Source organism: Nicotiana tabacum, chromosome 20, assembly GCF_000715075.1.
Source record: "Nicotiana tabacum cultivar K326 chromosome 20, ASM71507v2, whole genome shotgun sequence".
Classification (NCBI taxonomy): Eukaryota; Viridiplantae; Streptophyta; class Magnoliopsida; order Solanales; family Solanaceae; genus Nicotiana; species Nicotiana tabacum.
In genome coordinates, this window is record NC_134099.1 from 158395023 (window position 1) to 158466709 (window position 71687).

General features: G+C 36.4%; 5 protein-coding genes and 1 non-coding gene across 10 annotated transcripts; 1 reads left to right on the plus strand and 5 right to left on the minus strand.

Annotated features, from left to right (window-relative positions):
• Positions 1–3705: 3705 nt before the first annotated feature.
• On the minus strand, positions 3706–5161 carry LOC107811841 (AP2/ERF and B3 domain-containing transcription factor At1g51120-like). Its single transcript, XM_016636836.2, has 2 exons — positions 4735–5161; positions 3706–4218 (listed from the first exon to the last, which is right to left on the minus strand). The coding sequence occupies exons 1-2, from the start codon at positions 5128–5130 to the stop codon at positions 3706–3708; spliced, it is 909 nt and encodes a 302-aa protein (XP_016492322.2). The 5' UTR covers positions 5131–5161.
• Positions 5162–8962: 3801 nt separating this feature from the next.
• Positions 8963–16202, plus strand: LOC107811858 (putative magnesium transporter NIPA2). Of its 3 annotated transcripts, none has more exons than XM_075241435.1 (9): positions 8963–9087; positions 11353–11562; positions 12495–12581; positions 12796–12886; positions 12983–13143; positions 13583–13710; positions 13811–13948; positions 14631–14723; positions 15419–16202. In XM_075241435.1, the coding sequence occupies exons 2-9, from the start codon at positions 11436–11438 to the stop codon at positions 15617–15619; spliced, it is 1026 nt and encodes a 341-aa protein (XP_075097536.1). In that variant the 5' UTR covers positions 8963–9087; positions 11353–11435; the 3' UTR covers positions 15620–16202. The 3 variants fall into 3 exon arrangements, with proteins under 3 accessions (XP_075097536.1, XP_075097535.1, XP_016492341.1); XM_075241434.1 differs by lacking the exon at positions 8963–9087 and adding an exon at positions 11015–11243; XM_016636855.2 differs by lacking the exon at positions 8963–9087 and adding an exon at positions 11018–11243 and having other exon boundaries at positions 12495–12551.
• Positions 16203–19714: 3512 nt separating this feature from the next.
• LOC107811869 (RPM1-interacting protein 4) lies at positions 19715–24281 on the minus strand. 2 transcript variants are annotated; one of them, XM_016636862.2, is made up of 4 exons: positions 24057–24281; positions 21134–21841; positions 20369–20560; positions 19715–19996 (listed from the first exon to the last, which is right to left on the minus strand). In XM_016636862.2, exons 1-4 carry the CDS (start codon positions 24060–24062, stop codon positions 19964–19966), a joined length of 939 nt encoding a protein of 312 aa, XP_016492348.1. In that variant the 5' UTR covers positions 24063–24281; the 3' UTR covers positions 19715–19963. The 2 variants fall into 2 exon arrangements, with proteins under 2 accessions (XP_016492348.1, XP_075096981.1); XM_075240880.1 differs by lacking the exon at positions 24057–24281 and adding an exon at positions 22931–24052.
• Positions 24282–25426: 1145 nt separating this feature from the next.
• On the minus strand, positions 25427–30567 carry LOC107811878 (actin-related protein 2/3 complex subunit 4). Its single transcript, XM_075241189.1, has 8 exons — positions 30391–30567; positions 30050–30115; positions 29280–29332; positions 28874–28901; positions 27812–27886; positions 27168–27272; positions 26066–26155; positions 25427–25943 (listed from the first exon to the last, which is right to left on the minus strand). The coding sequence occupies exons 1-8, from the start codon at positions 30391–30393 to the stop codon at positions 25854–25856; spliced, it is 510 nt and encodes a 169-aa protein (XP_075097290.1). The 5' UTR covers positions 30394–30567; the 3' UTR covers positions 25427–25853.
• A 457-nt stretch (positions 30568–31024) lies between these two features.
• Positions 31025–31121, minus strand: TRNAY-GUA (transfer RNA tyrosine (anticodon GUA)). The gene is made up of 2 exons: positions 31085–31121; positions 31025–31060 (listed from the first exon to the last, which is right to left on the minus strand). It is a non-coding gene; the product is annotated as a tRNA-Tyr (tRNA).
• A 6018-nt stretch (positions 31122–37139) lies between these two features.
• LOC107767395 (uncharacterized) lies at positions 37140–47238 on the minus strand. Of its 2 annotated transcripts, XM_016586394.2 has the most exons (4): positions 46915–47238; positions 45746–46633; positions 38454–39480; positions 37140–38185 (listed from the first exon to the last, which is right to left on the minus strand). In XM_016586394.2, exons 2-4 carry the CDS (start codon positions 45821–45823, stop codon positions 37629–37631), a joined length of 1662 nt encoding a protein of 553 aa, XP_016441880.1. In that variant the 5' UTR covers positions 45824–46633; positions 46915–47238; the 3' UTR covers positions 37140–37628. The 2 variants fall into 2 exon arrangements, with proteins under 2 accessions (XP_016441880.1, XP_075096945.1); XM_075240844.1 differs by lacking the exons at positions 45746–46633; positions 46915–47238 and adding an exon at positions 39686–42395.
• Positions 47239–71687: the final 24449 nt, after the last annotated feature.

Here is a 71687-nt window from a genome sequence, read left to right on the forward strand (position 1 = left end):
AATAGATCAGAAAACTGTTTCCAGAATTAGAAAACTAAAGAAATCCAGAAAGAGTTCAATGAAACAGTCCCCTTCAACTGTTAGTATTTTTCTGTATATTTTTTTTATTCTCCCCTCCTGTTTCCTCTCTTTTCCCTTAAGGTCAGTATCTGTCTGTGTTCTCTCTATCCTCTCAGAATGTTCTCCTTTCAATCTCCTAAGCTCTCCAACTCTCTTCTCCCCCCTTCTGTCTAGCTTCTTCCCCCTTTATATATCAGTGAGTCTCCCCCTCTTAAGGTGTATTCAGTCCTTTCTTAATTCTGTTCCTCCCCCTTTTCCAGACTGTATACCCTTTTACACCTGTATCTTTTAGCCTTTTAATTATATCCCCTATTTTCTCTAATTTCCAGCTCCTAAAGGGCATTAAGCTAGCCATTACCAGTCCCTTTTTTATTTTTTAATCCATTCCACTACTTAGTACTTTTTCTTTTATTAGTTCAGTAATGCACCACTACCCTTTGTTAGCAGACCCCCTGGATTAAAAGCCCTACAGTTCTAATTCAATCAGTTTGAAATTCTGAACATTTACATACTCAAAAACGAAATCATTTGGGCAATCAGAATCAAATGGTAAATGCAAACATTATTAATTGAATACAGAAGATAATTAATAGACCTAAAATCAAAGCGCAGACACAAACAGAAACAACTAAATTGAAGCGGGGACTAAAATTAAGGGAACTACGAATAGACGAACATCACCTAAGTCAAAGAAATTGAATCTGAAGCTAATCGTAACTTCAATCAGAGAATGGACCAATCAAAATATGTAGAAGAAAAGAAGATGAGACAGAGGTAAAGCGAGTTTGAAGATGAGCAAAAATAGTAAAGAAAATTCACCGATTAGACTCTGAAAACATCGCTTGCCATCATGATTCATACGAAACTGATAATAATAGCTTGTTCTTGTAAAGAACAAGTGAGCAGTATCAGTTTTTGTGAGGAATCAGTCTTCGAATCATGGAACGCTAAGGGCCTGGACCAATATATATCGTTGGGTTCGCGAAAAAATCAAATTTTGAACCTCTAGGGCTCAATCTTAGATTCAATATTCGAGCAATTTTGGTAAAATTCGAAGGAAACCAGTCTAGGATTTGGAAAGAGGGGCTCGAGATGTTTCTATGGTGTAAAAATGGAAGGGATTGGACCACCGGAACCGCCGTGAGGCAATTTCCGGTGGGTGGAAGAGGGCGGCGTGCGGTGGTGCATGCTCTTGGTCTCTGAAGAGACGAGTGGGGGTGTTTGGTATATTAAAATGGGGAATTAACCGGGGCCGTAGGATTAGAGGGGATCGACGATCCAGATTGATCAAGGGAAAAAACGGGGTCGTTTGGTGGCTAAGTGGGTGGTCCGGGTATGAGAATGGGTCGGGTTGTGGGAAAGGTTCGGTACCGTTCGATCAGGCTGATTCAACGGCCAAGATTAAAGCATGTCCAAACGATGTCGTTTTGGTTGAGACTGGAGATGGACCGGGTTGGGGGAGACGGGTCTGGGCTGGTTTGGGGTGTATTTGATTTGGGCTTTGGTAGTTAAATTGAGTTTTACCCAATTTGATTTCCTTTTCTTTTATTAATTCTTTTTTCTTCCTAAATTGTCTTCAAAATTAAAACCAAAAATCCTAACTCAAATTATAAAACCAAAATTGACTTAAAATACTAATCCACTTTAAATAATATTTATCACAAGTAATTAAATACTAAAAATAAAATAATCACACAATTTGACATTAAACACTTTAAAAATGCAAAATACGTTATTTTTTGATTCTTTCATTTTTATAAAAATAAGTAATTTACTACTCAACTAAAAAGATTATAAAATTAAATCCTAAATGCAAATGCAATCTATTTTTTGTATTTTTTCATTTATTTAAACATACAAATATGCAAGAACTCATGCAAATAATGACAGAAAATACTATAAAAATTCACAAAATTGCAAACAACGGGAAAAAAATTATTTTATTTTGAATTTTTTGAGAGTAATTCTCATAGGGCAAAAATCATGTGCTCACAGATATTCATTAAATGCATAATTTTTCTTCTTCAACTTGATATATACACGCAATCCCATATCATTGTGCATCATCATTGGCGGTGAATCATCATCGCATTTATACTGAATTTCAAGCAAATTAATTGTGGTGTCAACCATCAATTATTTTGAAATTGTAGAAACAAAATCACTAAATTTAGTTTATGTGATAATCACCACGCCTTCAACTGAGTAATCCACAAATCGATTGTTGCTATCCCAGTGTCCTCCGTGCTGTATCAAAATCGAAAAAGTAGCCATTGAATATGTATTCTATATACAGAGATTGAAACCCTTCTTCAGCCAATTTCTTAGAACTTCAAAAAAAAAATTGTTGTCAAAGAAAGCACTAATTATTGCATCAGAATACAGAAATTTGATATTCAATTTCCGTGATGGCTGAAAAAACTTCGCACCCTTTTTGATTTTTGAAGGAAATATAGTTTCTGCATTTGGTTTTATTTTGGTCGACTGGGTAGTTATGCTTCTGAAGGGATACATCATGCAAGCGTGATTAGGGGGACAAAATCTTAAAATCTCCCCAATTTTGAGGGGTTATATAATCGTGTCTTTTCGGATTTGGCTATTTTACGCCAATTGTTTTGGGCTACTAGTGCCAACCTAAATTTATGGCCAATAAAATGCCAATTATAGTTACTCATTGTTATACGGTATCAATTCCTCTTATATTTTCTTATTAATTATGATGTGTTAGTGATGTCTGCGTATAATAGACCCTTGTGATTTGGCTCTTCTCCGGATCCCACGCATAGCATGAGCTTAGTGCATCACGCTGCCCTTTTAGTGATGCCAGACCAATTTGATCGTCGAACTAATAAGGGATCTTTACATGAATAGCTAGCCGGATTTATTGTTTATTTTTCTTAGCTAGTATACATAAATTATATATTGATTATGCAAATATTATACATGATTATATATGAATTATACATGAGAATTGTGGTGAGGCAAGCTGTATGTATGGGCAAGTTTATTGTTTCCCTCTTCTCATATTTTCCTTTTTAGAAACTTGTTTAAACTATTTTTTTCTTCTTATTATTTTGCTTAAAAAATATAAAATGACTTGTGGCTGTCTCATACATGTTCAATTTAATGTTGATGCCAATATATCTAACTAGAAGAATATTTTATTCTGGAAATTGGGAGTAAAACTAAACTCAAATGCTATTCTTCCTTGAATAGCTATTACCATTAGCAACAAGAAAGGGTCATAGCCTAATTTTGTATCAATATAACAAAAATATGGTAACACTGTCATTTAAGGCTGCTCGGTTTCTAGGAGACCATTCAAGCAAAAAATTAGAAGTTTTAACTAAAAGGGCAACCCGTCGCACGAAGCAATTTGCGTTCACTTATGACCAGTGAAAGGGTTGCACCCCGAGGGATGTAACTTAAGTAGCCTACCCTGACACAAGTATCAGTACCCACAGGTGACACGAAAACAACTTTACTATTGCTCCGAGGCTCCCCTTAAAAAAAACTTTAGAAGTCTCATGCACCCCCCAAAAAAACATTAAAGTACTTAATGCTAGTAGCAGAATTGCTAAAAAGGGTGTTTTTTTGTCTCTGTCCAGCCTTATTGCATTAGGACGACGATGATATGAGTTGAACTTAAATGAAGAAGTGACGATTCATATAGTCGTCGTCGTCGTTGTTAGTCGACCAGCCTATCTGCACCCCAAAAAGCCAAACTGGTTCCACAGCATGATCATCAGTTGATTGTGTCTTCATTCTTTCTTCAATTTCCACTTTTGGTTCTGGCAAAACCTCAACACCTTTTAACACATCTATCACAAAATCAGCAGAAATCTCTTTTGGTCCAGTCTTGTACTCACACAAGTTGAAAACAATTGTGTCATTTGCTCTTAAACCTTTATCTTTGACAAACCTATTCCAGCCTTTTGTGAAAACAAAGCTTTGGCTACTTTTCCAATAGCAATAACGAAACTTCCATTGTCTTCTTGAGGTATCATAAAACACCAACTCAACATCTGGAACTTCTTGGATTTGTGGGAAGTATTTTGATGCATATTTCTTTGGGATTACAAGCCTATTTAGCTTTCCCACATCACTTGGAGTCAGCTCCTTTTGGAAAAGCTGCTTGTATGAGAATCCCTCGTTCGCCTGTAAGCATTGGCAGAGTCAGGAATTTTAATAAGAAATTTTTTTAAAAAAAGAAGCTTGTAAGTGTATATATGCAAGAATGTTACACTTACAAGCTTCTTTTTTTTGTTAAGGGAATTTATCGGTTTATATATGCATTTAACTTATATACACTGACAGTATAATATTCTTTTATACTATCAGATTATGTTGTAGCAGGTGACGTGCCTTACAAATTTCACATTTCGTGGAACTATATTACACATGTTAATAGAAACGATATAACAATAATTATACAATAACAATTATGTCTCAACCTTCTTTTTTGTAATAAAGATACTTATATCTACAACTACTTTTCGTGGAAGGTTACTTATAGATTGCAGATTTCACCATTCGTGGAAGGTTACTTGTAAATATCTTTTATGTGACCTGATAGCGTAAAAAAATCTGTACACTAACAAAATATAAATTTGGAAAAAAGTTGTTTTACCCTACTTGCACACAGTATAATTTTCCGACGAACTCCTTCCTTACCTTTAGCTCCGCCACTGGCAAAGTATTGAAAGGGTGACATTCTTCATATTTTTCTTTCAAATACTCATCAAATTTTGTAGGATAAGAACCTTCTTTGATCATTCTAAGAATATCTTCAGTTGAAAACTGTCTCTGAAAATTTGGTTCTTGAACTGTAGAATTTGTCCAAGGCAAATTTCTATGTGAATCTTGACTACGAAGTCGAATAGCAGCACTGTCATAAGCCATAGCAGCTTCTGTTTCTGATTTGAATGTCCCAAGCCAAATTCTTTGTTGATTTGTATATATTTGAGCTCCCCAATGGCCATTGTGTTGCCCTACTACACCTTTAAATCTTGAACCAGAAATACAAGCTTTTCTTGTATATGCATTTCTTTTGTGTTTTTTGGACTGCATGTTATTTGTACTGCTTGAATCACAATCTCCAGTTAGGTATGTTGTGGTGCTTGACATCATAATGTTTGTTTCCTCTTCCATTGTGAATCCGGTGGGGACAGTAACGAAGTCAGGATTTTCACTAATAACAACAACAACAGCAATAATAATAAAATCTCACTGGGGAGAATAGTATGTATGCAGACCTTAACCATATCCCGATGGAGCAGAGAGGTGCTGATAGACTCTCAACTCAAGATCAGAATTTTTACTAAGAGGAGTCAAAATATAAAAAGGTAACTACACGAAAAAGTCGAGAATATTCAACGTATAGTATACATACATAATTTTTTTTTTAATCTAGCTACATTATATAATTTTCCCGCGGAGGGGTGTCAATTGACACATCGACGCCTCCATAGGCGTATCAGTATTTGAAGGTCGGGGATGCAGTTTTGGATTCAACCAAAATCTACTTTGTATATAGGGTGTCAACTACTGATATATCACTATTTTGTAAAGATATATACATGTATATATGAAATTTTTACTGAACTTTATGGATACCGATGACCTCTCACGGTATAGTATAGGTCCGCCTTTGGACACCCCTTGAGCAGAGTTAAAGTTAGGATTTAAAGTTTATGAGTTTTGTATTCGTCACCAAACACATATCTCGTCTTAGTTACTGATCATTAGTTTCAAAACACAAAGATGGTAAATTTAACTCTATTACACATGATTAAAATAATATAATAATGATTATACAACAACAATTATATCTCAATCTTCTTTTTTTGTAATAAAGATACATATATATTAATTCTAAACAGAGGTATTACAAGCATTAACAGTTCCGGGTAGGTATCAGCTATTCGATTAACTTCTTTATATATTTGGATTCAGATGCGGAGTCAGAATTTGAAGTTATATGCGTTTCAGGATTCTGAATTTTTAAATTATTGAGTTCTAAATCAATGATTTGTACTTATTCAATAAATTTTCTATAATAAATATTTGGACCAAAATTACTGAATTCGGTCAAACTTGTAACTTCTACTCCCCCCATCCTCATGTGAACCAGTGGTAAAATAATAATAATTTTTAATCTCAAATAAGTTAGGACGGTATTTTTAAATCAATTTGGACGTGCTTAACTCCACTACTCAATAATTTGTGTTGGACTACAAATCAAAGATTTTCTATAAATAAATAATTCTATGAAATCTTCGGATAAGCTACCTTAACTCAAGAGACTTCTATCAAACAAAGATATTCAACCTTAATATTCAATTCTTCAGCCAAAAAAAAAAAGATAGAAAAAAAAATCTTAATTCCCATTAGTTGATTCATAATGCAATTAAAACCAAAAACAAGAGGAAAAATTATATTAAAATATTATGTAAACTCGGATCGATTGAACAATTATGCCTCATCAATTTCAAACGATTGAGATTGATTCAACGAGTTTTTCAAATCAATTTGAACATGTTTAATTCCTCTACTCAATAATTTGTCTTTTACTACAAATTGAAAATTTTCTATAAGAGTCATGAAATCTTTGAATCTAAAAAAAAAATCCTAAACATTAATTCCAACTAGTTGATATACACATATACAATGTAATTAAAAGAAATACAAGAGGAAAATCAATAAAATTATTTATTATCTGTTAATAAAAAAACAAGCAAGAGCAAACATCTAGCTCCATTAAATACATGATCGGATATTAATTATCCCATTTAAATAACTCCCAACTACATTTTATAATTAATTACAGGAGAAAACTTAATCGATCTATTGTATTTTTCATGAATAAAACTTTTAATTATCCCCGGAAATAGCATGCACAAACCAAAACAATAACAACAACAACAACAACAACAATAACAACAAGTGACAGAGGCAGATCCATAATTTAAATTTTATGGATTCAATATTTAAGGTTTTTAATATTGAACTCATCATATTTTCAAAGTTATGAGTTCATATTCATTATTTCTTACTATTTTAATAAGCTTTTATGCATAAATTTATTCTCCCCTTAAAAGTTATGGATTCAATTGAACTCGTAAACATAATGCTACATACGCCACTGACAACAATAACAACAACAACAACAAAACGAAAAGAAAAGAATATATCATAGTAACATACACTAAAACAAAAGAAGTTCATCTGATCATCTAAGGTAAAGAACTAGATTTTTATTAAAGCATATTATAAAGATGTAACTAAAATATTTTTTTGAAAAAAAAAAATAGAAAAATCAATATGAAAATTTTCAGGAGGATGAAATACAAATAGGAACAAGATGAATACCTGGTCTCTCAAGTTGTTTGCAGCAGAGGCTACGTAATTTTTTTCAGCACCAGGCAATTATAGATGTAAAAGAACAATTTAAGTCTTTACATAATTGTACCATAGATTGTAGTTTAAGCAGATAATTTTGGGTAATTAATTGAAAAAATTAGTTCGTAATTGATTGAACTTCCATACTTGATTATGGTAAGTTGCCTTATTGATATTTGAAAAAAATTCAGTATCTTCTAAAACAGGAAACAAAATATTTTCCATACTAGAATAAGCCTCTCTCTCTCTCTCTCTCTCTCTCTCTCTCTCTCTCTCTCTCTCTCTCTCTCTCTCTATATATATATATATATATATATATATATATATATATATATATATATATATATATATATATATATATTAATTAAAGAAATATTGAATTGCAGAATATGAAAATGCCAATTACATGAAATATAAATTGAATCGAGAAAATTAGTCATTGAAAATATCTGACAAGTCAAGATTGATTAACTTTATAATCTCATTGGTTTTGGTTATTTAAACAAATTGTGATTTTGTAATACCGATAATAAATTAGATAATTGTTTAAGAACCAAATCAGATTGAAGCAATTTGTTTACTAGTTATACAAAAATGATACCTATCAAAATTAATTTTATTTTTTGGTTTCCTACCTAGTGACCAACACCCGCATGGGGTTCCAACTAAATTCGAACTTGTGCCAGAAAGTCTCTTACTGGGGATAAATCACTCCCTAACAAAAACGTTTTATACTAAGACTCGAATTCGAGACCTCTGGTTAAGAACGGAGGAGTACTTACGACTCCACCACAACTCTTGTTGGTATCAAAAAGTTTTTAATGTTCAGGGTGCTAAGTAATTTAGATTAACCATTTTCAAAGTATACACATATACATATACATATACATATACAAGATCTCTGTCGCAGTTTACGGGGTCCTGAGACCCCTCAAGTCAGAAACGGACTTTACTCAGAACGCACTCAAAGGGTAACGACTGTAAGTTCCCTAGTTTACCCCCCACCCCCCCCCCACCCCACCCCACCCCAAAAAAAGGCCAATACGGAAAAGGAAAAGGGGTTTGGGGTGGGGGGAGGGGGAAGCATGTTGTACTAGCAAAAAAGTTTTGTGGCGTCTGTTTTCATAAAGTTTTCTAAACACTTGTGGAGTAGTTTTTCCTGTTTTTTCTAAAAATTTAAAATAATTTCTGTAATTACATTTGGTTGAAAAATAGTTTTTGTAAATATCTATTCAATTTTCTTCTGCTTAACCAAGATTCGTATGTTGTCTTCTACATAACTTATTAATAACAATTTTTCTTTAATTGCTCTACCCAAAATTTATTATCATATTCATGCAATTCATGTGATTACCTTATAAACCAAGTAAATATACATCCTCCCTATCTTCACTGACCAGTATTACCAAAATAGCCACTTTTTTTTTCACACCTAACGGACTCAAATATTTTAAATAGTTTCCTCTCAGATTTGTTACACCCCAAAATCATCTAAAGAAGAGGAAAAGGGCAAAAATCTTTATTCTTTTTATTTCATTTACCACTCTTGCAACCTTAACCCACTCAAACCCTCAAAATATTTTTGTGTTTTTTAATCTCATTTTGGGCAGGCAAAATTAACCTAAGGTATGTCTTCTTCCTTTTGTAATTGTCCTTTTCATGTTTATTTGTTTTTCTTTCCAACAAACAAATTCTAATAGATCTAAAACTTAATCTTTTAAATGTTTATTGCTTTCACATGTTTTTTTTTTTTTGGAAAAATTTCCAGAGAAATTCGCAGCGACTATCCTTTCGAGTACCCTTCAGTGAGTACCAAAGAATAGCCGCTGCGGGTTTAGAGTCCAATTGTCATCATAAAAAGGAAAATTAGATTTTTTTTTATATGTCCAATGCAACTAATTATGAGCAAATTGACTGACTAGCACATGTGTTACTATCAAATATTTATTTCGATTGTGTTATGCCTTAAGATTTACCTTTTTTATATATCAGAATTTCCTTTTAAAGGAAATATCAAACTTCTTCTGTTTATTTGTGATGTACAAAGATGACGTGATTAGCGGAGTGCCTTCTTTTTTCCTATCACCTATACAATTTGTATTTTAACTTTTATTAGACCAATAATTTGCAAAACTAATTAATATGGCACCCCTCATTATCTTTCTTAATTTTGAAAAAAAAAAATCTTTCACGTCCTTTAATTTTATGGAAACTTACATTGAATTATCGAAAACAAAATTTTCAAGAATCAGATAAATATCAATATAGTGGTTTAATACTTCTCAGACATAATATTCTTACTATCAGTTAACAAATAAACTTTAAAATCATGTGAGAGAATTACTTTCATTTCCATTTATTTTTGCTAAATCAGATTTCTTCTGAACAATAGTTTAACACAAGTAGAGATCATTAAACTAAGCTGTCGTGTGAAATTTGCAACTATAAACAATGTGATGGAAAGGTTACAAGAAATATAGATAGTATATTGAGAAAAAAAAGGAGAGAAATATGCAACTTTTTGGAGGTAAAATTTATTAAACATGACTTGAGAAATAATAATAAGCAAAATATCTAAAGAAAATCATGTTGCATAACAAAAGAATTTGTCACTTTGCAAAAAAATACTGAATTTGTAAACTTGATCTAATCAGTATAATTTTAGACACATCATATGTACTACGGCAAAGTCAAATAAATTATAACACAAAAAAAAAAAAACGATATTGTAGTAAATGGTTAAAATCTATGTTATTGCAATGCTAACGGCTGAGTATTCAAAAGGGGTGATATAGAATATTTCATCCTTAATTAGAGTTCTTAGATTTGAGTCGTAAGATATGAAATCTTTAGCAAGGTACACTTTACCCTTTAGCAAATTTAATCAATGCGAATCTAAATTAGCTAGGCTAACAAACTTAGAAACCTGATGGTTAAACCGAAAAGTAAAGAATATTTTGAAGTGAAAAGGTGGCAAAAGGGTAGAAGAAAAGTTGAGGGACTAACGTCCAAACAAATAAAGCCAAATTTTAGTAGCTCAGCTGGTTGACTACCTGAACTTTTACCTTGTTGACGATTGTTCGAATCCCTACTTTATGGTCCCCTCCCTCATATCCTTTTTTCCTGCCCCTAAATGGCAGAACGCTGCACAAAGCATCTCGTATTCACGTACAGTCCAGGGAAGGGTTGCACCCCAAGGGGTGTAACGTAGACAGAACCCTAATGCAAGCATTAAAGGATGCTTCTACGGCTTGAACCTGTGACTTATATGTCACACAAAAACAACTTTATCATTGCTCCAAAACTCTCCTTTTTCCTTTTACCTATGTAATAAAAAAAGTTTTAATTAAAAAAAAAAGTGGTAAAAGGGTAGAAGAAAAGTTGGGGGACCAAAGTACAAACTAAAAAAGCCAATACAAGATTAACAACGTGGGATTCTGAAAACAAACCATAAAAAAGTGGCTTTACATTTGTGTGTACAAATTTATTTCTGAATCTCAAGTGTAACGTATTTCTCGTAGTATGACGTTTCTTCTATCTCAGAAGAGAGAGAAAAAGAAATACAGAAAGAAAGAAAAAAAAAAGTATATTCTGCCAGATAAAAATGAGAGACATAGAAGCTGGCTAAAGAAAAAGTTGAAATATATCGAAAATTTAAACAATATTTTGTAGTAACATAAACTTTTTTCATCGACCCTTTATCTTAAATTCATCTATATTGGGATAAAGGGCGATGTTTTATATCTTTAGCCACTTTATTACATGCAAAACAAACCCAAAAGGTTCGAGTTATATATTGTTTTCTGGAAAAATATTATATTTAATTGAATTTGTATATTGTGCATGTAATTTGTTGTGATAATGTGATTTTTTTTTCATTTTTGATTGCAGGGTTTTCATTAATGCAGATAGAAGTTGGTTTTTGAATTTCTGAAACTTAAATTGTTAATCCTCTCCATTTTTTTTTTATAAAAATGAGAGGAATATCTGATAATGTTCATGGAGTTATATTAGCTATATCATCAAGTATTTTTATTGGATCAAGTTTTATTATTAAGAAGAAAGGCCTTAAAAAGGCTAGTGCAACAGGAACAAGGGCAGGTACACTTTCTTGATCTCCTCATTTGCATAATTCTTTTTAAATCTTTTGCATTCCTTGTATGGTATTGTTGTTGGATATATAAATATTAACTTCATTTTGTCTTATATTGGTATCAAATTGGGTAGTTTTATGTATACCTATGGTTTAGACAATGTTGTACACCGGATTTTGTGCAAGCACTGTCGAGGTTATGTTGTTGTTATTAGTCGAGCGTCTATCATAAACAACTCCTCTACCTTACACAAAGTAGGAGTAAGGTCTGCGTACATCTTATCCTCCCCAAACCCCACATGTGAGATCATACTAGGTATGTTGTTGTTGTTGTTGTAGTAGTATTGTCGACCTATTATCACAACTCATCTTGTACATATGTTTTGGTTTGGGGCTATAGAGGTTCTAATGCTTTACTTCTAGTCCCAAGTTGACGCTTACTTTGCATTTATTTTTCAATCAGTGTCGGTCTATTATGCGTGTGTTTGTGTGCGTGAAATTTTTTGGCGAAACAGTGTCAGATGACACCCCTTATAGAAGGGTGTCTCCGCCACGACCTCCATTATGTTAAGGGGACATGTAATTTGTACTTGTAGGAATTGGTTTTCATAGGAAGCTTTTGAACGATGAAAATTACTATATGATTGTAATCTCCTACTAACAATAACAATAACGTTAGCAACAACAACAACAACAAACCCACAAGTGGGGTCTAAGGAGTGTGGTGTGTATGCGACCTTACCCTTACCTTGAGAAGGTAGAGATGCTGTAATCTCCTAATAAAATTTGGTGAATTAGGAAATTCAGCGTGATTGCTATTAATGGAGATTTTGCCCCTGCATTGAGTGTATGGTTCATAATGTTCTCTATTGTTTCTACTGAGGCTAGGATAGACTAGTTGTGTTATATTGATTTCTAAATATAGTTAACTTTTGAACAGGTTCAGGAGGCCACTCTTATCTGTTGGAACCAATGTGGTGGGCTGGGATGTTAACTAGTAAGAGACATAACTCAAACTTAATTAAATGTATGTTATTGTTATGCAGTTGTTTTCCCCTTAAGCAGAAGGGATCTTTATCGATATTGAACTGCATATGTTGGCATGGCGGGTGATACACACATGTTGGCGTGGTGGCACGCCAACGTGTACGGTTCAAATTCTGAAGTACATGCATAATCTTTGATATATATATGTAGTATTGGAAGTATTATCATAATCCTAAACTTGCATATGCTTGCAGTGATAATTGGAGAGGGAGCTAACTTTGCTGCTTATGCATATGCCCCGGCAATTCTTGTGACTCCTCTAGGGGCTTTAAGTATAATTGTGAGGTATGTAACCAATGTAGCATTCATTATTGCAGAAGAATTTTACTTGGAAAAAGCTCTTTTTAGTTTCAAAAACTCATGTATAACTTTCCTTTGCAGTGCAGTGTTAGCCCATTTTATTTTAAAGGAGAGATTGCACATATTTGGTATTGTTGGTTGTGTCCTCTGTTTGGTTGGCTCTGTTAGTATCGTCTTACATGCTCCACTCGAAAGGAAAATTGAATCTGTTATGGATGTTTGGTACCTAGCAACCGAGCCAGGTAATTTCTCAAATGCAATCTCCGCTACATTCTTTCATTTTCTTAACCTTGCATTTCGCCTGCTGAAAAATTTCCGGTCAAAGATTTATATGCTAGTGAACATCTAGTACTTTTCATGGTATTGGTCTGAAATGAGCTTAGATGGAGCGATAGGATTAGTGAGGATTCATATAGCCGATTCTAACTTTCTTGGTATAGTAGCACATTTGTTGTTGTTGCGGAGAAATAGGGAGGCAACTGTTGCCTTACAGGCATCGGCGTTTCTCTATATGGTGAAATCCTTATAGCTGAAACATTGGTCAAGTACTATGTATAACAATTCACTCTCTTTTTGACTGAAATAGTTTACAATAACAGCATAGCAACACTTGCTTTGTTTAGTTAATATCTACATGTGTTTATTTGTTTGAACTAACCAAAAGGTTTTTGAGAAGAACAGGATTCATTATATACACATGCGTAGTCGTGGTGCTGGTAATTGTCCTTATTTTCCGGTTTGTGCCTCGTTATGGGCAGAGGTATATGGTCATTTACATCGGAATCTGTTCTCTCACGGGGTCTCTCACGGTCAGTATGTTCTATTTTTACGCGTTTTCACCTGCAGCTCAAGGTTCCTTGTATACATTTCATATGCTTATCACTTGACTTTTCTCTTGTGGTTATTCAGGTTATGGGTGTGAAAGCAGTTGGAATCGCGCTTAAGCTTTCATTTGAAGGAAAGAATCAGTTCAAGTATTTCCAAACATGGTTATTTACTGTGTTTGTTACAATCTTTTGCCTTTTACAGCTGAACTATTTGAACAAGGTATTTGTTGGATTCCCTTTAAGTGCAAATTAGAACTGATTTGTTTCTTCAGCTCGCTTTGGTTTTCTTAATAACTTATTGTTGTTATTACTTGTTGTCGCTGCTTCTTTGCATTGTTTCTTTAGCCGAAGGTCTATTGAAAGCAACCTCTCTACCCTTCCAGGGTAGAGGTAAGGCTACATACATCTTACACTCCCAAGACCCTACTTGTGGGAATTCACTGGGTTTGTTGTTGTTGTTGTTGTTGTAAGGTAAAACCAAATTAATTTGTAATTTTGGATATATCTTTATCTTTCCCAGACCCACATCTATTTTACCAGGGTTTTTGGAAGAAAACAAAATTTTGATATTACTTTATAATTCAGGGATTTCCACTTAGATGATTGATTGGAACTAAAAATTGATAGGGAAAAGGAGTCACTAGTTTGTAGTTTCAAGTGTGTATTTTATGTTTTCATATATTATGCATGCATGTGACCGGGAGGTCACGAGTTCGAGCCTATGGAACAGCCTCTTGTAAAAATGCAGGGTAAGGCCGCGTACATTAAACCATTGCAGTTCGGCCCTTCCTCGAACCCCGCGCATAGAGGAAGCTTAGTGCACCGAGCTGCCCTTTTCTATCTTATGGCTACACCTGTTATCTTCATAATGTTAACTATGACTCTGCTACTGTGTTTTGTAGGCACTTGACACATTCAATACAGCAGTGGTTTCTCCTGTATATTATGTCATGTTTACGACACTAACCATTCTTGCCAGCATGATAATGTTTAAGGTAATTCAATATTCAGTTTTGTGATTCTCTTTCCAGCATTCTTTAGTTTTATCAACTTCCACTTCTTAAAGACAGCGTATTTTCTGCAAGGATTTAACTTATACACTCTGAGCGTGTAAAGAATTGTTATACTATCAGTATTTTAACCTGTTTTAAAATTGCCAGATCTTTAGATAGCTTGATATTGTAAGAGTTCTTTTACACCATTTACGTATAGAAGTTAAACTCTTTCCGTAATTTGGACGCCATCTCCTTCATTATAGTTGCAAAGATAATGAAATCGAGTAATTTTAAGGGCAGTAAATGATGTTTAGAAGAAAAAGAATTCTCTAATTGTGTATAATGGATATGTTTAGAAGATACACTTATGCAAAATAAGAAGTTTATTGTAATTTTTTTCCACTTGGTGGCCAAATTACCAGCCTATCAACTAGCCAAATTGTAAATATGTTCTGTTTTTTCTTGATTGTTTATTCATCTGAATGTTACAATAGTCAGGAGGTCACCGGTTCGAGCCGTGGAAACAGCCTCTTGCAGAAATGCAGAGTATAAAATTGCATATAATACACCCTTGTGGTTCGGCCCTTCCTTGGACCCCGCACATAGCAGGAGCTTAGGGCATCGGGCTGCCTTATTTTATTTTTTTTGTTACATCTAAAAAGGTTCAAACTTGACAATTGTTTTATGGGATGCAGGACTGGGATCATCAGAATGCAACACAGATAATAACAGAATTATGTGGCTTTGTAACTATCCTCTCTGGTACTTTTCTCCTTCACAAAACCAAAGACATGGGAAATAGTCCAACAACGAGCAATATTCTCCTTCCAAAAACAACCAAAGACACAGAAAGTAAGCCAACGGGCGAAACCCCGAAACTTATGGATGAGGTATGAAGCAATTTCACAAGGGCTGTGATCAGAGGCGGATGCAGGATTTAAACCACTGAATTCATTTTTTGCAATTATGGGTTCAAAACTTCGTATTTGTAGAAATTTTGGTGATACTACACATATATTATTTATGCCGTGTAAAACTATTGGGTTCAATTGAAACATTATGTCCGCCTCGGGTTGTGATCTCCTCTTGCATCATGGAAGATAGAAGCATTTCTTATTGGAGAAAACATTACTATGCAAACTTAGAATTCTGAGGATGAGAGGCATCTATTTGAAGCTGGCAAAGAGAGGCAATGCTTACTCATTTGTGTTATTTTGACTTCACTTATCATTCCAAGTTTGGATCACAATTGACATGCTTCTTTGAATGTACATTGATATTGTGAGAACAGAGTTGGATTTGAAACTTGCTGGTAACTATTTCATTGTGTATATAGTACCTGAGTACAATCTGTATACAGTTTTTATTGGTTAAATTGTCTAGGTAGTTGTTATTTTCTTTGATTTTTTATTTTTTTTTTGGTTTAAGCGCTTGGCACATATGGATTATAAACATAATGCACATTGTATTGTTAGAATATTGGCTATGAGTTCATTAGTTACTTGTGCATATGCCTCTACCTTTTGATTATATGTCTTAGGTTCGAGCCGAGAACAAAGAACTTCTATAAGAAGCACTTTACCTCTCCCTTGGAGTACCCGACACAAGTTCTAATTAGTCGGGCCAATAAGCCTAGAATACGGAATGGTTTTTTTTAAAAAAAAAACTTTTATGCAAATATAGTGTTTCTATCAGTTGACCCTATACAAAAATTAATGCAGCTCCATTTTAGTTGGAAAAAAAAAAGGGAAAAAAGAAAAAGAAAATCAACTCTCTTAGACAACAACAACAACCACCCAGTGTAATCCCACAAGTGGGGTCTGGGGGGGTAATATGTACGCAGACCTTACCTCTACCCCGAGGGGTAGAGAGGCTGTTTCCAGGAGACCCTCGGCTCAAAGAGGCAACAAGAGACACTATATTAGTACTATCAATAGACTCATAATAAAACAACATAAAATACCATAAAATCCATAACATAACATAAATACCATAAAAACAAAGTAACAGCAATATACGAGATATAGGAAATACGAGAATATGTAAGGTATTAATATACAGAAGATAAAGTCCATCATCAGTAGTTGATCAATAGCATCCTAAGACTAATTCCTAACCGGCTAGTCTCACTCTAGTGCGCTGTAAAAAAGACATCACAATTTCCCCTAACCTACAACCTTAATGCTCGATCTCCACAATTCCCTGTTTAGGGCCATGTCCTCAGTAACCCTAAGTCGCGCCATATCCAGCCTGATCACCTCTCCCCAATACTTCTTAGGTCTCCCTCTACCTCTCCTTGTACCCACCACCGCCAGTCGTTCACACCTTCTCACCGGTGCATCAGTGTTCCTCCTCTGAATGTGCCCGAACCATCTAAGTCTTGCTTCCCGCATCTTGTCCTCCATGGGGGCCACACCCACCTTCTCTCGAATATCTTCATTTCTAATCTTATCCTTCCTTGTATGCCCGCACATCCACCTCCACATCCTCATCTCTGCAACTTTCATCCTCTGGATGTGTGAGATCTTCACCGGCTAACACTCGGTCCCATACAACATAGCAGGCCTAACCACTGCCCTATAAAATTTACCTTTCAGTAACAGTGGCACTTTCTTGTCACACAGGACTCCCGTCGCTAACCTCCATTTCATCCACCCCACCCCTATACGGTGCATGACATCCTTGTCGATCTCCCCGGACCCCTGAATAAACGACCCCAGGTACTTGAAACTACCCCTCTTAGGGATGACTTGAGAATCAAGCCTCACTTCCACTCCCGCTTCCGTCGGCTCTGCCCCAAATTTGCACTCAAGGTATTCCGTCTTCGTCATGCTCAACCTGAAACCTTTGGACTCAAGGGTATGTCTCCAAACCTCTAACCTCTCGCTGACGCCGCGTCGTGTCTCGTCGATTAGGACTATGTCATCAGCAAATAGCATGCACCATGGCACCTCCCCTTGAATATGATGCGTTATAGCATCCATCACCAGGGCAAATAGGAAAGGGCTGAACGCAGACCCTTGGTGCAACCCCGTAATAACCGGAAAATAATCTGAATCGCCTTCTGCTGTCCTAACCCGAGTCTTAGCTCCATCATACATGTCCTTAATCGCCCTAATGTAGGCAACCGGGACCCCTTTAGCCTCTAAGCATCTCCATAAGACCTCCCTAGGAACCCTGTCGTACGCTTTCTCTAGATCGATAAACACCATGTGGAGATCCTTCTTCTTATCCCTGTATTGTTCCACCATCCTCCTAATAAGGTGGATAGCTTCTGTGGTAGATCGCCCCGGCATGAACCCGAACTGATTGTCTGAAATAGACACCGTCCTTCGCACTCTCATTTCTACCACTCTCTCCCAAACTTTCATGGTATGACTTAGTAATTTAATACCCCTATAGTTGTTACAGATCTGGATATCGCCTTTGTTCTTATACAACGGGACCATTGTACTCCACCTCCACTCTTCGGGCATCCTATTAGTCTTGGATATAACATTAAGCAACTTAGTAAGCCATTCCAAGCCTGCTCTACCCACACACCTCCAAAGCTCAACCGGAATTTCATCTGGTCCGGTAGCTCTGCCCCTTCTCATCTTACGCATTGCCTCCATGACCTCATCGACCTCAGTGTCCCGACAATCACTTAGTTCATGGGGGCTGTCGGCGTTCCTCAATTCACCTAGTACAATATCCTGATCCCCTTCCTCATTTAGAAGTTTATGAAAGTAGGTCTGTCATCTCCTCTTTATCTGGTCATCCCCCAACAAAACTTTGCCGTCCTCATCTTTTATGCACCTCACTTGGTCCAAATCCCGAGCCGTCCTCTCTCTCACCTTAGCGAGTCGGAGTAACTTCTTCTCCCCGCCTTTGTTCCCTAGTTCCTCATACAAACGAGCAAAAGCTGCCATCTTTGCCTCCGTCACTGCCATCTTTGCCTCCTTCCTAGCTACCTTATATCTCGCAATGTTCGCTCTCTTCTCCTCCTCTCCAGTGCTCCCCACTAACCGCAGGTAAGCCACCTTCTTCGCTTCCACTTTACCTTGTACAACTGCATTCCACCACCAGTCTCCTTTGTGGCCACCGGTGCGGCCTGAAGATACCCCTAACACCTCTCTCGCCGCCTTCCTTATATAGTCCGCCGTCGTCGACCACATAGTGTTTGCGTCCCCACTACTTCTCCAAGCTCCCATTGCCGACAACCTTCCTTCCAACTCCTGGGCTTTAACCTTAGTCAAGGCGCCCCACCTAATCCTCGGGCGGCCTCGTACTGACCTCTGTTTCCTTCTTATCATAATACTAACGTCCATCACCAAGAGCCTATGTTGCGTTGCAAGGGTCTCACCTGGGATAACTTTGCAATCCTCGCACAACCTTCTGAAAATCAACTCTCTTAGCCTGAATAAAAATAAAAGAGGTACAATAGCAATAAAAAATGCTTAATGGATACCTTTGCAAAGCATTGTGTAATTTACTCAATTAGATATTTAAATTTTTTACATGGTCATTAAGATGAAAATTACTAGGGTAGCAAACCAAGAAAACATTCTCATAACCACATTAATTAACCATGGTTGAGTCATAAATAGGAGGGAGAAATATACATTGATTAACCATGATTACGTGATAAAGTATATGTCGAAGATACAAGTAATATTATCCTTGTTTTGGTGTAAATACCGCGGTGCAGATAAATCTTTCCTGTAACAAATAAGGGCACAAGCCACAAGTTTGCAGATAGGGAGAGAGACAGAATTCAAATACCACACAATTCCATTTCTTGCATATATGCTTCTGACTCCAAGCAACAGTTGAGCAAAAGCTTGATTAACAAGATATTATGATAACAACAACAACAATAACAACATACTCAGTGTAATCCCACATAGTGAGGTCTGAGAGTAGTGTGTACGCAGACCTTACACCTACCTCGTGGAAATAAAGAGGTTGTTTCCAATAGACCCTCGGCTCGGTAAAAATAGTATGATAACTCTGCATATGAAAAGGAAGCCAGCAACTACTTGGATACCAGAAAAAGAAGAATGTTATCAGTCCATTTCAATTTCTCTTTGTTTGTTTTTTCTTTCCCTTCGTCGTTTTCTAAATAAAAAGAGTTCTCATCCAAAGCACACAATGAACAACATATATACCAGACCTAAACCTATACATAACCAAAGTTTTATGTTTTAAAATAGGGTACATGCCCCAGGTGTTTTTCTTAACTCCCATCCTCAGAACTGTCAACTCCGACCCCACGGAAAGCACAAACATCCCTGCAAAGAACAGCAATGAGGAGAGGTTAGAAAACCACAACTATGGCTCAATCCTAAGCAAGTTGGAGTTGGCTATGAGAGGTTACAAAACGTAAAACAAAAAAGTGAGTAATACTTTACTAGAGTGATTAGTAAGAGGTCATTCATTATCTTTTTGTTGCAACAATCTCCGAAAAAACTATGACAATGTGTTGGAGTTTCACAAACAATTAGACTGCAGTATATTTAACAAAAGCTTGGTCCAACACGAATGAGTTACGTACAATGAGGTTGGGAGTTCGAGTCACTAAGATGGGGAAAAGCCACTGCTGGCCCCTGGAGAGGGGGTTAAGGGAGGGGGATTTGCCGTATCAGAAAACTAAATGTACATACCTTTCCACTGTCATTTCCATATCGCTTCTGACTGTTGGAATAAGATGTATCAGTTGACGTGCCAGGTACTTTTGCTGCACCAGTCTGCTTCTCCTCTCGCACTTTGTCAAATATTTGTGTGTAACCTTCTGCTGATGCAGGATCACTCTCATCCCAGTCACCAAATTTAGGAACAGCAGGGCTGTCATCAGACTGCAAATACACTGTGTTATATTCTTCCTATGACTCAAAGCAGTATGCGCCTATTTGTAGTTTCCATATAGATCGACAATCAAAGAGTACATTAAGATAGATAGATTGGCTTGTGGGATAATCTAATACGTCCTAGAGGCACCCCTTTTTTACGGAATAGGTTTCCTTACCTTTTTCTTTTTCCTTTTCCTTGGATTTCTTTTCTTTTTTATTTGGAAGTAAGCTTACACATTCTTCCCAAAGTCGGTGGAAAAGTAAAATAGGAAAGTAGTGTAAAATAACCAATCATGAAGGTTTGGAAATGAAGTTCGCCCATCAGAAAGCTAATCAGTAGTCGCCGCGAAAAGAAAAAGAGTTGCATCATAAATAATGCCATCATAAAGGAAGACCTTTTATTTTTCCTTGCTACAAGTGCTCTTGGACTAATTCACAACAATTATAGAGAACAGGAATATATTTCATCTGTTTTCTTATACGAGTTTGGCGAGGGACCTACGTTTATTGCTGCAGAAGTGTCTTAATAATCATACTTGTCCTGGATGTAGACAGCAAGAAAATGACAAAAAGACATACCATGTCATCACCTTTCGTAACTGATCTTAGACGGGATCTTCCAGGTGTAGAGGGAGCCAGGCCTTGACTACCTTCAGATGAAACCTTTCTTTCCCACGACGGGGAGGAAACTGCACCACCTTTGCCTCCAACCCTTCCCTGGGAATGTGTATGCAGCGGAGAGTGCTCAATGCTGCGATCAGGTCCCCCACTTTGCTGAGAGGCCCGCTTAGGTGTAGCACCACCACTTAAGCCGCCATAGCGATGATGAGGTGATTCCATAGGAGTTCTTCTCCCCGTGTTCTCATTGAGCATTGGGGAATCAGTAGGTCTCCTCAGATACTCTTCTCTACTTGGCCGACGTTCATGCCTTGCTGTTGGGATTTCCGCACCCTTCATTGTTTCTGATTCTGACTTGTTGCCTACAGATTTCACACCATATCGTTGTGGAGATGAGCAAGTTGGAGCTTTTTGACCCATAGTATCTGGGTGCAATGGGGAGTCAATTGATTTCCGCGATTCTACATCATCTCTCCTGGAAAAACGCTCATCTTTTGATCGTACTGCATCTCTTCCATTTTGACCTTTTACTTCTGCCTCAGGATCCTGAGGATCATTTGGATTCATTTTACTGCCTTTCTTACCCTTACTAGCATTCTCAAAATAGGTAGTATAGGCAACATCTTCGTCGTTCTCCCAGTTGCCAAATTTTGGTACTTGTGAGTGCTTCTGCAAGAATATGCAAACCACATTCATGTTGCATTCGAGCTTCTAGGCAAGTGTAGCTTAGAGCCCAACCTCCATTTAATTAGATATGCAAGTAAAAATTAAGAAAAATAGAGAAAGTGTAACACAAAACATGTCTTTATGACGTGGTAAAATAAACTCAAGTAAAGGCGAGTTTCCTGTATAGAAAAGAACGCCTCTACTTTTCCTTTGGTAAAATAAGCACAAGTAAAGACCTAGAGATGATCACACAGGGTTAATCTGGTTTAGCAGGTGCAATGGAACAAAAATTGTAGAGAAAATGCTCATCTTCCAACATCTAAACATCATTCTTTGGAATAAAAACAAAAGGAAAAAATAAAAGAAGATGGGAAGAGTCGAACCAACTAAAGTCCCAAATGCATCCATCCAAAGATATACTAAACTATATGTGATATGAAAAGAATTGATATTGGAACACGGAGAAGAAGTAGAAAATTAATTGTAAAAAGAACCATGATTCCTAGAGCAAAGCAGATAACTTACATTACGCCGTAGTGGAATACTTAGCTTAACATTTATAATATAATGCCACATGGAATCACTCAAGAATTAGGCTTTTATGGAACTTATGTTTACTCTTTAGCATCAAAAACTCACTAGCTTAGGTGCCTTAAACTCAACTGGAAGCATAGGGGACGATCACTTTTACGGTCCTGGTGTTACCAAACATGAGAATTCCCAAGGACTCTAAATATGTGATAAAACCCTTAGAAACGATTTGCTTAGTTCAAGGCCACACTTAATCCCCATTTGCCTCAAGAACCAGTACATGGAAAACGGTAATGTCACAATCATGTCTACAAGAAGTAAACAACTATAATTTGTATGCTGCCTTTTGCCTATTGCCTACTAACTAATCTTAGTACTGAATAGTAAACTGGAGAGACAAAGCAGAAACAACCAAATAAAACAGGCAGGGATGAGATGTTTGCATTCAGAGATAAGCAAGACTGCTCGTTTTAACACCACAATGCATGTCAACTTTCAGTATCACTAATACTATCAATCATCTAATAAAAGATGGATAAGAGCTTGAGAAAAGGTCAGTACCGTGCAACACATAAATCTGGTTTTACTTCAGTCTGTACTCTATTTGCATTTGCCAGAGAATCGAAGCAAAATAAGGAAGGCTAATGTTTATGGGTCAACCTAGCCTATAGAGACTCCACGCTCCAGCTGACAGAAATCAGTTGAGTGGATAAGAGTCACCCAACTAAGTTTCTAAGATGCATAATACACTCTAAATGATTCCACGATGTTTAACAATAGCTTCATGGTATCACCAAGTGACAATCTGCTTAACGACAGCATTACTTCTCAGACTTGAAGAAAGTGCATAAATTGCACTTAGTTCTACAACTTATGAAATTCCAATAATTGCAGCACAGTGAAAAAGCTAAAAGACGGCTTTGCAGTCTTTTACATTCCTCTATCCATTCTCATTACATTTGGTCTCTTTACAAGATTAACAGATCTTTATATAGTCCCAAAAATCTAGCTCAAGTGCTCAACAATCTAGCTTTAAAAGTATTATTCCGCAAAAATCCAAAACTGAAATGCCCTTCTACAATCACTTTTCTTTAGGGAAGATCCACATTACGCGCTTTTAGTAATCCAACTAACGTTAAAAACTCAGACCAACACTAAATTTCTTAGTTGTAGCTTGTTAGATATGGATCCAGCTTAACAATTCACTTTCCATTTCTATAGCTTGTTCTAGACCATAAGATTCAAAAATCTTTCTTTCTTAAATTTCGTGCACAATCAAATAACATCACATATATTGGAATGGATAAAGTACTATATATGTGGGGCGAAGGGGGGGGTGGGGAGGGGAGAAGAAACCTCAAAAGTTGCTAATTTTTTTTGTGGATTTCACTAGAACTCCACAAAATACACATAAGCACTTAATTGTACCCTCCCATTTACAAAAATCAAGTTAATTTCAACACCAAGAATCAAATCAAGTCCAGCTTCAACATGACTAAGCTGAACCAATCAACTACCCCTCTGACCCATTAAGCTATTAAATCAAGATTATCATTTTCAACTCCCAAAACTTCCATAAAATTTATAAAGAAACCATTTTTTAGCAAAACAAACATTCCACAGAATATACAATCATTTCAGCTTAAAATTTATCAAAATGCAAAAGAGAAATAGATCAAGAACTCACAGCCATTAAAAAGGGTAAGTGCAGTTAAACAGCAGCAGCTTAGATAAATTCAGCTGAGATGTTAAGATGGAGCTTTCACTGTTGTTTCCAAGATTTTATTTTTCTTTCTTCTTTCTTCTTCACTGTGGTGCCAGATCAGAGAGAGAGCAAATGGGGGTTGGGTAACTGGCGCCACCAGTGACGTTTGACATCCCACATACTCTTGTCAGATCAAAAAGATTTTTTCTAAAATGGAATAGTACTAAATTCTCTTTTTACTCCCTCCGTCTCAATTAATATAGGCTCGACAATGGGTTTTAAAAATAAATAATTATATAATTTAATTATTCATATGATTATAAATCATCTTATTAAAGTTAAATTATTTCTAAATAAAAATATATGACATATTTTTTTTGGGACATACCAAAAAAGAAGATATGATACATAATTGGAACAGAGGAATAATAATTATTAAAATATTTACCTATAATTACTTTACATATTTTTTTGAAACATATGTCATAGCAGAGCTGTCTTGTCATATCTAAAATGACTATTGCTACCGGTACATGAAACTTAAAATCATTAATTAATAGTCGCGACATACACAAATCATTTCGCAGAGGAGTTGATAGCTCTATAAAAAATTTAAAATAATGCAGAGTAATTAGACAGAACAAAAAAAAGTTAAAAGGAAATAATATAAGTCAGAATCATGATGGCAACACAAAAACGTAATACTAAATTAACCTACACCTTTTTTCAAGCACATGGTGTAGTCAGTCCTGAATTTGTCGGCACTTGACAGTGTAACCAACATGCTACAGTGCACAACCGTCACATCCTCATCTGTCCTCCTTTAATTTTATTTTATTTTATAATACTATATACTAGTAAGTATGTTGTAAGGACTAATAAATTATGGGTTATCCATTTTCTTAATGTTATTTTCTAGAAGAAATAACGACTCGTTTCATATCTTTGACACCTTTACTCTACGGAAGTTAATTTGACTAGTTTTAGAGTTAAATCACATTCAACTAATTATTTCTTACATCAGATATCCAAATGTTATTACTCCATCTGTTTCAATTTATATAACGTTTTATATGTTTTATGTATTTCTTATATATTTCAAACTATTTTACTTTTGTTATTTACGTCCTTTGGTCACCAAAGCCATCGTGCATTCCTAGATACGATGTTCTTTTATGATACGAAGTTATGGATCATTAATATACAAAAAAAAAAATGCCATAAGAATAAAACATAGAATCTAGAACCAGAAGAATAGAAGCTGATAGAAAAAACCCTTTTTTTTAGAAAGGTCGGATCAGTCAATCTAACATTTTATAATCCTTTATTTAATGTCAGTAAGCAGCAGCTAGTTACTTTAGGTAACTTTAAAAAAATCTTTGCTTTTGCATCCATCTGTCAGAATCTAATGTTAAATATCAGAGTGTTTGTAACTTTGGTGACATACAAGAAATTAGAAATTCAGATGTCAACTAAAAGTTTAGATTAACCAACATAAGCAAAGCAACTTAGCACTACAATGACTGAGTATTCACTCTGCCATCTCCTGACATGATAGCCCGGTGCACTAAGCTTCTGCTATGGACGGGGTCCGGAGAAGGGCCGAGCCAAATGCCATTTCCTGACATGAGTTAAGGAAAAGGGAACTCATTGATGCAATACAAAAGAGAATTTCTGTAATATGTAGCTTCAAGTAGAGGAGAAAAAAAAAAGAGAAGAGAATACATATTCTAGTTGCCATAAGAAGAAAACAGAGAATAAACAAAGAAAAAAGAAATATCAAATGAATTGCTTTAGAAACTCAGTAGCAACAAGCCTCCCTCGGGTGTTCACTGATAGTTTCAGTTCACTGATCTCCTTATCGATATCCTGCAATTTCAAGCAGAGATTCACAAAACTCTTTGAATAAATATCAATAAGTTACGTAAATGATTGATGCATAGGTTTTCCTGCTACTTTATCCTCGGAAGTATGGGAATCAATAAGTGTACCTCCATGAATTGCACTATGAAATCAATAAGCTTCTGCTTCTGCATCTCTTCACAATGATAATTTGTAATGAGAAAACTAATGTCGTAGCCCTGAAACATAATGCGCCCATCAGAATTCAGATGACTAAAAGTTGGTCAAGAAACAAGTTATTTACCTTTTTTAATAAAGAAACAAGTCATTTACATAACACCTAAAAAGGTTCATTCAACCATTTGTGAAACATGTCAAATATTTTCAACCTATGTCCAACAGGTAGCCTTTTAGACTAGGTAGATGCTTTAATTTATTCAGGAAAAACTTGAGCATACTACAAAGCTGCTTCTTCCAAGACATTGCTACTCTCCGTCTAGGCTAATACATGAATACATCAAAACTAAACAAATGTTTGTCTCAACCAAGCCTGAGAAGCAATCACATAAATGTTGTAAACAAATAAGAAGGCGTCCCATAAAGCAGCAAATGTACCGATATCTCTTAGTATTGTACTCAATCGACATCTTCCCATCCTTTTGCAGGTTGAGCAACTGACATTTTGTAAGTGTTTAAACCCCAGCCCCCGTAAGAAAATGGCTAAATAGGGGTATTTGACATCTGCTTTCACAAACCCTCCCCCAACACAAGTAAAGAAAAGTAAATCTTAAAGGCCTTTGTCAACTTGCTGAGAATGAGAAATAAAAGTAATCAGTCCCAAAGCATTGCACTAGAAGCAAGTCCAGATCCCAGAAAGCTTAATTATGCTTTCAGACTTTACAGCCACCTTCCATATTCAGTAATAGCTCCATTCCCAAGTTGCCACCATGTTACCATTGGTGGAATAGGTCGATAATAACATTACTAGGAAAATTTGTACCAAAAACTAGACATATTCAAACTATGAACAAATGGTGAGTAGACGCAGAAGAGAGCAAACGGAAAAAAAAGGACGGGAAATAAATTGGACGTTCAAGTTCCGCCAAACATAACTACAAAATTTAGCATACAGAACTACAGAACATGCCAAAGCATGGAATCAGTTACAAGGAGTTAACAGAAAACCTAATCCAGGATAAGAGGATTTTTAAATATTGTTACCATTTCCATGAGAAGAGGAGAGATACAAACCTGAACTGGCTTTCTCCTTAACACCTGAAATGCTTCTGCTCTCATAGACAAAAACCTAAGGAACTTCTTCGTTAGTATATTTTCAAGTTCATCTGACTGTTTCACCTGCAGCATTAATCACACATGAGGAGCTTAAACTTTTTTTTAAGTGATTATCAAGATCCAGAATCCTATAATTCCTTGTGAAGTCTACTTAATTCCGGAACTAATACAGTTTCTACCCCCGTCCAGCACAATCAGTAGTTTAGCTAAGAATCCAAAATGTTAGCTGGATTCATTTAAAAAGGCATTGCAAGCTGCACGCAGATGTCAGGCTATATGAGTTCCTGGAGGAACATGGTCTTGCAATAAATTGATAGGCAAATCCCAAATTTTGATTTACCTTCTTGTTGAAATACAACACACTAATGATTAGACACATATTCCAGTCTGCAACATATGGAACTAGAAAGAAAGATCTGGACTGCTGATGAATACTTAGCAAATGGCCTTTAGCGTAGACAAGCAGATGTATAACTAGAGAAATATGGTTCAAGGTACCATAATGTATTCTACTCTATAAGAACAAAAGCATAAATATGGCATATGCGCAGCTTTAGACAGCATGCACCTAATCAATACATGTAATAGCAAAGCAAACCTACCTTTAGACTTATGCGCAAGGAATTAATAGATGTTTCAATCAAGCACCGTTCAGCCTCATTTCTACAAATCAAAACCTGTGAATTGGTACATTGGGAAAAATTAAATAGATTGATATAAGACATGCAGCTATTAAAATTCTTTGTCACATGAAAATCAAGTATAGACAGAGGACCACATTAGAGGTTTAATTAAGAACGTGTACTTCTAGTGTTGGACGTAAATGAATAATCTTTACTCAGAGACTTATAACTCATGCTAAATTTAAATCATTATGGCAGAAAACAGCAATCAATAACAAAGAAGCATACAAACAAACCACTGCGGGTGCACAAACAGAAATGAGAACTAAAATTCATTCTTATACACCTAAAGGAGGACAGAGCAAGGTCTCTCTTGGTCTTTCTCAAACTTAAAAACTGACACGGCCCACCAGTCATGTTAACAGATTTAGTAGTATCATAGCATCAGATGAATCAGTATGCAATTACGAAGGGTTCTGTTACATTACAAAAAAGTTTGCACCTGAATTATTGATTAATTCTTCCTACCTTGTCATGGAGAACATGTTTACCATGCCAAAAAGGACAGAGCAAGGTCTCTCTTGGTCTTTCTCAAACTTAACCTTTTTCTAATGGCAAATATAATGAATTAATGTTGCAACTTGCATCAGTGCTACTAGATGACCTAATCTATGACGTGCTAGAGTTCCCAACCAACTTGGACAACTTGTTACATCTTTAAAGCGACTCATCGACAACGTGTTGGCATCTAAGAAAGACACCTCGGAAACAAGCTTTGAACAAGTAGCTAATCACGAGAGAGAAGTTTAAAAAAATTTAAAGCGAGAACTCTCTTAGAACTTCAAAAATTTTACGAATAACGCCATCATACTTTCAAAAACCTTAACTGCACTTACTACCGAGCCATAAAAACATGTAGTTTAGGCTTGCAAGGATTGTACTAAGAACAGATGGGCAAACCACGGGAACACGAAAATCTATTGTACCCAGCAGATATCTTCAAAAATCGTATAAAAGTTAAGAATATCAAACAGTTCTTACAGGATTAAGAAGAAGTTCTGGGCTTGTCCTGGAGAACATACAAAATGAGAAAACATTACTATTTTAGTACACATGTTTGGCAGGTAAATGAATAGCATTTGGTAGAGAGATGAAACATCGCATTGTCTACATAAAGAAATAGCAGTCCAGTAGAATATCAAATTTCTGCTTTTTGGTAGAATATCAAAATTCTGCTGCAAAAATGATATGTTCATTCATGTCAAAAAAATTCTTTAAGATTCTAGCCATATTATAGGTGAAAAGAATATGTATGGGGTTCTTCTGGTTTATAGGAAGCCGCCTACTGCAAATCCATTTGATGAACCACCCAAGAGACAGAATATGGAATTTAACCAGCATCATTAAGTAACTTTGAGTAAAATGTGATGGCAGCATGAAGTCATACTTTAGTTCAACCTCTGGTTTGTTATGCCTCTCTACTTCTTGGCATGGGAAATTCTGCAACCACAATGTCGAAAACAGATTATCTAAGACAGATATAGAGTAACTAAGACATCAAATTTGCTGAGGAAATGGTCCAAGGGGCTTAAAAGTACTAACAGCTTTGCACTTTTATGTTAAAACCATGACGGAAATAAAAAGCTTTTTGAGAAGTGTCAAAATATGTCAAATTCAATAAATTGATTGGCTGAACAAATAACATGTGTGGTTGAAATGACATACTACAACTACCCTCGTCCCAAGCTAGTTAGTGGAACATATAACAAGTATGAAGAGGAGGCAGTCAAAGAATCATGATAACAATACAACGGGAATTCAGAATGCAGAGTTCAGAATAATTTTTCTTCGGGAATGGGGGTGGAAGTGGAAGGACTGCTAGTAGTGGCATGTGGACTCTCTAATACAAGCATATATAATGAATACCGAGAAACTAAAACTTATAAGTGTAAATAAAACATCCTAGCAGTGCAGAAACACTCAACTTGCCTCCCAATCACCCGAACTATCACATCATAATGCTTGTAATCGTCTCAAGCTAACACTTCCCATCATATCTCAGTGCACGAACCTCAAACATTACATCTTAGGCCAACAATAATGCAAGTTAAACAGAACAATTAGAAGGACTCAACTATGATTCTAACTTTTAAAAAAAAATCAAAAATTTTACAAAGCTGCAAAAAATTCTTATGATAGTTAAAAATGCTACATTACCTGAAGACACATAGCTGCTTCGAGCGTGTTTCTTATGCATGTTAAATACAATCGTAAGGAATTTGCCTGCAAATTAATCAAAAAACAATAACTACTCTGCATTTTGCACAACGTAACCACATACACACACACACACATATACACACAGAAATCCTGGATCTAAATCAATTGAGCTAGTAAATAACATGAATTAATTAAAACGCAGCTCAATTCTCTACAAACAAACACACATTTACTCAAGAAAGTAGAATTGAATTGAAGAATGTTAATATGATCAAATCCCTAAAATACACAGTATATTTCGAATTTTACCCCTTTTTTCTCGAAATGAAAGTACTTACCATTAAAAACTGTTTCGCTTGATTTTCGCTTTGAATCAGATATAGTATAAGCCGACCGATCGACGTTTTAGCTGAATTTTGCGCTAAGTTTTGCTACTGCTAATTTGTTGAGCTTTGTGTGCACGTTAAGTTAAGAACTGCTAAAATGCGCCGGCGTGGGGGAAGTAAAGTGGAACCAAAAAAATCGTTGAAAATGAAATTTAAAAATACATATACACACAGAAATCCTGGATCTAAATCAATTGAGCTAGTAAATAACATGAATTAATTAAAACGCAGCTCAATTCTCTACAAACAAACACACATTTACTCAAGAAAGTAGAATTGAATTGAAGAATGTTAATATGATCAAATCCCTAAAATACACAGTATATTTCGAATTTTACCCCTTTTTTCTCGAAATGAAAGTACTTACCATTAAAAACTGTTTCGCTTGATTTTCGCTTTGAATCAGATATAGTATAAGCCGACCGATCGACGTTTTAGCTGAATTTTGCGCTAAGTTTTGCTACTGCTAATTTGTTGAGCTTTGTGTGCACGTTAAGTTAAGAACTGCTAAAATGCGCCGGCGTGGGGGAAGTAAAGTGGAACCAAAAAAATCGTTGAAAATGAAATTTAAAAATAAAAAAGAGGATCCGACCTACCGGATTCGAACCAGTGACCTAAGGATTAGCTGTGGGCTTTTATTACCCGACTACAGTCCTCCGCTCTACCAACTGAGCTAAGGTCGGTTTTGCTGATGGTTTTCACGTCTTTATTAATCATTACAAATGAGGGTATTGTTATAAAACAAAGACTGTAAAGTAAAGACAAGTATAGAGAGAAACTGATATATTATTCGAATTCAAACTGATGTACATAATTAACTAAAATCTCTTCTATTTATAGAAGAAAGGAAGTTGTTGTGTAAGCTGCTACTATACCAAATATGGATAATCTTCTATTGAGAGCAATGTTTATCCATAACGGAGTACTGAAAGGATAAGCTTATTATACCCGGTATAGATAATCTTCTACCGGGGGTAATGTTTATCCATAACGGAGTACTGAAAGGATAAACTTATTATATCCGGTATGGATAATCTTCTACCGGGGATAATCTTCTACCGGGGGTAATGTTTATCCATAACTGGGTACTGAAAGGATAAGTTTATTATACCCGGTATGGATAATCTTCTACCGGGGGTAATTTTTATCCATAACCGGGTACCGAAGTGATAAGCTTCTTCAGGAAGCTTATTTCCAATAGAGTACTTAAATAGATAAACATATTTACGGTGGAGTCCCATATGGATAAGCTTCTTCAGGAAGCTTATTTACAACGGAGTACTAAATGAACATCCATAATATAATATATTTATAACACTCCCTCTTGGATGTTCATTAAAAGATAATGTGCCTCATTAATACCTTACTAGGAAAAACCACGTGGGAAAAAAATCCTAGTGAAGGAAAAAGAGTACACATATTTAGTAATACGCATTGTTGGCTGTCTCATTAAAAACCTTATAAGGAAAATCATGTGGGAAAAACATTAGTAAGGGGAAAAGAGTACAGCGCGCATTTTACTCCCCCTGAAGAAAACCTTATTTCAAATATTTGAGTCTCCGCATTCCAATCTTGTATACTGTATTCTCAAAAATTGATGTTGGTAAAGACAATCTGCTGGATTGTCACTTGAACTAATTTGATGCACATCAATGTCACAATTTTCCTGAAGATCATGTATGTAGAATAATTCTGGTGAAATGTTCTTCGTTCTATCTCCTTTTATAAATCCTCCCTTTAATAGTGCTATGCATGAAACATTGTCTCCGTATAATATTGTGGGTCTTTTATCACATTCCAACCCACATATTTCTCGAATGAATCACTGATCTCAATCATATTCACTCCCTGCTTGCCGGTTTGAGATCGAGCTTTATGGGTATCGGATAAATAACCTGCATCTGCATTACCAATACGATCTGCACCACTTTTGTTAGCATTAGCAAGATAAATAAGTGCAACATCTACACCGAGATAGAGTATTTCAGGACCAAGGAGCTCTTCATCCTCTTCTAGAGGTTGGAACAGATCCTTATTCACTTCAAGTGATTGAATATCCATTGGTGTACTTAATGGGTACACTTTGTCCATGTAAAAGCATTTTTAAGACCCTCTTGGAGCTCTTCTGGAGTTCCAATTTATGTCACCAACATAAACAGCAAGTGTAACAAATTTTGATGACATTTTCTTTATAAAAATACATGGACAAATAACATAATTTATGTAACTTTCTTTCAGCAAATATTTACTGAGGCGATTATACCACACACGCACAGATTGCTTTAAACCGTACAAAGATCTTTATAATTTGATCGAGTACATTTCTCAAGACTTTGAATTATATGTTTCAGGCATTTTCAATCCTTCAAGGATCTTCATATAGATTTAGCCAAATAAGTCATATAGGTTAAGACTTGTATCTAAATGGTATGACATCTTCAAGTGTCTGGACTGCTAGTCCGATCCTCACAATCTTTTACAATATTGTGCACTATATTGTATTAAATATGTCGTCGACGATCATTTTGTGTCAGTTCCGAAGCGACATAACTTGTGGAGATCTCATCACTTTCTTTATTTTCAGGTACCTGAACTTTTTCGGGAGTTTCATGAAATGTTATGTCGTGGGCTCTTCTAGAGCTTATTTCCTCCTCATTTTGATCATTAGCTCCTACTATTTTTCAAGGATTGTTATCTTTGGAACCGATTGGTCTACCACGCTTCATGCGTACAGTAAACTCTATCCTTCAGGGACTTTAACTTTAATAGGAGCATTTGCAGCTGAAATATGATATTTAATTTTGGATAAGCAAATGCTTCTGGCATTCGACTTGAATTATCTTCTAAGTGAGGATCATGATAATTCGATTCATATAACATATTTTTCAACTGTTTATTCCATCCCTCAAATGTTAGAAAAACTAACATATATCCTCAATCATCTTTGGGAAACATATCTTTGTGTATTATGGTAGAGAAATTAATCACATACCACACAACAAAAGATAGTAAAAATATTTGGTTTCTGATCCTAAACCAATTGTGAAGGGAGGACTTATCATATATTGTTGATCTGATGCATACAAGTGCTACTATATGCAATTTAGAAAATCTTAGACCAACACATGAAGCTTTGTTCTCATAAGCAATGGTTTAGCCATTAATAGGAGGTATTCAATGCTAAACCAGCTTGGATATAAACCAGCATTATCAAGATGAACTGTCTTGATTTCATAATCTGAAAATTATGCTCTTAATCGAGAAAAGCAATTCCAAATGCCAAACTGCAGGTTGAGAATAATTACACATGTAACCATCTCATATATGCACCTATAGGTGGTTCACATGATAGGTGAACGAGCTCATATTCACCTTTTATATATTTCAGAATCAGGGGTATTAGTCCCAACTTTAGCTGGTATAATCAATTCATTATGAGAACAAGCAACACATGAGAATTCCTGAAGAATCTTCTAGTTCTTTAGTATATGCTTATCTGAATTTTCAAATAGCTCATTTAAAAATGGCAAATGAAAACTTCAAGTTTATCATGTCATGTGCTATCTCTTAGTAAACTTCTGGTTTACTATAGCATAAACTTTTGCTTTAGTAAACTTCTAGTTTACTGTGATACATGATATAGTACAAATTAAAGAATAAGGCGGGTAACTTCTCACATACATATTATTTTACCCCCTATGATTATGGAAACATGAAGATTTTCAATCTTTCAATCATTTATAGTCTCAATATGATAGCCATTTATATTAGTAAACTTCAGGTTTACTATAACATATGTTTTGACCATAATCATATAATATGAATGACATATTTGTATATAAGCTCTTCGAGAGCCTTCCTTTATTATCCACAATCTAATATTTACTTTGGCACTACTGGTGTCATGTATTCTTTAGGCAAACATTTAGCTCTTCAGGAGTTGTTGATATATTTTGTACTATCAAATATTGCTCAGACACTGCTGGTGTCATGAGAGAAAATCACAATCAAATAAACAATGTAAAACAATTGTTTAAGCACACGAAAACTCCTTTTCATAATATTTTTCCACTTCAGGAGGCAATTTCAATTGTGTTACTTCTTTAGGAGCAAATTTAAAATACGAAATATTGAGTATATATTCTCTCAATTATATTAACTCTTCTGGAGGTGAATTGTAATGTATTTACATCAATAGCGCGTTCATATTTACCCGACTTATTAGTATTGTCACATTCACTTCAGGGAATGGATTAATATTATCAAAAGTTCTCATCCTTTAGGAAATCGAACATAATTATCTGAATGCGCATTAATCACATCAAATTGTGATGCCTCAACCTCTTTTAAAATATTTACTACTTCAGGAGCAAATCGAGGCGTGCATTTAATATAGAGAATATTTATGTACCTTATCTTCAATTGTAATCATAGAAAGCCTAAATTATCACTTCTGGTGATCATAGGCATATACCACTTCTGATAGTTAACAAAATATAATTACAATGAGATATACAAAATATAACCACTTCTTGTGGTTGTATATTTCTTGCAAACTCTGCTAGAGTTTAAGTTGATCTAATAATGTTATCCATATTCTTCAAAATGACATAAACAAGATATATTATAGTAAACATCATTATCAAATCATAATTTTTCTTTATGTACAACAATTACATAACCATACTATCTATTACAAATAACAAAAATTAAAATATTTACATTTCTACAGATTCACCACCGATTACATGACTTGTTTCTCCTTCTGGGAGTGCAAGGTAATCAGTTACATCCAAATGCATGAAGTCTAAATTATCTTTAGAAATAAAATTTGCTTCAGCATTTTTCTCTGTCTTCCTTAGGGAGGCTTGATAAAGCTCAACCAGGTGCTTTGGCGTACAACATGTACGTGACCAGTGCTTTTTTTCTCCACACCTATAGCATGCATTTTCTGCATTTGGTGCTTGTACCGCTTCATGCTTTTGTTCCTTCCTTTTCCACTGCTGGTGGCTAGGAGGGTTCTTTGGTGCATTATTATTACCATGATCAGAGTTTCTTCCCCGACCACGACCATGGCCACGACTGGGGCCACGACCTTTTCCACGTTTAGCCTGGTGGAAGTTCGTCTCATTCACTTCAGGAAATGGACAAGAACCAGTAGATCGGCTTTCATGATTTTTCATTAATAGCTCATTATGTTGCTCGGCTATAAGAAGATGTGAGATAAGTTCAGAATACCTTTTGAATCCCATCTCTCGATATTGCTGCAGGAGCATATTCGAGGCATGAAAAGTGGTGAAAGTTTTCTCCAACATATCATGATCAATAATATTATCACCACATAATTTCAATTGGGAAATAATTCTGAACATAGCAGAATTATACTCACTGGCAGATTTAAAATCTTGTAGCCTTAGATGAATCCAATCATATCGTGCCTGTGGAAGAACAACCATCTTCAGGTGGTCATATCTATCTTTCAAATTATTCCACAGTATGACAGGATCTTTAACAGTAAGATATTCCATATTCAGGCCCTCATCAAGGTGATGGCGTAGGAATATCATTGCTTTGGCACAGTCTTGGTTTGATGCCTGATTTTTGTCTTTGATGGTGTCTGCCAGACCCATCGCATCAAGATGAATTTCAGCATCAAGCACCCAAGACATGTAGCTTTTGCACGATATATCCAGGGCTACAAATTCAAGTTTAGAAAGATTTGACATTATTTAGGAAAAGAAAGTTCTTACCTCAAATACTTTCAAAATATTTGCTCGAGATGGCAGAGTCTCGTGCTGATAACATGTTATAAAATAAAGACTGTAAAGTAAAGACAAGTATAGAGAGAAACTGATATATTATTCGAATTCAAACTGATGTACATAATGAACTGAAATCTCTTCTATTTATAGAAGAAAGGAAGCTGCTGTGTAAGCTACTACTATACCAGATATGGATAATCTTCTACTGAGAGCAATGTTTATCCATAACGGAGTACTGAACGGATAAGCTTATTATACCCGGTATGGATAATCTTCTACCGGGGGTAATGTTTATCCATAACTGGGTACCGAAGTGATAAGCTTTTCAGGAAGCTTATTTCCAATAGAGTACTTAAATAGATAAACATATTTACGGTGGAGTCCCAGGAAGCTTATTTACAACGAAGTACTAAATGAACATCCATAATATAATATATTTATAACATGTATATAATTGTATTGATTAGGAATTAAAACTATGGATGCGTTTATTGACACAATTAACTTTGGAAGGCAGTTAAGGTTCAATTGGACCATTATTGGCATAGAAGAATAAGTAGAGAAAAGAACAAGTAACTACTGATCACCTAAGTTATCTTATCCTTGTTATAACTTAAGAGAGGTAAGAGAAAAAACGGCATTTCAGTTGAGAAGATTTGCTTGTATTTCATTATGATCAAACTTTAGCATTATTTATTATTGAGCCGAAGTCGTGTGAGAATATAGAGATCAAATCTGGCCCAAAAAAAGTAGAGATCAAACATATGTAACCGATACCATCTATTTGATGATATGTTTTCAAATATAATATAAAGTTATATAAATCTTCTATATTTATACAGCCCTATTCAAAAAAAAAACAATGTCAATCTAAATAAATTCTTTCTGAAACACTGCCAAGTAAAATCCTGAGCATCAGATTCTCATGTTATAATATCAGAAAGTGGAAATGGATTATAAACAAAACTGAGATCTAAGTGAATAAAAATAAAATGAATTCAGTTGCTACCTCTTTTCTTTGTTTTTCTTTCCCCCCCCAAACATCTATCTTACAATTATAGCAGTTCTATATTACAAATCAAAATTGTGTGGAGTTGTAAAGACCACAAATACTAGTTCGTTTACACTCAATTATGCATGCATCTTCCTAGACATTCTGGTTGGTTTCATCTGGGGCTGTAACAGTTAGATTTTTCGAGTACAGGGCAACAACTAGCCCCTCCAATCAGCAATGGCGATTGATGTACCTAAATCTTGAGTCAATATCAGCACTAAGTATAGCCATGCGGAAAACCACCAGAGCAGGAAAGGTGAGAGAATCCAACCGAGAGCCCAGCGTTGGTATCTCCGAGCCAAATACTCAGTCTTGCATAGCTGACAAGAGCTAGGTCCTTGGAAACTCACCGTGTTAGATCATGTCAACAGCGATCAATAAGGTATTACGTACGGCAACGCACAAACGTCAGCAGAGTCTATTTGCAAAGCTTCTGACCATACCCGATTGTCATTAACTTCATCAAGACACATGTCGGGCTTCCTAACCAGAGTACTTTTGCTTCCAAACAACCATTCCTGGTCATCAATTCCCGACCACTCGTCCATCTTCGGAACTGAGAGTATCTGGTTCAGATACTTGGAATCAGGATGAGGAGGTCTTCTAGACGCTTCAGCAATCTGATCAGCACCAGGAGACGTGGAAGAAGCTTTTGGTTTAGACATAGCCAATGGCTGACCTTTGACTGTACCATTGACCCCGTTCTCCTTGTTTGCCAACCTAATATCAGTGGCAACTCTGTGTCTGTTGGATAACTTAATGGTACCATTAACACTGTGCTCCTTGTTTACCACCTGCACATCAGCGGCAACTCCTTGTTTGTTGGAAGATAACATTTCTGCCTTTTGATGAGTATCTGATATCTTTCCATTCTGTGTGGGCTGATGAGAGGATGAGGGCCGCAGCAATTTAGCAGGCCTGACTTCACTCTCTGTATAGCAGAATAAAAACAAGCAACAATAATCAGCCAAACCCAAAGGACAATTGAAGCTGAACATGCTTGCTCAAATTTTCGTGTGATTCACATGAAAATATTGAAAACAGTAGGTACTGTTATCAATTACCTAACAGACTATAGCCAAAAACATAAGAAACAAATCACATAACACACTTGCAGAGCCTTCCTACTATCACTAGAGGAGGATATAAAGCAATAGTCTTCGATAAAACAGCAGCTGTTAATATTTTATTCAACTCACCATGCAGGAAACCATTTGTTTCAATTTCTTTTCTTTTTCTGATATTTCCCTCAGTGACTATTCCAGCAATGTTATCCTTGGGTACAAGTGGAACTTGGTGGTTGGTGTTACTAACATTGAAAAAATCACTCTTATTGTTGATGTGTCTTGATTTATCCGGTTCACTTTTCCTATGTGCACTTTTGTCCTTCGCCTTATTTTCCTTTTTCTTTTCTTTTTCCCTGTCTTTCTCCTTCGCATGACTTTTTGCGTCCTTTTCTTTATCCTTTTTCTTCTCTCTTGGTCTGTCATCTCGTTTTTCTTTGGATTTCTCTTTTTCCTCTCTCCTGCTCTCAACATTCTCTTCCAATGGAGGCAATCCATGAAACTTGCTCTTTGCCATGTCCGGAAAGCTGGGAAGTATTGAATTAACACCAATTCTCGGTTCAACTCTGACTTGATGTCCATCCATCTTATTGCTATATACTCTTTTCTCCTGTTTCTTTTCCTTTTCTTCAACAAAATTACCAAAATCCTTGATGTACGTATTTGTCTTTTCATCCCTTTTCGACTCAACTGGAAATCTCTCAGCCAACTGACTTCCTGCACCCTTCTGTTCATTTCTGATCCGCCTCGCCAACTCCTGTACAAATTTCGACTCCTCTGTCTCAACAGTGGGGAGGCTGGTTTTAAAGAGCTTTTCTGCATGCGGGCCCTGAGACTGATCGCGGTATTTTGCTTCCTGTGAGTTGATGCTTTCTTTTTTAAAATGTTCATCTCTGCTAGGAAGCTTTTGTCCACTAGAAACTCCTGGTAGAACGTCAACTCTTGCCTCTTCAGAGATGTCACTTCTCTCTTTATCCTTGTCCTTGTCCTTCTCTTTGTCCTTTTTATCTTTGTGCTTTTCCTTCTTGTCGCGGTGTTTATCCTTCTTGTCTTTCTTTTCCCTGTGTTTCCCGTCACTCCTGTCTTTATCCCTTTTTTCTTTACCTTCTTTCTTTTCTCTGTCTTTCTTCTCCTTTTTATGTTTTTTCTCCTTCCGTTTCTCCTACAAAACAGCAAAAACATGCTAGTTCTATATTAATAACGTAAATGTACAATCAATGCCAACATCCTCATTCAACAAAGAAAACTGAAAGGAAAAAATTACAATTCTGAATAATTAGCACAGTTTCACAACAGAGTAAAGCACCAAACTTGAAAACTGGAACGAGGAGTTTCATGTTCAGGTGGGAGTTCCAGATATAGACTACCTGAGCACAAACACACGAGAGCACCCGCACATTGCAGTAGTTGCTTAGGGGAAAACACCAACCACCAGTAGAGAACCAATGGCCTTTATTAGAGCAATCAAAAGAATAACTAGCCCTTCTTATCATTTATATTCGAAAAGCAATTATAAAATAACATTGCAGAAACATTGGTTTTACAAGAATAGGGAATAACCGGAACAGGACACGAGGAAATAGAAACCCTAAGGCAACATCATCTTCCCAGTGAAATCATTCAAACACAGGAGGGAAGACCTAGGATTCCCATATCCAAACACAGTAGAGAGGGGGAATTCCTCCTTTACTGTTGCTTAGGTTTCTACTGAGGCGGAAAATCCTTCTTCCCATGATATAGAAAAACTCTCTTGCCCTCACACACCAAAGCTAAGCTAACCAGAAGCAATCAGATATTGGCTGCATCATGAAGCTGAATCCCTTGTTGCATCCACTGACAGATGCAATTTACGAAGAACTAATTTTCATAGATGCATCTCCAGAAGATTTCTCACAATGCCACCTTCTAGAAAGGTGATAACTGAAAATTAATTACAACTGTTATTTGTTAAGATCATATAAGAGACTAATAAATAAAAGGCCTCAGAGTGAACAAATACACATTTGCAAAAGCTTGCAACTCACTTCCCATTCTAGGATAATCTGAATTGGTGTATAAGAGAAACCTTTATTTGGATAAGTTATTGGGGAAGGCACTAATACTAAAGGAGATCTTTAAACAGTATTCACTCTCATCTTGGCAAGGCACACAAATCCTCTACTGCCAAGTAATACATAATTATCAACAAAGTACAAACATATGAGCACAATCACAAAAATCATTCACCTATGTCAGATTTGGACTCAAAAAGCAACCCAAAAGGCAATAGAACCATCCAGCTAGTTTTGCTAAAACATATGTCCTCTCTTGATAAGGTAAAGTAAGGATTTATGCTCCAGGTTCTATCCTTCATGCTTTTAAAGGAAACAATCACCGGACAATATTTTCCATTATCACGGATTCTAGTCCTTGAAACAACAGTCATATTATCACCTAAAATGGTTTCAGATACTGAATAGAAGTAGAAACATTTCCAGGTCAGGACAAACATGCAACAAGGAGATTTAAGAAGCTTGTTCTTCTCCACATCATCCTAACGAGTAGGAGTTTCAGAAAACATCTAACAAGGATACCAAATCAAAAGAAAGAGAGGAGGAATGATGTTGCATACTGAAGATCTAATCAATCAATTACATAATACTATTAAGACTTGAAAGACAATAGGAAATACCATTTGTTAGTACATCAAATTTGATTCACAAAAGAGGTACCTAATGAAAGAGGGAGATGGATAACTTTCCCGAGAAGAAACAGGAATACTCAAATTACATCAAGCGGGATCACTCTACGATGAATTCTTCATTTTTTCAGTCACTACACAGGTCATAGCTAAATAGCTAAAGGAAATGCAAAAACACAATAGCAAATTGCAATATTCCAAATCTACAAACAGCAAGTAAATATCAAGCAAAGTACTTTGTCCTAGGGAAAACCTACAGCCTCACATGAAATTCAAATGGATACAGAAGATTGTACATGTTGGCTTGTATGTGAGAGTTATTAGCAATTTCCCTGAATAACTAGCTTTCTATAAGGTTTTTTATTCAAATATTAGCAAAAGGCACTAAGTCAATAATAACCATCTTTCCCAAGATTACATCTATAAAGCGCTCAAAGAATTATACAGCCTTCCAAATCAATTAGATTCTCTCAGTTACACTAGGGGAAAATACTCAGAAATGGCTAAGTTATAGCTAATAAGATATATTAATATTCTGTCCAAGTGTATATCAAGCATGATAAGCATCTCTACTATTTATGCCCGAGTGATGGTTGTTCTTCCTTTCAGTCTGTGCCGAAGAGAAGCTCAAACAAAGAAGAAGCTAGCCCGGGCTGAGTTCCAGCCTGGCCCGCCCTTCTGCTACAAGGTATGAAATGACAAGAGGTGAGGACCTTGCCCAATCCATTAATGAATCGAATGGTCCTTCACCTTGAATGTACCTAACTTCTTACCTTCCGCTTTGAACCTTCAACCTAAGTTGCTCGGACTCTTCACTTTCGGTGCCGCACCCGTGCCGACACGACATGGGTGTGGGTGTGGAAGTAGGAACCGTTCGGGATCTGGTTAATCGATTTTAGGTACTTTGAGCAAAATCAACAGAGAAATTCAGGACAAATGCAGTGATTTCTAAATCAAAATAAAAGCTAGGGTAAAATTGTAAAAAATGGAATACCTTGAACGTAAAAATTTATATGTCAATCTTTTTCCTTTTTTCTCTTCGTATTTAGGCACCATTTAACTTTTCCACATAATGTCGCATAATTTAGGCATATCTTATTAGTCGATTTTTGGATATTTGAACTATTTTTAGCCGAATCCCCACACCGGTATCCGTAAGCAGATCCGTACCCCCGAATCTTAAAATTTAGATCATGAAGGATCCGATCTCGAAATCTGCACTCATATCGGACACCTGCACCCGAGTCCGAGCAACTTAGCCTTCAACTTCAACCACTAGCTTGCGGGCATGACATAAAGGACCCCCAATTTCAACAATTGCCTTAGTGATCCGCCGGTGCCGAGTGGAAGGGCCGTCACTCAACAGATAAAAGTAGACTGTTCTAGAAAAATGATCGGCTTTATTTCAATTGCCTTACCTGAAAGGGTGAAGTTCGGGTTGTGTGAGCCCCCAATTCTCTTGAGTTTCATCCTTGGCAAACAACATAATCCCAAAGGTGGGATACCTAATGCGAAGGGGAGCTGCGAACCAGAACTTTCTCACTACATTGCATATCTTTGCATTGCATATCTTGCATCTGACCCACAACGGTAAGCATATCATAACTAAACCCGACATCAGCATTGCATCCCAAACATAATTAAATCCAGCATCAACTTTTGCATCCCCAAGAAAGCAGAAATCTATGGATCCACACATAAAGCATCTACTACATCGAATTCTTCTTGATCGGGGCAGCGGGCTTTTTGTTATACGTAATGAAAAAGTGTCTTATTATTGTTTCAAAAATCATCTCCAGGAAATGATGCCTCATCATACCCAATGAAAATAAAGTGAATATGATTTCCTAAATACTCATTTCCCTTTATGAACTTCTTTTCTATTTTATAGTTTCGCCTTCGGAAAGAGGATATCTTCAAGGTTCACTTATTCCAAATGTACTATGGACCACCTAATTATTGAACCATTTTCCCACTGTAGCTCAATTAGTTTGCAGCATACCCAGCCCAAAAAAGTATTGTACACACAGCCTAATCAGCAAACTGATAGCCTAAATAAGTATAATATGATCCAAGTATGTAAGCACATACCCCGAATGCTTACAGTTTCGACATCACATAGCAAATAAGTGTTCCCATACATTTCTCACTATAGTACTGTAAAGGTATGACACTCAAGAACACCTTGCCTTAATGTATCTAATCAAGCAAACTGCGCTAATGTTCCTTTGCCGAACGCTTTTTTCCCAAAAGGAAAAGGGAAGTGTGTAAAGTTTCTTTATTTGCTTCTACTTTATTAAACACAAAATCGGGAGACACCCTGACAACAAAGTACTTCCCATAAACAAACCCAACAGAAACAACATTCTGAAGGAAAGTCGCCTTCTGTATCTTATTACTTTAAATAAATTTCCTTTTCCATTCAAAGAAACACAGGCATAAAGAATTTTTTAGTATTTATTTTCTGTGGCATTAAATATCAGCCTCTGCTAGTTTTCTTGATATGTGGATGAAGGGATAATTGATTCACCTTCTTTGGATTGTAGCAAACACCCCCCCCCCCTTTTTTTTTTGCTTTGGTTGGTCCCTTTCTAGTGTTTAGAAGTTGTAATAGCCAGATTAGATATTTCATAAATCTTCTTAAAATCTGTTCAGGCTAGTGTACTGGCTAGTTTGAGCCTTTAAAGGATCCAAGTGCTTATTAGAGACTAGTTAGCAAGCTCAAATATCTTATAATCACACCACTCGATATGTCATTTGTTGCAAGTGTAAGCTGATTTCTCCAAGCTCCTTGTCACATTCATTTTAATGCATCAATTCACATTCTAAGGTATAACAAAGGGTTTGCTAGGACAACATCTTTTGTATGAGAATAGGAGATACAAATATTCTTAGATATTCTGATGCAGACAAAGCATGATTTCCTTCGGACAGACAATCCACTTGACGGTATTATGTTCCAACTAATAGGAGGATATCTTCTTTTTTTTAAGAAAGGAGGAGGAAAATCTAATATCTTTAAAAGCAAAAAAACAAGATTAGCTGGATCAAGTGCAAAACAGAGTGCCGAGCAATGACTATGGTTACATGTGATCTTATAAAGCTAAAACAACTTCTCCAAGAGTTGAGGTGCAAAGAAGATGAACCAACGAAATTCTGCAACAATCAGCTGCATTGAACATTATTTTATTTACGAAGCATTTTGAAATAGATGTCATTTAATTTAACAAAAGATTGAATTGTGATGAACTGCTACAGGCTTCTCAACTCAATGATCAATGAGCGAATATTCATACAAAATGACAATGCGGCACCAAATTGAGTATATTTGAAAAAAGCTAGGATCATCCAAATATGTATGATCCAAACTTGAGGGGTGGTGTTATGAATGTTAGGAATTCGTAAATATGGAAAAAGTCAATTCCTTGTAAATATGTAAAGTATAGGATCTTCTAATTGATTAATTAGGAATAGGAACAACATAAGGCATACTTACTTGTAAACACTATACAAATCCAAACATGCTTGAGAAAATATCAAACAATTCAATCTCAAAATCTCTGTCTTTTTTTCTCTGTTTAACCAAATATTACAGATGTTATGAAACACATAGAGCTAAGTAGCCTGTGAAAGAAGATGTCAAAAGCATGTCTTACATAAAGCAAAATGGTCAGGCAGTTATATGCAATTCATTTAAACTTTAGCAGCACATTTAAAATATTTATTAAGAGGAAAAAAAGAAAAAAAGAGGAAACATTCATACTCATCAGCAATTAGTATGAAGCCGTTTAAACTGAGGTTGTATTTGCTCGGTTGCCAGAAAGATAAAGGCATTCTTCATAAGATTTAAGGCCTTCAAAAGGAACATCCCCAACATCCTAAGGAAGTTCTACAGGAAGGTTACTTTTCAAAGATTTTATAATAAAGAGACATCATGCCGCTGAAATATCCACTACACAGAATCATAGTGACTTAATCCCTTCACACGAAAGGTGCTTACAGTAAGACTGACCAATAAGTTTCTCTTTTTCTTACTTAGTATTCTTTGCACCAGCGATAAAACTAAGCAATGATTACAACGTCCGATGAGTTTTCCTAGAACTCAATGAGCAACTTTAACATGCTCATAACAAAAAAGATCCTAAATGTCAATTACCAGAAGCATGGATTGCAGGATTATCCCAACGAAACTTATGGGGTTTTACTTGCATTAATTACCAAACTCATCTTAAAGCCAGAATCCATTTTCATATAATAATAAAAAACCTTAAATTCCCCCAAAAGATTACTAAACCATGACCAAACAAAAGAATAAAGGGATCACATCATCAATAATCTGGACCAAAAAACAAGCACATCTCTACCCATCTCTCTTAACCAAAATCACCCTATATCTCTGAGCAGTGCTTCAAAAGAGTCTTCTCCTTATATATTAATCCAACGACGCTAATGAGGTTTAAAATATCCTTCATACTCAAAAATTCCAAGCAATTAAATGAAATTACCATTTTATCATTGCACTTAACATGACCAAATACGACAAAACAATAAACTCAGATTTGACACGGGCCCTATTTTCCAGCAATAAAGGCTAATCAAATTATCTCATTTCAAGTACTACTTCGGAAAAAACACTCCATTGGAAGATGTCCATGCATCACAGCTAACCTCTTTATAATGAAGTAACCATCATGAAATTATTGGAATAACAAAAACATATCAACATAATGTGATAACTTGAACAAACCTCTTTTAATAAGTCCCCGTCCTCCGGTCTAGGCTTCTTTTCATATCCTGGTGGTGGAAATGGAAAGCAACGAGACATGGCACAGAATTCTACTCCAAGCTAAAAAGGCGCTGTTATGGAAACAGTGTCCTTCGGTTACTTTCTCACAGCAGTGTTCCAGTAACAAGCCACTAGACTCCTGTCCATTCACCATGACCCCACATTACTTTCCAACTTCAACTCACCTCCATTTAATCCTAACTCAATCAGTCCAAAATCCCACTTAAATTAAACTAGCTCTTCACTTTAAATATCCAATGTGATAAACCTAGGTAGTCAGAAACCCCCTTCAAGTACTCGAAATCTAATATCACAGAGCTAAAACACGAAAAAACCACAATAACTCAAGATGGTAATGCCACAAAAAAAAAGCTTTTCAAGAACTATGTCAATCCAAATGGTTTTCTTAGAAAAGAGAATTCTCCAAAGTAATCTGATCCTTTATCTTGTCTAAAAAAACAAAACTTTACAACTATCACCTCTTCTTGCATATCACTCCAAAGCCAAATAACATAAACATCCCTACACTAATTAAGCAAAACTGATAAGGAAACACAACAATCCCTTTTCACTTAAAAACTCAAAAAACCTTTCTCACTTATCAATTCTCCTTTTCTTTTTCCTTTGTTTCAATAGTTCTCCATTTCTACTAGTATAATATACAGTCCTCTTCCATACCCTAAAAATCTCTATCATTCAATTCCCAATTAGGCTCAAATTATCCCCCCACAATCATATTTTGCTCTGATCTGAAGCTCAACCAGAAGCTGATATTAACACTGAGAACCCTTTCTGATCAAAACCCTAATCAGTTGGAGCTTGACCGGTATCCGATCCAATTTCAAAACCCTAAAAATTCCATCAGAAGAGCAATTCAGCACCCAAGAACAGAACAAAAACCCTAACATTTACCCAAAAAAATCCAATAAAAATGAAATCTTTATTGAAGTTTTAAGGAATCAAAGTGAAAATTCAACACCCTTTTTGACCCCAAAATAAATCATCTTTTTTTAAAAAAAAAAAAATGCCCATTTTAGTAAAAATACATAAATGGGTAAACTTTTTTAAGCTGAAATTATAATCAATGAAGTTGGGTATTTAATTCTTGTTTTTTTCTTAATAATTTTTACCTTTAAGGATGGAACAAGATCTCAAGATAATCGAGAATAACACAATGGATTTTGCAACCTCAAATCACTCTTTAAGGTTGTTATATTGTGAGCTTTTTCTCTTAGTCTATAATAAATATAGGGTTTGAGAAAAATGGGTTTTTTGGGGGGTTTTTTTTCTTTCTCTTGTTTGTTTGCTTTGCTGTTTTCTGTTTCTGGGTTTGGGAAAGAGGGAAAGGAAAGCGGAGGGTAAGAGCCTAAGCCTCACATATATTGAAGAGAGAGAGAGACAGAGAGGATCCCACTCTCGCCAACTTGTCCGTTTGATGAACTCTCTCTCTTCATCAAATTATACACTCAAGTCCTCATAAGTTATATACTAGTGCTAGAATCTATAGTACTCCAAATAGTAATAAATATCCATTCTTCTAATCTACTTGTCATTTTCCATACTCATCCATCCGACTAATAGGTTGTTTGGCCAAGCCGGAGAAATCAGCTTATTTTGAGAAGTGCTTTTGAAAAAGGTATTTTTGGAGAGAATCAGTTTGTGTTTGGCTAATCAATCTGAAAAGCACTTTTGAGAAATAATTTGTATTTGGCCAAGCTTTTTAGAAAGTGCTTTTAAGTGTCAAATTACGAATAAGGACATGAATAGATTTACTTAATAATTAATATTATAAGTAAATAAATAATATCAAAATTTTGTTATTACATGCAATAATTAAAAGAAAATTCATTTTATTTAAGTAAAATATGAAAATAAAATTAAAAAGTACTTAATTCTTTTAATATAAGTTAAATATATTAAAATTCCTTCAACAAATATAAAAGCATTCACCCCTAAAGTCACTATATATTAGAAAGTTTCCTAAAAATAAGAAGAAATATTTATAAATTAATATCCTAAGTATTAGGTTTAAGGGTTATTTTGGTATATACTATATTTTGTTAAGGGTATTTTAGGTAAGAAGAAAAGCCAAAACTGCTTCTGCTTCTGCTTTTGGAAAGAAACTACTTTTTTCTGCTTCTCTGAAACTGCTTCTGCTTCTTCCCAAAAGCACTTTTTTTTTTCCAAATAAGCTTGGCCAAACACCTCAAATTAGGAAAAAAAAGTGCTTTTGGGAAAAAAACACTTTTTTTTCTTGAGAAGCTTGGTCAAACGGGCTATAATTCAGATTGATTTCACATATAGAACACATAATTATAAGATAACTTGTTCAATGTTTGGTTAAAAAAAATTTGTTTGGTTATGTAATGATGAGTGGTGGTGGATGCATATTTTCGCAAACAACATCGATGGATAATCACAATTAAACTTATATGTACAATTTAAATTTGAAACAGTAGAGACTTAATATGTACGCAAACCTTACCCCTACCCCGAGAGGCAGAGAGGTTGTTTCCAGGAGACCCTCGGCTCAAGAAGGCTACAAGAGATGATATATTAGTACCATCAATAGAATCATAATAAAATGACAGCAATATAAGAAATACGAAATAGATGGAAAGTACGATAATAACCAGCAGATAAGCCCTGCATCAGTAGATGACCACTAACATCCTAATAGTAACTCCTAACTGGCTAATCTCACCCTAGTGCGCTTTAGAAATATTCACAACTTTCCCCTAAGTAAATAATACAACGAATAATGACAAAGATCTAAAAATATGAAACTACAAGAATAGTGCCAATCCTGCTGCTAGTACTGACATACCGTATAGAAACAAGGGACTAGGAATTGGAATGGGAAGGTACCCGACTAGTACTACTACTACTGGTAAGACAAGGTAAAACTCTAGACTGTCTATCAACCCACCACCCTAATTTTCGACCTCCACACCTTTCTTCGAGGGTCATGTCCTCGGTCAGGGACGGAGCTAGAGAGTTGAGAGCGGGTTCGGCCGAACCCAATAGCTTTGGTTAGAACCTTTTATTTGTCTTAGAAATTCATTGAATATGCACTACTAGAAATCCGGTAAAAAACGACCACAAAAAAGCGACCAAAATTGGTCATTTATAAGTCAAAAACGACCAAAAAGCGTCCAAACATGCTTGGTCGTTATATTGTTGATCCCTTTATTTTAGGGACCAAAGTTGGTCGCTAATTAGCGACCAATTTTGCTCTCTAAGGTAAAAGGACCAAATATTCCGGGTAAAGACTATAGCGACCAACTTTGGTCGCTTTAATATTTTAATAATATAATTTTGGCGACCAAAGTTGGTCTCTAAATATAAATTACGTTTTTTTATTTATTATTAATCATAAAAAAGCGACCAACTTTGGTCTCTAATCCAAATATTATATTTTAAAATCTGAAAAAGAGAGATCAAAGTTGGTCGCTTATTTATTAATTTTTTTAATTTTTTTTAAAAATAAGCGACCAATGTTGGTCGCTAATTTCAAGAATTTAATTTTTTTTTAAATATAAGCGACCAAAGTTGGTCGTTATATTTTCAGAAATTGTTTTTTTATTGGCATAGCGACCAAAGTTGGTCACTTTTTGAGAAATCTGGGTTAATTAGCGACCAACTTTGGTCGTTATTTCCCAGAAAATAATTTTTTTAATAGAAAAGCGACCAACAAGCGACCAAAGTTGGTCGCTTTTTTGGGTATTATTTTGGCAGAAACTGCCTGTTTTGGCAGCTACACCACCTGCCAGCATAACAAATCCCTATTACAAGCAACAACAACAACAACAATACCAACAACAACACAAAAATAACATTAAAACCAACATTAAAACCAACAAAGTATAAAGTTCAATAGAACTACCACATTAAGCTAACCAAACTAAGTTAACTCTTATTACAAGCCCATTCGAAAATCGATTCTATTTGTCTAGTTCAAAGTGTATAAAAGTCAATAAGTGTTTTTTTACATCATTATCATCACTGTCTGATGAACTTTCATCAGCAAGACGGTATCCAGAAGGGTCTACTTGTCAAGGCCGGGAAGAACGATCACGGAGAGGACGGGAGGAACGAGCACTTGGAGGACGGGAGGAACGAGCACGGGGAAGGCGAGCCTCTAGCGATGAGTCACGAGACCGGGGAATCAGAAAACCTCTAGAAGCTAGGAGAGATATGAGTTGCTCTTGCATGCCCTGGCACTAAGCGACTACGCCAATGTACTGAGCATCTCTAACCTTTTCTCTTTCCTTGGCCGTTTCTATCTCAGATGTGAGTTTTGTTACAGTCTCCCGCATAGCAGAGAGGCTCTCCCCATCAAGTTGCTCGGCTTGCGAGGAAGTCCCTATTCCTTGCATTCCACACTTATAGCGTTGGAATTTCTTAGTAGGAAGCCCATATACCTTCCCCCATTTTGGACCGCCTGCAGCCTCCATCCACATTCTTTCAGTATCCTCGTCCGAAGGTTGGATTGGCTCGCCCAACTCATTAGGTGGCTGACTGCGTATGAATTCCTCCACTTCAGTTATGAAGCGACCCTATAAGAAAAATTACATTGAATTAGTATTTCAAAATTTATATAAAATTAAATCAAAATACTTAATGAAAAGTGAAAACTTACATGTACAGTCAAGGCTCGTCCCTCGACCCACCTTTCTTGATCCGTCTGTTTCTTCTTCTTCACAATATGAGTCTCCTTGAATAGCTCATCTTGGTTCATCGGACGCCCCAACTTCTTTTCCTGAAAACTCATAAATTTTAGTTAATAAATAGAATAGATATACTTTGAAAATTAAAATAAATTAAGCAATTACGTACCATTCTTCTTTTTATTGTCCCTAGGTTGATCGCACCTCCAGTGTGCAAGGATCCTCCCTTCTCAGATGCGCGAGCTTTCTTTCCTTTTTCGCTCTTCTCTAAGAATTTTGCAGTAAGCCATTGCCTTTGCAAATCCTCTCATAAATTATGAAGCAACCAGTCATGCTTCTGGTTCAATTTTCTAGCTTTAGAGAAAGTATGTGGCAACCGCTTGCGAGCTTTGAGATGAAAATTTGCAGCCATGTCCGCGCTATAGCGGTGTTCCCATACACACTTGCTCTGTATTTCAAAAGTTAAATATTATATGAAAATATCATAAATATAAATAATTATACTGCTCAAAAGAACATTTATACCTTAAATTCATTAAAAATTTGCTCATTCAGCGAGAATGGGAATTCACTCCAAGACGCATAAGGGCCATCATAAAGCTTTCTGGTTGCTTTTGTGATTATCCTCGTAGTAGTATTACTCGGGATGAACCTGCAATTTAATAAAAAACACATTAATATCTTAGTAAAAACTGTACAAAACAATAAACATAATATCACAACCTGGATTTTTCACCCTCGAGAGTCGTGATGGCGCCTACTAATGTTAGCTAGGCAAGCCAATTATGTGAACAATTTACCTTTTTTTACCCATTTTATATTCATTAACAATTGCGAAGTAATAACATTTAAACAACGGAATTTAACATAAGCGGAAGAAAAAGCAATAAGCTAGCTGAACATGAATCAAATACAACTGTTTGAGTCTTGACTACCCAGAACTGGTGTCACAGTTTCACAGACGGTCTAAGAATACTACAATTAAAGGTCTGAAAGATATAAATACAACATTATCTCTTGAAATGCATGAAAGAAACAGGAATAGTAGATAGAAGGAGACGCCAAGGCCTGCGGATGCCTGCAGGACTACCTCGGGTCGCCTGATAAGCAAGAATCAGCAATCCCACTGCGGTCCGAAGTCTACAACACTGAGGTCTGCACAAAAGAGTGCAGAGTGTAGTATCAGCACAACCGACCCCATGTATTGGTAAGTGCCTATCCTAACCTCGGCAAAATAGTGACGAGGATAGGACCAGACTACCCAATAAACCTGTACAATTTAACTATATACAGCAGAAAAGAAGTACAAAAAGAAACAGTCATATACAGTCAAGTATGGGAGGGGGAAAACATGCTGTGGGGAAACATCGAATAGTAACAGAAGAGCAACAAATAAATATAAGGATCACCACAGTTCAATTGAAAATAGGAAGGAAAAATCATGTTGCGGGGTACAACAAGTATCAACAGGAAACCATCAATTTAGTGTAGAGAAACCGTAACACAGTTATCAATAAAAATTAGGAAATCAAAGACAAGTGCATGGCATCACCCTTCGTTCTTTTACTCTCTCTCACCAAAACAATACACGGCATCACCCTTCGTGCTTTAACATTCTCTCACCAAAACAATGCACGACATCATCCTTCTTGTTTTAACACTCTCTCACCAAAACAATGCACGGCATCACCCTTCGTGATTTACACTCTTCCTCACCCAAACAACAATCACAAGGCAAATAGGGTAAGGGAATCTATAACCTCGAAATAAAATCAAGTAACAACAGAAAATCAGTAAATAAACGTAAATGACAACATAACTCAATTATCAGCAAGAATCAGGGAAAATCAAGGACAAATGCACGGCATCACCCTTCGTGCTTTTACTCTCGTCCTCACCACAAGAATCAATATAAACTGCACGACATCACCCTTCGTGCTTTACACTCTTTCCTCACCATGAAATCAATATAATAGGCACATAATGGTACATCATGCGGCACAGCATCACCCTTCGTACTTTACACTCTTTCCTCACAAAAACAATGCACGACATCACCTTTCGTGCTTTAACTCTCTTTCTCACCCAAACAACAATCACAAACAATAGGACAAGGAAATAAAAGAAATTTGCAATAAGAATCCCGACAAGGGAGCAACAAGTCAACAATTAAATCCTGGCAAGGAAACAACATCAATAACATCCACATCCTGGCAAGGGAGATAACAAATAAATCAACAATAGCCCGGCAAGGGTGACAACATAATAATCTCTTCTTTTTCTCACTTTTACTTCACAATTCACTTCACAACTTGAGCCAATGCTCTAGAGGTTCAATTATCACTTATACCTTCACAACTCGAGCCAATGCTCTAAAAGTTCAATTGTCACTTATACATTTACAATTCGTTATACAACTTGAGTCAACGCTCCTCAATGTTCATAGGTCACAATTCTTTCCACAAACTTTATACATCAATTAGAAACCATCACCAAGGCATGAAAGATACAACGAAGTCATGATAATCACAATATAAAGACTCACGGGCATGCTAGACACCAACGTATAGATACTAGTCACCATGCCTATACGTCGTACTCAACAATTACCACATAGCAAATAAGACTCAACTCCTAATTCCTCAAGCTAAGGTTAGACCAAACACTTACTTCGATGCCACGAACATAATTCACGATTCAATTATAGGTTTACCCCTTGATTCCACCACCAATTCGCTCGTATCTAATCACAAGTTACTTAATTACATCAATAAACGCCAAATGAATCAATTTGAATGCATAAAAATGAGTTTTCCAAAGTTTTGCCCAAAACGTCAAAAATCACCCCTGGGCCGACATGGTCAAAACCCGATGTTCGAACCAAAACCCAATTACCCATTCTCCCATGAATCCAAATATATAATTTATTTTGAAATCGAACCTCAAATTGAGGTCCAAATCCCTAATTTTTGAAAAACCTAGGTTCTACCCAAAACTCCCAAGTTCTCCCATGAAAATCTTTGATTTTAAGTTGAATTCATGTTAAAAGATGTTAATGATTGAAGAAAACTAGTTTAAAACGACTTACAATTGATTTGGAGAAAAAGAAATCCTTGTAAAATTGCCTAAGTGTGTTTATGTTTGAGGGAATATGAAAAATGGGTTTTAAAATCGGTTAAGTACAAAAATTGCAGGTCTCATTTATGGGAGTTGCGAACATGGGTTCGCAATTGTGAACTAACATGGGAATTGCGTAACTTTCGCATTTGCGACACATAGCTCGCATTTACGATCACTGGCCATATGGAAATCTTCGCATTTGCGAGCCAAGGCAGGCCTGGGCTGGTTTCGCATTTGCGAGCCAGGCTTCGCAAATGCGAAGCCTACAGGCCTGATCATACCAGCAAAATTTCTGCAATCTTTCTAAGTTCTAAATGCACTCCGTGGCCTATCCAAAACTCACCCGAGCCCTCGGGGCTCCAAACCAAATATACACACAACCTCAAAAACATCCCACGGACTTATTCGTGTACTCATACCACCAAAATAATATCAAAAACATCGAATTAAACCTCAATATCAATGAAATTTATCAAAACTTCTTAAACATCAAATTTTCCAATTATGATCCGAATCACGTCAAACGGACTCCGTTTCTTACCAAACTTCACAGAATTATCTTAAATCACATATAAAACCTGTACCGGGCACCGGAACCAAAATACGGGCCCAATGCCAACATGTTCTAATCAAAATTCATTTCAATTTCCTTTAAACAATTTCAGAAAATAATTTTCTTTAAAAATTCATTTCTCGGGCTTGAGACCTTGGAATTTGATTCCGGGCATACGCCCATGTCTCATATTTTCCTATGAACCTTCCGGGACCGTCAAATTATGGGTCCGGGTCCGTTTACCCAAAATGTTGACCGAAGTCAAATTTATTCATTTTATAGTCAAAACTTATTATTTTTCACAGATAAGTTTTCCGGCTACGTGCCTGGACTGCGTACGCAAATTAAGGTGAAGCTAAATGAGGTTTTTAAGGCCTCTGAATGCAAAATTTAATTTAAAAACAAGTGATGACCCTTTGGGCCATCACACGTAAAAATAACAAATAACTCTTACCCATCACCCTCAGGGACTATGATGATCCTGCTATATTGATCATAATGTACCTCCTCGTCAACATCAGCATCACCGTCCGAAACATGTGTGAAAGGTGTAGGGGGGTCAGAGCTAGTATCTCGCAGGCAAAGGCCTAAAATAGATGGAGTCCCTGATGAAGATGGATGTGATTCCTGTGACTGCGACATAGCTGGATAGACCGCAAGTGGCTGTGATACTGATTGTTGTGACCCGAGTGGCTGTGACACTGATGGCTGTGATCCATGTGGATGTGACATGGATTGATGCGATCCATTGATGCTGATATGTGTGATCCACGTGGTAGTGAGGTAGGTGGACTGTATGTCGGACGTATAGTCCTATGGCCCTGTGATGAAAGACCTGGTGTCTGCACGAAGGTGTAGGACGTGTGATGCTGTGGCAGCTCAGAATAGCCCTGGGGTGGAGGCAAAGACATAGGCATAGGCACATCAGAAGAGGGTGGAAAAGATTGAGTATTAGGCATAGTCATAGGCACATCAGAAGAGGGTGGAAAAGATTGAGTATTATCTTCTACCCTCCTCTTTGGTTTCCTAGCCTTTTCTCGACCCCGAGAACCACTAGGGTCATTGTTACCTCAACCCTTGCCTGTCATCTGCATAATATAATACATATTTAGATTGATACATATAAAGAAACTAGCTATAAACGAGAGTTATTAAAGAAACCAACTTTTTAAAGCTCATCGACGTATTGTTCCTCGTCAGAGAATTCTTCTTCCTCACTAGTTTGAGCTTCATCAGTTGATTTTTCTTCCTCGTTTTCTATAATTCTTACTTTATTTATATCAATTTCTTCCAATATGGGTTCAGGATGTTCCAAATCATTTTCTAAAAGTTCGTCCATTATTTGGTGAACGCTGTAGATATTGTTTTGATATGCAACATCTAACACATTCTCGACTTCCACCCTACCTACAAGCTTAGTTTTGATTACAACCCACCAATCAGACTTATTTCGTTGCAATGGATAAGGAGCATAATACACTTGCCTAACATTATGTGCAATTATGAAAGGATTATAGCGATCATACTCCCTCGTATGATTAACCTCAATTATGTTGTATTGATTGTGTACTCTTGTACCTCTTGTTGGATTTGGGTCAAACCACTTGCATCTAAAGAGTATCAATTTCTTATATGGCCAACATGTATATTCTAGTTCTATTATTTCTTTGAGTACACCATAATAATCAATATCTTCAACTTGGTTGCCATCACCACCTTGAACCCACACCCCACTGTTGTTGCTATTTTTATTTTTAGAGCAATCCTCTGTATGAAACTTATAACCATTCACAACGTACTTAGACATTGTTGTGACCTGAAGCCCAAGTCCCCAAGATATATCTTTCAAAAATTGATTTATACCATTATTTGGATCATTTACCTACATATTGTTAAAAAAATTCATAAGTTAGCATAACTTCCAAACATTGTTTACCTACATAGTGTTAGAATATTTTAAGGATAAACTTACAAATTGTTTGAACCACGTATCAAATGTCGTATATACAGCATCATGGCCAAATTGACCCACGAAGTGACTGTGACACATCAAATATTTTTAGTAGTTGCATTGAGATGTAATCAAAGTAAATTTTATATTTTGATAACTACTAAATCAATACTTACTTGAGAAATGGTACAACTTCGGGACAATTTAGCAACACATGAAGTGTAGCTGACTTGTACTCCTTATCACTCAAACTTCTCTTTCTAACATCCTTAGAACATTGGCCTGGTTGATTGAATATGGACATAGGCGGATATAATGGATCATTCATAAGGTCGATCGTGTGCCTGTTGGGCCTATTCCTAGCACATGGCACATTACTCTCAAAATAATAAGAACAAAAATGAGCAGTTTCCTTTGCAAGATAAGCTTCACATATAGATCCTTCAATCATATTCCTCTGCTTAACAAATTGTTTGCATCTGCCAATTGTCCTACATAATTTCAGGTTAGCCAAGAACATGCAAATAAAACAGAAAATTACATCAAACATATAATATTACCTCTTAAAAAGATACATCCATCTGCATTGAACAGGCCTTCCAAGTCGTGCCTCGTGTACAAGGTGGATTGGAAGGTGTTCCATCACATCAAAAAACCAACATGGAAATATCTTTTCCATCTTACTAAAAGTTACATGAATGTTCTGATCCATCCGGAGTAGGTTTTCTTCCCTTAATATGGAAGAACACAAGTCTTTGAAAAATAAACTAATCTTTGTGATGGGTTTCCAGATTCTTTCAGGCAAATCACAAAATGCAATAGGCACTAAGATCTCCATGAAAATATGACAGTCATGACTTTTCAAATGGCTCAACTTCCCTACCTCCGTATCAACGTTTTCCCAAAATTCGACGCATAACCCTCAGGCATCTTCAATTTCGTTACCCAATCACAAATTTGTCGTCTTTCCTCCAAAGTGAATGTGTAACTTGCTTCGGGCTTGAATATCTTACCATTGTTTGCTATCTGCAAGTATAATTCAGGTCACCTGCAATATTCTTGTAAGTCCATTCTAGCCTTCGGGTTATCCTTTGTCTTACCTTTAACATCCATCATTGTGTTGAACAAATTGTCAAAATAATTCTTCTTAATATGCATGACATCAAGGTTGTGACGGAGAAGATTATCCTTCCAATAAGGCAACTCCCAAAATATACTCTGTTTCGTCCAATTATGAGTAACACCGTATCCGGGGAATCTATAAGGTGGAGCTTTAGTAACTTTACTGAAGTTCTGGACCTTTTCCCAAATTTTGTCACCTAAAAGTATTGGAGGTGGAGAACCATATTCCATTTTATTCTTTTTGAATGCATTTTTCATCCTTCTAAACTCATGATCAGGAGGCAAGAATTGACGATGACAATCAAACCATGATTGCTTTCGGCCATATTTCAAAGTGAACGCTTTACTATTTTCCATGCAGTAAGGACAAGCTAGCTTCCCAGCAGTCATCCACCCAGACAACATTCTATATGCAGAAAAATCGTTAATTGTCCACATTAAATTAGCACGCAAATTGAAATTCTGATTGGTTGATATGTCGTATGTTTCAACACCATTGTACCACAATTGTTTCAGCTCATCAATCAAAGGTAGCAAATATACATCTATCAAACTTTTTGGATTATGTGGACCGGGGATAATACAATTTAAGAATATATATGGACTAGTCATGCACAACTTGGGTAGTAGATTATAAGGTGTAAGAAAGACAGGCCAACATGAATACGGTGTCGTAGATACAGAAAAGGCGTGAAGCCATCCGCACACAGACCTAACCGAATGTTCCTTGGTTCACTAGCAAAATCTGGATATGTCCTATCAAAGTGCTTCCAAGCTTCTCCATCTGAAGGATGACACATAACACCAGGTGGTCTTCTATTTTCAAAGTGTCGTCTCATATGAGGAGCAGAACTCATCGACGCATATAACCTCTTTAGCCTAGGTATAAGAGGTAAATAATGCATCGCCTTGATAGCGACCATCTTCCCGCTGGAAAGCCTCTTGAAACGAGGCTTTTCGCAAAATTTACAACTGCTTAAATTTGCATCATCTTTATAATATAACATGCAACCATCTTCACAACAATCAATTCTCATTGACGAAAGTCCTAACTTAGAAACTAATCTCTTTGCATTATAGAAATCACCAGGTGATTCGATATCAGGGTCAACTAGTTCACGTATAAGGTCAATGAAAGAGTCCATGGCTCCTTGAGAAATATTCCAATCAGATTTGATACTTAGTAATCTAACTGCAACAGACAACTCAGAGTGCGGACTTCTTTTACGTAGTGGACGACTAGCTTCCTCTAACTGTTCATAAAAATGTTTTGTGTCATCATTAGGAGTTTGTTCAATATTTTCATTGGGCTCACCCCCTAAGTGCATCCCAAAAGCATCCGCAACCATATCGTGAATTCTAGAATCACGATTTGTATTCTCCACCGACCTACTACTTTCACCCACAACCATTTTATGAGATATCCCATGGTTACCATCAATCTCTCCATGATTAGTCCACACAAAGTAATTTTCTATAAACCCCTTCCTATAAAGATGATGCTTAATTTCTGTCAGTTTTCCAAACTTCATACAGTCGCACCTAACACAAGGGTACCTAATTACTCCTTCAGTTAGGTATGGTGGAAGTGACATTGCATGTCTAATAAAGTCATCTACTCTTTCTACAAAATCCTCCCGCAATCCATGCCGATTAGAATAATTCCTATTGTACATCCAAGTACGATGTTCCATCTATACAAATAAAACAAGAACAAATTAATTTAGTTAATTCATATCCTAATCTTTTTTAGTTAACCACATATGTATTGGCATTAATTTCTATATTTCTCACTTTTTTACTTTGTGTTAAATTCAGTTGCTGCATGCTGGCTTATTTAGACAATTTTCAAAATATAAGTTTGGAACTTTCCCTTTGTGGCAAGCATTAGTGGTTTTATTTTTGCTCACAAATGAGAGAAATCAAATTCAAATCCTAAACATTTCCATTTTCAGTTAATGATTCTTATGAAGTAATTAACACCTTATTCTAGAGTTACGAAGTTTTAGTAAACTTAAAATACTACTACAAGATTTGAGGAATATTGACTTGCAGAATAAGGTTTTATTGGGAGCAATAAGGTAAAAATAATTGAAAGGCCTTATTTTACATAGATTACAATCCTCCAACATCTTAGAAACACATAACAAATTTAATAGGAATTAGTAGCGTTTAGGGTTTCTTCTCTTCAAACCATTTCTTCCCCAAATTAGTAGGTAAAACTAAATTTTTTAGCTACTAACAATTATCATAGATTTAATTTAGCTAAGAACAATTAATTTTTACAAATCAAACTAGGAGGAATTAAACAAAATCAGTGTATTTTAAAAAAAAAAAAGGAAGGAATGAGAGAGAAACCCCTGGGAAGTGGAGGTCGCCGACGGTGGGCGTCGGTGGCGCCACTGCTGCTGGGAGTCGGAGGGGGTGGTTTGAGTGTGAGAGAGAAAAGAGAGAGTTTACGGAAATATTTTGAAGAAAATAAGAGAATGGGAGGGGAAACCCGATTTTGACACTGGAATTAAACAGTTGGTCGCAATTTTGGTAGGTAAATCAGTTTTGAATTTTTAGAAATAGCGACTAAAGTTGGTCGCTATTTCTAAAAAAATTATATTACTCTTAATTCAATTTAAAATTATATATATATATGTAGTTTGATATAAGATGTATATATAGTATAGTGTATATATATATATAAGCTATATTCGATACTAAATATTGAATATTAAAATTTAGGATGTTAAATAATATATATAAGCTATATTCGATATAATATTAGCTAATGCACTAATACTTAGTGCATAGTATAGTGTAAGTATGTATATATATATATATATATATATATATAGTATATCTCTCTCTTTCTCTCTCTCTCTCTCTCTCTCTCTTTCTCTTTCTCTCTCTCTCTCTCTCTCTCTCTCTCTCTCTCTATATATATATATATATATATATATATATATATATATATATATATATATAGAGAGAGAGAGAGAGAGAGAGAGAGAGAGAGAGAGAGAGAGAGAGAGAGAGAGAGAGAGGGGGCGAAAGTATGTTTAAGTAGGGGAGGATGTAACGACCCGACCGGTCGTTTTGAGCTTTTGCACTTTGATTGCCAGTTCTCGGGCATGACTTGCCCTGTGTAATGTATTATGACTGATATAAATCGTTGTTTTTGGTTTTCAGGAAAATCAGAATGAATTTGAAAGAACAGTCTCAGATGAAAGCTTTGAATTTGAAAGGTTTGACCAAGAGTTGACTTATTTGTATATGAGCTCGGAATGGAATTTTTATGATTTGGTTAGCTTCGTTGGGTGATTTATGACTTGGGAGCGTGATCGGAATTGGTTTTGGAGGTCCGGAGTAGAACTAGGCTTGAATTGGCGAAGTTGAGATTTTGGCGATTTCCGGTTGGTAGGCGAGATTTTGATCCGGGAGTCGGAATGGAATGTCGAGAGTTGCAGTAGCTTCGTTATGTCATTTGGGATGTGTGTGCAAAATTTTAGGTCATTCGGACGTGGTTTGGATGAGTTTTTGATCGAAAACGTATTTCGGAAGTTTTTAGAAAACTTAGGCTTGAATTCGATGAGTTTCGGGTAATTTGATGTTGTTTGAGGTGTTTTGATGATTGGAACAAGTTCTAATGATGTTATGGGTTATGTTGGTAGGTTTGGTTTAGGTCCTTAGGGCCTCGAGTGCGTTTCGGGAGGTTAAACAGATCAATTTCATGTTTTGAGAACTTCAGAAATTGCAGGTTTCAGTTGCAAGCATTTGGGCCTTCGCGTTCGCGAAGGGTCGGGGTTCGTAAGCATCGCATTCGCGAGGGTCCATGCCACGTTCGCGAAGGTTTGTGAGAGGACTACATCACGTTCGCGAGGGTGTATACGCGATCGCGTAGGAGGAATTGGGTCTGATGGTCAGTTAGTCATCGCGTCCGCGATAGAGAAAACGCGTTCGCGAAGGTCAAGGCTATGGAAGCACTGCGTTCGCGACTATAATGTCGCGTTCACGTAGGGTAAAGTTGGTTAATGCAATTTTTGTGCTACGCGTTCGTGGGTGGTTGACCGCGTTCGCGAAGAAGTTAAGTCAGGCCTGGGCAGAATGTTTTTAAGTGGCCTTGTCCGCGATTTTGGGTCTATTTTCACCCATGGTTGCTCGATTTTGGAGATTTTTGAAGGAAATTAAAGAGGGATTCAAGAGGAATCAACCTGAGGTAAGAATCTTGGTCTTAAAAGTCGATTATATTGTGAAATCCACCTAGAAATTTCATGAAAAACTAAGGCTAAAATTGAAGAACTAGGGCTTGGGAAATTGGACTTTTGATTTTTGATTTGAAGGACCATTTGGGGTCGGATTTGAGAACTTTTGATATGTATGAACTCGTGAGGAGATAAGGAATCTAATGATGTGAAAATTTCTGAGTTTCGAGAAGTGAGCCCGAGGCTCGGGTTTTGGTAATTTCGGGATTTGTGCCCGATATTGATTGTTTTTGCTTGGGCATTATTTTCCTAGCATATTGTGATGTATTCGTTCTGAGATAGGGTGACGTGGGATCACCCCCGGGTATATGCATGGTAAAGTTATTCAGTTATTGGTTGGCTTCTAGAACAACTTTGTGTGTACGTTCGAGGACGAACGTGTGTTTAAGTGGGGGAGGATGTAACGACTCGACCGGTCATTTTGAGCTTTTGCACTTTGATCGCCAGTTCTCGGGCATGACTTTCCATGTGTAATGTATTATGACTGATGTAGATCGTTGGTTTTGGTTTTCAGGAAAATCAGAATGAATTTGAAAGAACAGTCTCAGGTGAAAGCTTTGAATTTGAAAGGTTTGACCAAGAGTTGACTTATTTGTATATGAGCTCGGAACGGAATTTTTATGATTTGGTTAGCTTCGTTGGCTGATTTATGACTTAGGAGCGTGATCGGAATTGGTTTTGGAGGTCCGGAGTAGAACTAGGCTTGAATTGGCGAAGTTGAGATTTTGGCGATTTTCGGTTGGTAGGTGAGATTTTGATCCGGGAGTCGGAATGGAATTCCGAGAGTTGCAGCAGCTTCGTTATGTCATTTGGGATGTGTGTGCAAAATTTCAGGTCATTCGAACGTGGTTTAGTTGGGTTTTTGATCGAAAACGTATTTCTGAAGTTTTTAGAAAACTTAGGCTTGAATTCGATGAGTTTCGGGTAATTTGATGTTGTTTGAGGTGTTTTGATGATTGGAACAAGTTCTAATGATGTTATGGGTTATGTTGGTAGGTTTGGTTTAGGTTCCTAGGGCCTCGGGTGCGTTTCGGGAGGTTAAACGGATCAATTTCATGTTTTGAGAACTTCAGAAATTGCAGGTTTCAGTTGCAAGCATTTGGGCCTTTGCGTTCGCGAAGGGCCGGGGTTCGTAAGCATCGCGTTCGCGAGGTTCCATGCAGCGTTTGCGAAGGTTTGTGAGAGGACTGCATCATGTTCGCGAAGGTGTATACGCGATCGCGTAGGAGGAATTGGGTCTGATGGTCAGTTAGTCATCGCGTCCGCGATAGAGCAAACGCGTTCGCGAAGGTCAAGGCTATGGAAGCACTGCGTTTGCGACTATAATGTCGCGTTCGCGTAGGGTAAATTTGGTCAACGCAATTTTTGTGCTACGCGTTCGTGGGTGGTTGACCGCGTTCGCGAAGAAGTTAAGTCAGGCCTAGGCAGAATGTTTTTAAGTGGCCTTGTCCGCGATTTTGGGTCTATTTTCACCCATGGCTGCTCGTTTTTGGAGATTTTCGAAGGAAATTAAAGAGGGATTCAAGAGGAATCGACTTGAGGTAAGAATCTTAGTCTTAAAACTCGATTATATTGTGAAATCCACCTAGAAATTTCATGGAAAACTAAGCCTAAAATTGAAGAACTAGGGCTTGGGAAATTGGACTTTTAATTTTGGATTTGAAGGACCATTTGGGGTCGGATTTGAGAACTTTTGATATCTATGAACTCGTGAGGAGATAAGGAGTCTAATGATGTGAAAATTTCTGAGTTTCGAGAAGTGATCCCGGGACTCGGGTTTTGGTAATTTCGGGATTTGTGCCCGATATTGATTGTTTTTGCTTGGGCATTATTTCCCTAGCATATTGTGATGTATTCGTTCTGAGATAGGGTGACGTGGGATCACCCCCGGGTATATGCATGGTAAAGTTATTCAGTTATTGGTTGGCTTCTAGAACAACTTTGTGTGTACGTTCGAGGACGAACGTGTGTTTAAGTGGGGGAGGATGTAACGACTCGACCGGTCATTTTGAGCTTTTGCACTTTGATCGCCAGTTCTTGGGAATGACTTGCCCTGTATAATGTATTATGACTGATGTAGATCGTTGGTTTTGGTTTTCAGGAAAATCAGAATGAATTTGAAAGAACAGTCTCAGGTGAAAGCTTTGAATTTGAAAGGTTTGACCTAGAGTTGACTTATTTGTATATGAGCTCGGAACGGAATTTTTATGATTTGGTTAGCTTCGTTGTCTGATTTATGACTTAGGAGCGTGATCGGAATTGGTTTTGGAGGTCCGGAGTAGAACTAGGCTTGAATTGGCGAAGTTGAGATTTTGGCGATTTTCGGTTGGTAGGTGAGATTTTGATCCGGGAGTCGGAATGGAATTCCGAGAGTTGCAGCAGCTTCGTTATGTCATTTGGTATGTGTGTGCAAAATTTCAGGTCATTCGAACGTGGTTTAGTTGGGTTTTTGATCGAAAACGTATTTCTGAAGTTTTTAGAAAACTTAGGCTTGAATTCGATGAGTTTCGGGTAATTTGATGTTGTTTGAGGTGTTTTGATGATTGGAACAAGTTCTAATGATGTTATGGGTTATGTTGGTAGGTTTGATTTAGGTTCCTAGGGCCTCGGGTGCGTTTCGGGAGGTTAAACGGATCAATTTCATGTTTTGAGAACTTCAGAAATTGCAGGTTTCAGTTGCAAGCATTTGGGCCTTCGCGTTCGCGAAGGGTCGGGGTTCGTAAGCATCGCATTCGCGAGGGTCCATGCCACGTTCGCGAATGTTTGTGAGAGGACTACATCACGTTCGCGAGGGTGTATACGCGATCGCGTAGGAGGAATTGGGTCTGATGGTCAGTTAGTCATCGCGTCCGCGATAGAGCAAACGCGTTCGCGAAGGTCAAGGCTATGGAAGCACTGCGTTCGCGACTATAATGTCGTGTTCGCGTAGGGTAAAGTTGGTTAATGCAATTTTTGTGCTACGCGTTCGTGGGTGGTTGACCGCGTTCGCGAAGAAGTTAAGTCAGGCCTAGGCAGAATGTTTTTAAGTGGCTTTGTCAGCGATTTTGGGTTTATTTTCACCCATGGCTGCTCGTTTTTGGAGATTTTTGAAGGAAATTCAAGAGGGATTCAAGAGGAATCGACTTGATGTAAGAATCTTAGTCTTAAAACTCGATTATATTGTGAAATCCACCTAGAAATTTCATGGAAAACTAAGCCTAAACTAGGGCTTGAGAAATTGGACTTTTGATTTTGGATTTGAAGGACCATTTGGGGTCGGATTTAAGAACTTTTTATATGTATGAACTCGTGAGGAGATAAGGAATCTAATGATGTAAAAATTTATGAATTTCGAGAAGTGGGCCTGGGGCTCGGGTTTTGGTAATTTCGGGATTTGTGCCCGATATTAATTGTTTTCGCTTGGGCATTATTTCCCTAGCATATTGTGATGTATTCGTTCTGATTTTGGATAGATTCGACGCGCGTGGAGGCCGATTTGAAGGGCAAAGGCGTCGCGAGCTAGGGATTTCGCCGGTTCGAGGTGAGTAATGATTGTAAATGATACTCTGAGGGTTTGAAACCCTGAATTGCACATCGTAGTGCTATATTGAGGTGAGACACGTGCTTGATGATGAGCGTGGGGTCGTTTACTATTGGGGATTTTGACTTGGTCCGTCCCAATTGATGATTTTACCGCGTATTTGACTGAAACTTATTTATTATCATCATGATTTGGGCTGATCGCCATATTTGGGCTTCGTGCCAACTATCTGAACCCTTCGGGGATTTTTATCCCTATTTCCTCACTGTTTTTGAATTATTACTTGAACTCAGTCCTGTTGATATCTACTGTTTTACAAACTCAGCCACTTTTACTCAGATTTAAAACTTAAATGATATTTCTAAATGATGTTTTGGGCTGAGAACTACTGTTTTACTAATGCCCGAGGGGCTTGTGATGATTTTCGGACTGAGTGAGGCCTAGGGCCATATGTGAGGATATGTTGAGTGATATGGGGCCAAGGGCATGAGATACGTTTTATACGCCACGAGGTGGCTTGAGTGATGTGAGGCCGAGTGCTGAGTGATGTGAGGCCGAGTGCCGAGAGATGATGCCACGAGGTGGCTTGATATAGCGCTTGGGCCGTAAGGGGCCCTGTGACGACCCGAAGGGTCATCACCGTAGTTCTTCCTTGTTTCACGCTTTCGAGGCCTTGAAAACCTCGCTTTTAGTTGCCTCAATTGGCGTACGCAGTTCGGGCGCGTAACCCATTAAATTGAGTGTTGAGCCCGAGGGTGGATTTCTGTACTTATCTGCACTAATTGTTTCGCATTCATTTGCATAACTGTTGAAAAGCCATTTTCAAAAGTGGTTTAAACTGAGCTAAGATATTTCTAAAGATTTCACAGCTTCACTATTTTTCTCAAGGGTTTTTACACCGCTTCTATACAACATGTTGGTTTGCTTTACGTGATTTCTTACTGCTTAGTTGTTATTTACCTTTATTACTCACTGAGTTGGAGTACTCACTTTACTCCCTGCACCTCGTGTGCAGATGCAGGTATTTATTCACCCGGTAGTGGGTGTTGAGCTGATCGGAGGCTGAGTCATCGGAGTTTAGCAAGGTGGCTGCCAGCGTTCACAACACCGCTCTTCTCCCTTCTCTTTCATCAGTCTTGTTTTGTACATTCAGACCTTGTAGTCGTATTTATACTCTAATAGATGCTCGTGACTTGTGACACCCCGGTTTGGGCTGTGTCGGGATGGTTTCTACTGCTATTATAGTTATTCCGCAAATTATGCTTATTATATCATGTTTTAGAACTATTTATGGTATTTAACTGTTTAAAAGAGGGGTTCTGTTTTGGTATGGTTGTCCTTATCTTCACGAGAGGTGCCATTATGACCAGGGTCGGGGTTAGGGTCGTGACACTAAATATACTATACACTTAGTATATATAATACACTATACTATATATATATATATATATATATAGTATAGTGTATTATATATACTAAGTGTATAGTATATATATATGTAGATATAGTATAGTCTATTATATATACTAAGTGTATTATATATACTAAGTGTATAGTATAGTGTATTATATATACTAAGTGTATAGTATACAAGGTATATTCAATATATATAGTATAATATAGTATATAGTATATAAGCTATATATATACATAATATTAATTGATATAAGTCGAGACGTTTTAATTTATTTTTAATATATATACATGCATATGAGTAAATTATAAGTCGATGAATCAATTTACAAGTGTATCAATACCTAAAAGAATCCGGCCCTGTGTATTTATATTTTATATAATCTTTAAAATAATAATATAATTGTTAAACGTTAGAACTGAGTCCCAGATTAGCGACCAAAGTTGGTCTCTATTTGGTCGCTAACTTTGAATTATATTTATTTTTGTATTTTATAATTTGTTTTAAGTAATAATATAATTATTAAAATTTTATAATTGGGTCTCATATTAGCGACCAAAGTTGGTCGCTATCTGCTTACCCCTTAATTAGCGACCAACTTTGGTCGCTAATTTTAAATTATATTTATTTATATTTTATAATTTTTTTAAATAATATTATAATTATTAAAATTTTATAAGTGGGTCCCCTTTAGCGACCAACGTTGGTCGCTAATCCGAATATTTCTTTGACCAAGCAAGTCTAACTAGTCCGGTCAACAGTTTGACGAAATTATCGATCAAATAGCGACCAACCTAAAGTTTGGTCGCTAAATAATCTCATTAATGTATTTAAAATAATTATTTTATTATTTTCACCAATTTAGCGACCAACTTTGGTCGCTTTTCTTGACAGGCCAACGTTGGTCACTAAAGTTTGGTCGCTTTTTTCTGAAATTCTAGTAGTGATGTACGAATTATTAATTTAGAATCCAGTAACTTAAAGCAATTAAAATACCGAACCCATAAGTTAGAAATCATGGTTCCGTCTCTGTCCTCGATAAGCTGGAGCAGAGTGATGTCCTACCGAAACACTTCACCCCAACTCTTCTTAGGCCTCCATTTACCCCTCATCTAACTTGTCACGGGCAACTCTCGCACCTCCTAAGCGAGACATCAGCGTCTCTCCTCTTGTAAAAGTATCTATGAGACATGAAGTATCTCAATAATTAATAGAAGTAAGGCTAATTTTTTATATAAAAAAAAAGGAAATCTTGTTGTTCTTGGGATTACGACAAATTTTACGTAGTCGATTGTGAGCTTTTGGGGTAGACAAGATTTTCCTATTATTTATTAGTTAACATTTAAGAATTTTTTGTAAATTGGGAATTAATATTTTGAAGAAGAATTTGGAATTTTCAGAAACCATTATTGCTTGGTTACTATTAACTTTCTATAGCTATCATATGTACATAATTACTTCCTATATCTTATTTAGTTGTTAAGCGACTGTTTTGCTGATTCGCGCTACTATATTCATGAATATAGTAGCGAAATTCGCCTAAAAATAGGGGAATCCAGCTGTGCGACTGTATTAGTGCTACTGTATTCATGAATACAATAGCGGAATTTGCCTAAAAAAATAGAGGAGTCTAGTTGTTTAATAACGGAAAGAGGATCAATTAGTGTGTATCACTCCTAATTTAACTCAATAATATCAATTCTACATAAATTTCGCTGCTACACTACTGTATTCACGCTATTGTATTCATGAATACAATAGCAAAATTCACCTAAAAAATAAGGGAGTCCAGTTGTGCGACTGTATTAGCTGTATTCGCTACTATATTCATGAATACAGAGGCGGAATTTGCCTAAAAATAGGGGAATCTAGCTGTTTAATAACGAAAAGATGATCAATTAGCGTGTAGCACTCCTAATTTAACTCAACAAAATCAATTCTACATAAATTTTGTTGCTACTGTATTGTATTTCATGTATTCACGTGATTGTATTTATAAATACAATGAGGTAATTAAGAAATAGGGTATATATCGTTCTATTCAATTCGACTGTATACATTATATTCAGTTTATAGATATTCATTATTCACTATTATACATTGTATTCAATTCACCATATTCAATTCGACTATATTCAAACAACAAATAGTCACCAAATACAGTGATATTCGGTTGTATTCAAAAAATGCAAATCTTAAATATAGGCGAAAAAATAATATATTTATATAAAAATACAAAATATTTTGAGTGAATTTGTACAAAATACAATGTATTTGTATTATTGTATGTGACTAAAATAGCAAATAAGAGAAGAATGTTCGCCGGAGATGGAGTTTTTCGGCCAAGCAAAATACTGTATACATTGTATTAAAACTAAAAATGAAGACGAACAAAACCCGATCCTCAAATCTTCTCCGGCGTAGCCATGGACAGATTTGTTCTCCTAAGAGGATGAGCCAATAGTGGATGATGACGTCGACGGCAATAATGACGACGATCACGATGATGACACCAACGACGATTCTAACGACGACCACGATGTGACGTCGACGATTCTGCTGATTTGATGGAGAAGAGAAAGAGGATTGAGAATCTTGTTGATAGTGAAAGAGAAAGAGAGAGAGAACATTATTGGCATATTTCATGCCTCAATGTTAGGTATACATAAATATTTATTTTGCTATAAAATAGAAAATGTAGCTATAAGTAATAATATTTTAAAATTGTTTTGATTTATAATAAACAGAGTGTAATAATTTACTATACGAGGTAAAATTTCCTTTGGAATATACAAAATTTAAGATTCATAAGCGGATCATGTTACACAAGTAGGAGTATTTAATATCATGTGTATCAAGTATTACCAACATAGCTATGTAATTAAAATGATAATAAACATATACATAACTCACCAAAAAAATGCAAGAATCCCCAATGAATTGTCATATTATCTCCTTCGCCAGAAGTCAATTAAGGGTTGTACGCAACACCAATCCATAATTAGTAGAACAAGTGGATTCTGACCACCAAGCGTTTGAACCAAAAAAATCCTTTTTGTACAAAATCAAATTATAAGTTGTGGACATTTGAGTATAATAAATTTATGGGTGTTATGTGACCCGAATCTGAATTAATTGAATAAGTAATTTCTGAATACTAAATGATTAAAGGAAAAACCTTTTTTTGCACTTGCAACAATAAAAGAACAGTTACTCGTGATATTATTTGCGATTAGAGTTCAATGATGATACATTTTTGGCTTGGCGTTGAATTTGACCTTTTTCACATTTTGAGACAATTAAAATTGGCTTCTAACTAACCAACGAAAATTTTGGATAATTATTTTTTATAGTCTGGTTGAGAGATGAGACTTAGAGAGTGTATGCATCAGTGCATAACACTGCGAACGTGATGGAGGCTTGGGGAGTTCAGAATGGAGAAATTCAAAAATAGCCAGATTTACAAGTAGTCATTCAAAAATAGTCACAGTTTCAAAAGTAATCGAAATTTAGTCATTTTTCATGTAAAGATAAATCTGAACGAAAACACTGTTCAAAATCCAGAAAAATACTCCAGTATAATATAATGGAATTCTTATATAATATACTGAAACTCCAGTTCCAGTATATTATATTGGAACTTTCCGCGTGTTGGAGTTCCAGCATAATATGCTGAAAGTTCATATACAGGTGCACCAATCTCCAGTATATTATGCTAGAATTTTCCGTATTTGCAGCAAAATATTGTGATGACCCAAAAGGTCATCACTTGTTTTAAAACGAAACTTCTGTGTTCTAAGGCCTTGAAAACCTCATTTAGAGTTATCTCGATTTGCGTACGCAGTCCGTGCGCATCCGGAAAGCTTAGATATGAAATTTTGTGAAAAATGATAAGTTTTGACTGTAAAAAGAATAAATTTAACTTTGGTCAACATTTTGGGTAAACGGACTCGGATCCATAATTTGGTGGTCCTAGAGGGTCCGTAGGAAAATATGGGACTTGGGCGTATGCCCGAAATCGAATTCCGAGGTCCCGAGCCCGAGAAATGAATTTTTAAAGGAAATTATTTTCTGAAAATATTTAAGGAAATTTGAAATGAAGTTTGATCAGAAAGAGATGGTATCGGGCCCATATTTTGGTTCCGGCGCCCGGTACAAGTCTTATATATAGTTTAAGTCATTTCTGTAAAGTTTGGTTGAAAACGGATGCCGTTTGACGTGATTCGGACCTAAATTGCTAAATTTGATACTTGATGAAGTTTAATAAAAAGTTCTTGGTTTTGAGCTTTGATTCATTGTTATTGAGGTTATTTTGGCGATTTGATCACACAGATAAGTTTGTATGATGTTGTTGAGTTAGTACGTGTGTTTCGTTAGGAGCCCCGAGGGCTCGAGTGTGTTTCAGATGTGTTTCGGCAAGTTTTGAACTTAGGAAAAAGTTGTAGATTCATAGAAGTTGCAGGTCTCTGAAGCCAGGTCTCGCGGTCCGCGGTGGAAACTTCGCAGTCGCGGTGGGGACTCCGCGACCGCGGTGGGATTTGTGCGGTCCGCAGTGAGCAAGACCAAGCCTCCGCGGCCGTGCTCGATTTCTTGCGGTCTGTGGTGGAGCTCCGCGACCGCAGACCTTTTTATGCGATCCGCAGAGAGGGTCTGAGAGGAGTATATCTAAACAAACTTTTCAGTTATTTTTCACTTTTCAAAACCCCAAACACATAAGAAGCGATTTTTCAAATAACTTTTCTTCTCCAAATCAATTGTAAGTCATTTTAAACTAGTTTTCTTCAATCATTAACATCTTTTAACATGATTTCAACTTCAAATCAATTATTTTCATGGGAGAAATTGGGTGTTTTGGGTAGAACTAGGTTTTCACAAAAATGGGGATTTGGACCTCGATTTGAGGTACGATTTCAAAACAAATTACATATTTGAGCTCGTGGGGGAATGGGTAATCGAGTTTTGGTCCGAATTTCAGGTTTGGACCAAGTGGGCCCCCGGGTCGATTTTTGACTTTTTGGAGAAATCTTTATAAAACATATTTTCATGCATTAGAATTGATTCATTTAGCATTTATTGATATCTTTAGCAAATTGTGGCTAGATACAAACGAGTTGGTGGTGGAAACAGGAGGTAAGGCGGTAATTAAGGCTTGAATTGTGTTCGTTGCATCGAGGTAAGTGTTTGGTCTAACCTTAGCTTGAGGTATTAGGAGTTGTGTCCTATTTGTTATTTGTTTCTTGTCGAGTACGACATATAGGCATGGTGACGAGTATCTATACATTGTTGTCACGCATGACCGT

What these genes read in the sequence shown, in the direction of transcription:
- LOC107811841 (XM_016636836.2), bottom strand. Translation starts at nt 5,130, where the DNA reads ATGCAGTCCAAAAAACACAAAAGAAATGCATATACAAGAAAAGCTTGT. An exon ending in TGCCAGTGGCGGAGCTAAAG is followed by an intron (nt 4,219 to 4,734) that starts GTAAGGAAGGAG and finishes CAATGCTTACAG; the next exon opens with GCGAACGAGGGATTCTCATA.
- LOC107811858 (XM_075241435.1), top strand. Translation starts at nt 11,436, where the DNA reads ATGAGAGGAATATCTGATAATGTTCATGGAGTTATATTAGCTATATCA. An exon ending in TGCAACAGGAACAAGGGCAG is followed by an intron (nt 11,563 to 12,494) that starts GTACACTTTCTT and finishes ACTTTTGAACAG; the next exon opens with GTTCAGGAGGCCACTCTTAT. An exon ending in GTACCTAGCAACCGAGCCAG is followed by an intron (nt 13,144 to 13,582) that starts GTAATTTCTCAA and finishes TGAGAAGAACAG; the next exon opens with GATTCATTATATACACATGC.
- LOC107811869 (XM_075240880.1), bottom strand. An exon ending in TTACGAAAGGTGATGACATG is followed by an intron (nt 20,561 to 21,133) that starts GTATGTCTTTTT and finishes GTGTATTTGCAG; the next exon opens with TCTGATGACAGCCCTGCTGT. An exon ending in ATGGAAATGACAGTGGAAAG is followed by an intron (nt 19,997 to 20,368) that starts GTATGTACATTT and finishes TGTTCTTTGCAG; the next exon opens with GGATGTTTGTGCTTTCCGTG.
- LOC107811878 (XM_075241189.1), bottom strand. An exon ending in CAGAACTTCTTCTTAATCCT is followed by an intron (nt 27,887 to 28,873) that starts GTAAGAACTGTT and finishes ACCAATTCACAG; the next exon opens with GTTTTGATTTGTAGAAATGA. An exon ending in TCATAGTGCAATTCATGGAG is followed by an intron (nt 25,944 to 26,065) that starts GTACACTTATTG and finishes TTGAAATTGCAG; the next exon opens with GATATCGATAAGGAGATCAG.
- LOC107767395 (XM_075240844.1), bottom strand. Translation starts at nt 39,811, where the DNA reads ATGATAAGAAGGGCTAGTTATTCTTTTGATTGCTCTAATAAAGGCCAT. An exon ending in TCTCGTGTGTTTGTGCTCAG is followed by an intron (nt 39,481 to 39,685) that starts GTAGTCTATATC and finishes GCTGTTTTGTAG; the next exon opens with GAGAAACGGAAGGAGAAAAA. An exon ending in AACAAATGGTTTCCTGCATG is followed by an intron (nt 38,186 to 38,453) that starts GTGAGTTGAATA and finishes TCTGCTATACAG; the next exon opens with AGAGTGAAGTCAGGCCTGCT.